Raw genomic sequence first — 72,089 nt, forward strand, 5'->3', positions numbered from 1 at the left:
ACAAGGTAGCATGGAGCGATCTGCGGCTGGCAGGTATTACCACTGATGTGGAGAGAAGAATTGTCCAGGTGCAGATACAATACAAGGTAGCATGGAGCGATCTGCGGCTGGCAGGTATTACCACTGATGTGGAGAGAAGAATTGTCCAGGTGCAGATACAATACAAGGTAGCATGGAGCGGTCTGCGGTTGGCAGGTATTACCACTGATGTGGAGAGAAGACTTGTCCAGGAACAGGTAAGATAAAATGTAGCATGGAGCGGTCTGCGGCTGGCAGGTATTACCACTGATGTGGAGAGAAGACTTGTCCAGGCGCAGGTAAGATACGAGGTAGCATGGAGCGGTCTGCGGCTGACAGGTATTACCACTGATGTGGAGAGAAGACTTGTCCAGGTGCAGGTAAGATATAAGGTAGCATGGAGCGATCTGCGGCTGGCAGGTATTACCACTGATGTGGAGAGAAGACTTGTCCAGGAACAGGTAAGATACAATGTAGCATGGAGCGGTCTGCGGCTGGCAGGTATTACCACTGATGTGGAGAGAAGAATTGTCCAGGTGCAGATACAATACAAGGTAGCATGGAGCGATCTGCGGCTGGCAGGTATTACCACTGATGTGGAGAGAAGAATTGTCCAGGTGCAGATACAATACAAGGTAGCATGGAGCGGTCTGCGGTTGGCAGGTATTACCACTGATGTGGAGAGAAGACTTGTCCAGGTGCAGGTACGATACAATGTAGCATGGAGCGGTCTGTGGCTGGCAGGTATTACCACTGATGTGGAGAGAAGACTTGTCCAGGTGCAGGTACGATACAATGTAGCATGGAGCGGTCTGCGGCTGGCAGGTATTACCACTGATGTAGAGAGAAGACTTGTCCAGGTGCAGGTACGATACAATGTAGCATGGAGCGGTCTGCGGCTGGCAGGTATTACCACTGATGTGGAGAGAAGACTTGTCCAGGTGCAGGTAAGATACAATGTAGCCTGGAGCGATCTGCGGCTGGCAGGTATTACCACTGATGTGGAGAGAAGACCTGTCCAGGTGCAGGTAAGATACAATGTAGCCTGGAGCGATCTGCGGCTGGCAGGTATTACCACTGATGTGGAGAGAAGACCTGTCCAGGTGCAGGTACGATACAATGTAGCATGGAGCGGTCTGCGGCTGGCAGGTATTACCACTGATGTGGAGAGAAGACTTGTCCAGGTGCAGGTACGATACAATGTAGCATGGAGCGGTGTGCGGCTGGCAGATATTACCACTGATGTGGAGAGAAGACTTGTCCAGGTGCAGGTAAGATACAATGTAGCATGGAGCGATCTGCGGCTGGCAGGTATTACCACTGACTTGGAGTGAAGACTTGTCCAGGTGCAGGTAAGATACAATGTAGCATGGAGCGGTCTACGGCTGGCAGGTATTACCACTGATGTGGAGAGAAGACTTGTCCAGGTGCAGGTAAGATACAATGTAGCATGGAGCGATCTGCGGCTGGCAGGTATTACCACTGATGTGGAGAGAAGACTTGTCCAGGCGCAGGTAAGATACGAGGTAGCATGGAGCGGTCTGCGGCTGGCAGGTATTACCACTGATGTGGAGAGAAGACTTGTCCAGGAACAGGTAAGATACAATGTAGCATGGAGCGGTCTGCGGCTGGCAGGTATTACCACTGATGTGGAGAGAAGACTTGTCCAGGTGCAGGTAAGATACAATGTAGCCTGGAGCGATCTGCGGCTGGCAGGTATTACCACTGATGTGGAGAGAAGACCTGTCCAGGTGCAGGTACGATACAATGTAGCATGGAGCGGTCTGCGGCTGGCAGGTATTACCACTGATGTGGAGAGAAGACTTGTCCAGGTGCAGGTAAGATACAATGTAGCATGGAGCCGTCTGCGGCTGGCAGGTATTACCACTGATGTGGAGAGAAGACTTGTCCAGGTGCAGGTACGATACAATGTAGCATGGAGCGGTCTGCGGCTGGCAGGTATTACCACTGATGTGGAGAGAAGACTTGTCCAGGTGCAGGTACGATACAATGTAGCATGGAGCGGTCTGCGGCTGGCAGGTATTACCACTGATGTGGAGAGAAGACTTGTCCAGGTGCAGGTACGATACAATGTAGCATGGAGCGGTCTGTGGCTGGCAGGAATTACCACTGATGTGGAGAGAAGACTTGTCCAGGTGCAGGTAAGATACAATGTAGCATGGAGCGGTCTGCGGCTGGCAGGTATTACCAATGATGTGGAGAGAAGACTTGTCCAGATGCAGGTAAGATACAATGTAGCATGGAGCGATCTGCGGCTGGCAGGTATTACCACTGATGTGGAGAGAAGACTTGTCCAGGTGCAGGTACGATACAATGTAGCATGGAGCGGTCTGCGGCTGGCAGGTATTACCACTGATGTGGAGAGAAGACTTGTCCAGGTGCAGGTACGATACAATGTAGCATGGAGCGGTCTGCGGCTGGCAGGTATTACCACTGATGTGGAGAGAAGACTTGTCCAGGTGCAGGTACGATACAATGTAGCATGGAGCGGTCTGCGGCTGGCAGGTATTACCACTGATGTAGAGAGAAGACTTGTCCAGGTGCAGGTACGATACAATGTAGCATGGAGCGGTCTGCGGCTGGCAGGTATTACCACTGATGTGGAGAGAAGACTTGTCCAGGTGCAGGTAAGATACAATGTAGCATGGAGCGGTCTGCGGCTGGCAGGTATTACCACTGATGTGGAGAGAAGACTTGTCCAGGTGCAGGTACGATACAATGTAGCATGGATCGGTCTGCGGCTGGCAGGTATTACCACTGATGTAGAGAGAAGACTTGTCCAGGTGCAGGTACGATACAATGTAGCATGGAGCGGTCTGCGGCTGGCAGGTATTACCACTGATGTGGAGAGAAGACTTGTCCAGGTGCAGGTACGATACAATGTAGCATGGAGCGGTCTGCGGCTGGCAGGTATTACCACTGATGTGGAGAGAAGACTTGTCCAGGTGCAGATACAATACAAGGTAGCATGGAGCGATCTGCGGCTGGCAGGTATTACCACTGATGTGGAGAGAAGACTTGTCCAGGTGCAGGTAAGATACAATGTAGCATGGAGCGGTCTGCGGTTGGCAGGTATTACCACTGATGTGGAGAGAAGACTTGTCCAGGTGCAGGTAAGATACAAGGTAGCATGGAGCGATCTGCGGCTGGCAGGTATTACCACTGATGTGGAGAGAAGAATTGTCCAGGTGCAGATACAATACAAGGTAGCATGGAGCGATCTGCGGCTGGCAGGTATTACCACTGATGTGGAGAGAAGAATTGTCCAGGTGCAGATACAATACAAGGTAGCATGGAGCGGTCTGCGGTTGGCAGGTATTACCACTGATGTGGAGAGAAGACTTGTCCAGGAACAGGTAAGATAAAATGTAGCATGGAGCGGTCTGCGGCTGGCAGGTATTACCACTGATGTGGAGAGAAGACTTGTCCAGGCGCAGGTAAGATACGAGGTAGCATGGAGCGGTCTGCGGCTGACAGGTATTACCACTGATGTGGAGAGAAGACTTGTCCAGGTGCAGGTAAGATATAAGGTAGCATGGAGCGATCTGCGGCTGGCAGGTATTACCACTGATGTGGAGAGAAGACTTGTCCAGGAACAGGTAAGATACAATGTAGCATGGAGCGGTCTGCGGCTGGCAGGTATTACCACTGATGTGGAGAGAAGAATTGTCCAGGTGCAGATACAATACAAGGTAGCATGGAGCGATCTGCGGCTGGCAGGTATTACCACTGATGTGGAGAGAAGAATTGTCCAGGTGCAGATACAATACAAGGTAGCATGGAGCGGTCTGCGGTTGGCAGGTATTACCACTGATGTGGAGAGAAGACTTGTCCAGGAACAGGTAAGATAAAATGTAGCATGGAGCGGTCTGCGGCTGGCAGGTATTACCACTGATGTGGAGAGAAGACTTGTCCAGGCGCAGGTAAGATACGAGGTAGCATGGAGCGGTCTGCGGCTGACAGGTATTACCACTGATGTGGAGAGAAGACTTGTCCAGGTGCAGGTAAGATATAAGGTAGCATGGAGCGATCTGCGGCTGGCAGGTATTACCACTGATGTGGAGAGAAGACTTGTCCAGGTGCAGGTAAGATACAATGTAGCCTGGAGCGATCTGCGGCTGGCAGGTATTACCACTGATGTGGAGAGAAGACTTGTCCAGGTGCAGGTAAGATACAATGTAGCATGGAGCCGTCTGCGGCTGGCAGGTATTACCACTGATGTGGAGAGAAGACTTGTCCAGGTGCAGGTACGATACAATGTAGCATGGAGCGGTCTGCGGCTGGCAGGTATTACCACTGATGTGGAGAGAAGACTTGTCCAGGTGCAGGTACGATACAATGTAGCATGGAGCGGTCTGCGGCTGGCAGGTATTACCACTGATGTGGAGAGAAGACTTGTCCAGGTGCAGGTAAGATACAATGTAGCATGGAGCGGTCTGTGGCTGGCAGGAATTACCACTGATGTGGAGAGAAGACTTGTCCAGGTGCAGGTAAGATACAATGTAGCATGGAGCGGTCTGCGGCTGGCAGGTATTACCAATGATGTGGAGAGAAGACTTGTCCAGATGCAGGTAAGATACAATGTAGCATGGAGCGATCTGCGGCTGGCAGGTATTACCACTGATGTGGAGAGAAGACTTGTCCAGGTGCAGGTACGATACAATGTAGCATGGAGCGGTCTGCGGCTGGCAGGTATTACCACTGATGTGGAGAGAAGACTTGTCCAGGTGCAGGTACGATACAATGTAGCATGGAGCGGTCTGCGGCTGGCAGGTATTACCACTGATGTGGAGAGAAGACTTGTCCAGGTGCAGGTACGATACAATGTAGCATGGAGCGGTCTGCGGCTGGCAGGTATTACCACTGATGTAGAGAGAAGACTTGTCCAGGTGCAGGTACGATACAATGTAGCATGGAGCGGTCTGCGGCTGGCAGGTATTACCACTGATGTGGAGAGAAGACTTGTCCAGGTGCAGGTAAGATACAATGTAGCATGGAGCGGTCTGCGGCTGGCAGGTATTACCACTGATGTGGAGAGAAGACTTGTCCAGGTGCAGGTACGATACAATGTAGCATGAAGCGGTCTGCGGCTGGCAGGTATTACCACTGATGTGGAGAGAAGACTTGTCCAGGTGCAGGTACGATACAATGTAGCATGGAGCGGTCTGCGGCTGGCAGGTATTACCACTGATGTGGAGAGAAGACTTGTCCAGGTGCAGGTACGATACAATGTAGCATGGAGCGGTCTGCGGCTGGCAGGTATGACCACTGATGTGGAGAGAAGACTTGTCCAGGTGCAGATACAATACAAGGTAGCATGGAGCGATCTGCGGCTGGCAGGTATTACCACTGATGTGGAGAGAAGACTTGTCCAGGTGCAGGTAAGATACAATGTAGCATGGAGCGGTCTGCGGTTGGCAGGTATTACCACTGATGTGGAGAGAAGACTTGTCCAGGTGCAGGTAAGATACAAGGTAGCATGGAGCGATCTGCGGCTGGCAGGTATTACCACTGATGTGGAGAGAAGACTTGTCCAGGTGCAGGTAAGATACAATGTAGCATGGAGCGGTCTGCGGCTGGTAGGTATTACCACTGATGTGGAGAGAAGACTTGTCCAGGTGCAGGTAAGATACAATGTAGCATGGAGCGGTCTGCGGTTGGCAGGTATTACCACTGATGTGGAGAGAAGACTTGTCCAGGTGCAGGTAAGATACAATGTAGCATGGAGCGGTCTGCGGTTGGCAGGTATTACCACTGATGTGGAGAGAAGACTTGTCCAGGTGCAGGTAAGATACAAGGTAGCATGGAGCGATCTGCTGCTGGCAGGTATTACCACTGATGTGGAGAGAAGAATTGTCCAGGTGCAGATACAATACAAGGTAGCATGGAGCGATCTGCGGCTGGCAGGTATTACCACTGATGTGGAGAGAAGAATTGTCCAGGTGCAGATACAATACAAGGTAGCATGGAGCGGTCTGCGGTTGGCAGGTATTACCACTGATGTGGAGAGAAGACTTGTCCAGGAACAGGTAAGATAAAATGTAGCATGGAGCGGTCTGCGGCTGGCAGGTATTACCACTGATGTGGAGAGAAGACTTGTCCAGGCGCAGGTAAGATACGAGGTAGCATGGAGCGGTCTGCGGCTGACAGGTATTACCACTGATGTGGAGAGAAGACTTGTCCAGGTGCAGGTAAGATATAAGGTAGCATGGAGCGATCTGCGGCTGGCAGGTATTACCACTGATGTGGAGAGAAGACTTGTCCAGGAACAGGTAAGATACAATGTAGCATGGAGCGGTCTGCGGCTGGCAGGTATTACCACTGATGTGGAGAGAAGAATTGTCCAGGTGCAGATACAATACAAGGTAGCATGGAGCGATCTGCGGCTGGCAGGTATTACCACTGATGTGGAGAGAAGAATTGTCCAGGTGCAGATACAATACAAGGTAGCATGGAGCGGTCTGCGGTTGGCAGGTATTACCACTGATGTGGAGAGAAGACTTGTCCAGGAACAGGTAAGATAAAATGTAGCATGGAGCGGTCTGCGGCTGGCAGGTATTACCACTGATGTGGAGAGAAGACTTGTCCAGGCGCAGGTAAGATACGAGGTAGCATGGAGCGGTCTGCGGCTGACAGGTATTACCACTGATGTGGAGAGAAGACTTGTCCAGGTGCAGGTAAGATATAAGGTAGCATGGAGCGATCTGCGGCTGGCAGGTATTACCACTGATGTGGAGAGAAGACTTGTCCAGGTGCAGGTAAGATACAATGTAGCCTGGAGCGATCTGCGGCTGGCAGGTATTACCACTGATGTGGAGAGAAGACTTGTCCAGGTGCAGGTAAGATACAATGTAGCATGGAGCCGTCTGCGGCTGGCAGGTATTACCACTGATGTGGAGAGAAGACTTGTCCAGGTGCAGGTACGATACAATGTAGCATGGAGCGGTCTGCGGCTGGCAGGTATTACCACTGATGTGGAGAGAAGACTTGTCCAGGTGCAGGTACGATACAATGTAGCATGGAGCGGTCTGCGGCTGGCAGGTATTACCACTGATGTGGAGAGAAGACTTGTCCAGGTGCAGGTAAGATACAATGTAGCATGGAGCGGTCTGTGGCTGGCAGGAATTACCACTGATGTGGAGAGAAGACTTGTCCAGGTGCAGGTAAGATACAATGTAGCATGGAGCGGTCTGCGGCTGGCAGGTATTACCAATGATGTGGAGAGAAGACTTGTCCAGATGCAGGTAAGATACAATGTAGCATGGAGCGATCTGCGGCTGGCAGGTATTACCACTGATGTGGAGAGAAGACTTGTCCAGGTGCAGGTACGATACAATGTAGCATGGAGCGGTCTGCGGCTGGCAGGTATTACCACTGATGTGGAGAGAAGACTTGTCCAGGTGCAGGTACGATACAATGTAGCATGGAGCGGTCTGCGGCTGGCAGGTATTACCACTGATGTGGAGAGAAGACTTGTCCAGGTGCAGGTACGATACAATGTAGCATGGAGCGGTCTGCGGCTGGCAGGTATTACCACTGATGTAGAGAGAAGACTTGTCCAGGTGCAGGTACGATACAATGTAGCATGGAGCGGTCTGCGGCTGGCAGGTATTACCACTGATGTGGAGAGAAGACTTGTCCAGGTGCAGGTAAGATACAATGTAGCATGGAGCGGTCTGCGGCTGGCAGGTATTACCACTGATGTGGAGAGAAGACTTGTCCAGGTGCAGGTACGATACAATGTAGCATGAAGCGGTCTGCGGCTGGCAGGTATTACCACTGATGTGGAGAGAAGACTTGTCCAGGTGCAGGTACGATACAATGTAGCATGGAGCGGTCTGCGGCTGGCAGGTATTACCACTGATGTGGAGAGAAGACTTGTCCAGGTGCAGGTACGATACAATGTAGCATGGAGCGGTCTGCGGCTGGCAGGTATTACCACTGATGTGGAGAGAAGACTTGTCCAGGTGCAGATACAATACAAGGTAGCATGGAGCGATCTGCGGCTGGCAGGTATTACCACTGATGTGGAGAGAAGACTTGTCCAGGTGCAGGTAAGATACAATGTAGCATGGAGCGGTCTGCGGTTGGCAGGTATTACCACTGATGTGGAGAGAAGACTTGTCCAGGTGCAGGTAAGATACAAGGTAGCATGGAGCGATCTGCGGCTGGCAGGTATTACCACTGATGTGGAGAGAAGACTTGTCCAGGTGCAGGTAAGATACAATGTAGCATGGAGCGGTCTGCGGCTGGTAGGTATTACCACTGATGTGGAGAGAAGACTTGTCCAGGTGCAGGTAAGATACAATATAGCATGGAGCGGTCTGCGGTTGGCAGGTATTACCACTGATGTGGAGAGAAGACTTGTCCAGGTGCAGGTAAGATACAAGGTAGCATGGAGCGATCTGCGGCTGGCAGGTATTACCACTGATGTGGAGAGAAGAATAGTCCAGGTGCAGATACAATACAAGGTAGCATGGAGCGATCTGCGGCTGGCAGGTATTACCACTGATGTGGAGAGAAGAATTGTCCAGGTGCAGATACAATACAAGGTAGCATGGAGCGGTCTGCGGCTGGCAGGTATTACCACTGATGTGGAGAGAAGACTTGTCCAGGTGCAGATACGATACAATGTAGCATGGAGCGGTCTGCGGTTGGCAGGTATTACCACTGATGTGGAGAGAAGACTTGTCCAGGAACAGGTAAGATAAAATGTAGCATGGAGCGGTCTGCGGCTGGCAGGTATTACCACTGCTGTGGATAGAAGAACTTGTCCAGGTGCAGGTAGCGTCCACAGCAAACAGATAGCACGAGCAGGAACAGGAAACTCCTCGGTGTCTCATTGGAATGAGGACCAAGAACAGGCAAATGTAATAGGGCAACAGGTGTCTTAAGTAGTGAGAGGTCATTAATTATCCAATGAGACTAGGAACAAGGTTGTAACAGTCCATGGGTTTTGCACATGCGCAATCCTTTGGTCAAGATGGTGGACGGCCGCGGCGCAAGACAGGTGCCGGCAAGAGAGAGAGAGAGACCCATGTCTAAAACTAGAGGCACTAACAGTCCGGTGAGTGACAAGTAGGTTAAAGCCACAGCGCAGGGTTGCTCTGCCATAGTGACAACCAGTTCTCTGACGATCGGGATGCGGATAAATTACACAGGGGGTGTAGTTACGACCCAGCATACCTCAATCCATGGCACAGAATGCTTTGAAATGTTGTGATGATTAGTGGTAGCAATTAGTGATGAGTAAATATGTGGTGAAGTATCATACAAATCAGTGTCATGGTGGAACAGGCAGAAGTGTAAACTTCTTGTGGTACAATCATCAAGGTCCTCTTTTGGTTTGTCCTCCCATGGACAGCCATTCCACACTGTACGTCACCATCAGGTTACTAGCTGGTATTAGCGCAGCTGAGTAAGAGGGCGCGGAGTCTAACGCACCCCCGGTATTCATCAGGGACCCCCGCAAGGAAAGTTTGGGCTTTGCTGCAAGAGGGTGCGCAGGATGCGGTGCTCCAAGCCACAAGCGCAACAACAGAGTAAATAATGCGTAGTCAATTAATCTGGGTCAGAACCGACGGGCAGCGAGGTACAAAGGGAAATCCAAAGAATAGTCAGAGGCAGGCCAGGAATCAGGAAATCTGAGCTAGCAGCACGGTACAAGGCGAAATCCATTTGAAAGGTCAGAGGGAAGCCGGGTCACAAACAGAATCAGGAGTTAAATGCAGACAGGGTGCTAGAGCAGGGTGAAACCAATACTCGGGCATCCTAGTGGTGCAGCCGCCATCTATAAATACCCCTGGTAAGGGCCTGATAGGAGAAGGGGTGTCGGCGGTCAGAGACGCTGACTGCCGACTAGAAGCCTTCTGGCGTCTCTGCTGCCCGGAAGCTAGGAAGGCCTCCTGCTTCTAGGCAACGGGACGCCGATATCGGAAGTTACAGGCGGCCACCTCTCGCACCTGAAACTGTATTTGTAAACTCCACGCGTTTTTAAAATATTGCTTACAAACAGGCTGAGGGGGTTCCCAGTGTATCACTAATGAGACGGTGCTGTCTCTTTAAGGATCAATGTCATATATCAGTGCAGACACTGTTACCAGGCAATTCTGCATGTAGACACTTTACAGTAATGAGATGTTATTTTCTTCAAAGGTTTTATTGATAAAGCATCGTTCAGACGCATTCGGGAGTTCTTGGAAGTAAATTTCCACCATTAAATTAAAATTGCTTAAATCCACATACTGTTCCCATAAAGGGGTAATCATCTCCTCAGTCTTGGTTTATAACTTAGAACATTTGATGTTATTTTGTCCTCATGTTTTTGTTCTCTACAAGAGCTTCTGTTTGGTTTAAAGAGCTTTTAAAAAAAAAAGTATATTTCATATTTCATCAAACTAAAATAAGGTTGAGAGCGGCCTCAGAACCCCTCCATCGCCAGACAGCTTATAAAACCAAAACAGCTCTACGACTTGACGCTCATTTGCATTTGCATCAGACACTTGGCGAATAGCGACAGAACAAGCTGCAATCTCGCTACTATCACGGAAAACATCTGTGCTCTGGCACAAAAGATAGGCAATATGTTTACTGATCCTATTACTATGCCGTTCCAGCAACGATTGTTTAACGCTTTACTCTGTATTCACACACTGGTCATGAATGTCGCTGGCTGCATTAAAATACATCCAACACCAAAATGTATAAATTGCCTTTATTTTCCATTTAACGTGGAACTAAATTAGCAGAGTGTAAACGTACTATTTTATATTTTCTTAAATGTCAAAACTGAAAAATCTGTCAATAGTTGCCCACTGCTTGATGCCATATTTCTGTAACAGTCTATATTAGAAATTTTTTTACGTTTGAAGGCGTCAATAGCGGCCGTTGTGTTGAGTCTTAACATTTTTAAAAGTCTTGTCATCTCTTAATCCTCAATAAACCATAAAGGGCTTGTTCACAATTTTGCTAATGGTGCATTTAGCTGACTACTAGGGCATAGCTGGCCCTAGGTGCAATTTATTGCAATTTAAGAGAACATTTGTCAAATCCAATACAATAAAAACAAATATCAATGTTATATTAGGCAGAAACTTTTATTTTTCCATTTACTGTACATGGTGCGGGAGTATCAGTGGTAGATAATCTGGGTGGAATAATTGCAGATTTAATTGTTTAAAGATCCATCAGGCAGGATGCTGATTTGGGATTTTTTTCCCCCCTCTCTCTTTTATCTTCACACCAATGTCCTGCGGCTCGTTGGTGGAATTAATAACATAATCAGCAGGATATAGAGCACCATGGAGAGAGGTCTGTCTAAATAATTATTAAACTGTGCTCTATAAATTACTGTCTGACCCAAGAATTCAGCCGGCTCCTTCTGTGACTCATGTACTTCATTGTACTCACCCCCCTGCTGTCAGATGCTTGATTATATAGATATATATATATATATATATATAGATAGATAGATAGATAGATAGATATATAGAAGCTCTGTAAAGGTCACACGCAGAAGTTTCTAAATTTAATGGATCTTAAAAAAAGAAAGTTTAAGTTGTGTAAACTTTTGTCCAGGGGTAATTTGTTTACCGTGAACTTACATAAACTCTTTGCAGAACGGTTCATCATCATCACCATTTATTTATATAGCGCCACTGATTCCGCATCACTGAATCAGTGGCGCAGATTCAATTCACTCACATCAGTCCCTGTCCCATTGGAACTTACAGTCTATATTCCCTAACATACACATACACAGACTAGGGTCAATTTTGTTAGCAGCCAAGTAACCACCCAGTATGTTTTTGGAGTTTGGGAGGAAACCAGAGCACCCGGAGGAAACCCACGCAAACACGGGGAGAACATACTAACTCCACACAGATAAGGCCATGGGCGGGAATCAAACTCATGTGCTGTAAGGCAGAAGTGCTAACCACTGAGCCAACGTGCTGCCCATTATGCTTAGGGGCCCTGGGCAGGGTTAATATTTTGGACTCTTAAATTATACTTTCCCCATTCACTGTTAATCTTATGTAGATTTGATTGTGTGCATAGAAGAGGTAAATCAACAAAATAGTTACAGATGTAAGAAGCGCTAACACGACACTCGGCCCGTTATATTGTGGTATTCCAGAGATACAGTTGTGCATTGTGATACTACAACGCAGACTTGTCTTCTCTCCTGGGTAATGAACGAAGATGGGGCTTAATGAGGCATTTTGCGCCATTAACTCCTGTGTGATCGTGTCACCATGCCCCCTCTCACACTGCTCATCTGATCTGAAAAAAAAGTAGGCAAGTATGCAATATCATAACTGTAGAAATCAGCATTACTGTAGTACATGTAGTACCTGTAGTGGCCACTAGGAGGACTCTTGCCATATTGCAAAACTCATTTTTATTCATAAAATAGTAGAGAAGCTCAGGCTCGGTTCCCCAAGAACCGAACATACCCGAACTTAGCAGATCTGAGTACCAAGCCGGCACTTTCGTGATTTGAAAACGAGGCAAAAAGTCAGCTTTACGTCGTCGGATCTCGGATTTTTGGGTTCCTTTTTAAGATCCAACATAACGGTGGGTGGGAGGGCGGTCCCAAGGACAATATCATCTTGCACCATTTTTCTTTTCTGCCACTGCTGTGTGCCAATGTGTCCTAGATGTGGTAGGAACTGCCGTGTGTTTGTGTCATTGCTCTGTCGCTTACCATCCAGCCAGGTCGCTGCAGTATTTGTTTTAAAGTGTATGAAAATAATATTGTGACCTGTGAGGTGGTCAAAGTTGACTGCAAATGACTTGAAATTAGTGTTATTGAGGTTAATAATGATGTAGGAACAAATAAAGAGCAAAATTATGTGATTTTAGCATATTTTAGGAATTTTTCTAAAAAATCCAAAACCAAAATACACGAGGGCGGTTTTGCCAAAACCAAAACACGAAGCTAATCCAGATTCAAAACCAAAGATTGGATTTTGGAATCTCAGGACTATCACTCTCTAGGACAGAGAGCTTAACTCTTAAGAACCCTCAACCAGCTTAACTTTTATAAAAGTTTAAAACAATTTACTTGACCCTAGCACCAACATCCTTTCCCTTCCTCAACCAATAAGCACCTGCTAAAAGTCCAAGGGGTAAATGTATCAAGCTGAGAGCTTTCCGGTGGGTTTGAAAAACCAATCAGATTCTATCTATCATTTATTTAGTACTTTCTACAAAATGACAGCTAGAATCTGATTGGTTGCTATAGGCAACATCTTCACTTTTCAAACTTGCCGGAAAACTCTCAGCTTGATACATTTCCCCCCAAATCTCTGTTTTTATAGAGCGCTGGAGATGTCATGGGCTGATACTTAACCCTGCGTGCACTGAAACACAGATTCAAGCAAGAAACTTGTGTTGTACAAGCGCCGCACCTGACATAGGTGGCCTGCATGCAATTTAAGCATGGCCGGATTAAGGAGGGGGCAAAGGGGCACGTGCCCCCCTCTTTCTGAGGGCCCCTTGCCACCTGCATGACCCCCACTGCTGACAGCAGCCGCTGTGCTACTGACAAAGAGTGGTCGCATGTGTCAGTGGAGACCCCGCCGCCCGCCGCATCTGACAGCTGTCAGAGGCGGCGGCCGGCGGGGTCTCCACTGACACATGCGACCACTCTTTGTCAGCAGCACAGCGGCTGCTGTACAATCCAAAATGGCCGAAATGGAGTGTGTGTGTGTGTGTGTGTGTATATATATATATATATATATATATATATATATATATATATATATATATATATGCACACAAGTTAACCCGTGCATGATACTCATGCATTCTAGTCAAATCAAGCTATTTAAGGTGTTAAAAAGGTTCTTGTCATGCATTTGGGCCTAGCCCAGGGCTCCTCAGGGGAAGAGCGTTACTTCCCGACGCAAGCGCCCTTTTTTAACGTGGTTTGGCCACATGTCGCCGGCAGGTGGCGCTGCAGCTTGTTTTTTTTTTTTTTTTCACACACGCCACTAGGCGTTTATATAGTAGATTCTAAAACAAATCCAGGTGGTCCTTCACAAGGTGTAAACACATTGCACTGCAGGGAGCGAGGGGGCAAATTTGATATATGCCAACAGATTTGGAGTTGAGAGATGAGCTAGTACACGCCACCTCACAATTGCAGCAGAGAATTAAAGCTGTCCAGTAATTGTGCGCCAACTGCAAATGCAGCCACATTTTCCACGCATGAATTAATAAATTGCAACATTGTTTGTCCAAAAACAAATTTTCTACCATTTTCTGCTTTGCTTTTACCTCTGAATGAGGCGCTATATAAATGACATCATGGCGGGGAGGGGACCATGCATTGTGTATCAGACGTCACAGGATAACCGTGCTTTATATAATTCGTATGAGGAGCAATTTTCCCATTTATTTTTCCAAATGTGACGAATCCTGTCCACTAGCTGCGATCCATTCTCTCTCAAAGAAACGACACACTTTACACAGCTCCAAATGTACCCCCTGATGTCAATGCTCCCACATTAATCTGTGCAGTGAGAAGGGGGCTGCCCATCCTTAAACCCTGCAGCTGTTTAATTGGTTATTGGAAAGAGCAATGCACATTTCTAAGATGGAACTACAGCGCCCCCTGCTGCCCCCACAAGGAACGGTCCAACCTTTCTGCTACAGCGAAGTCTTTAGTTTAAACAAACTAGGGTCGGTCAAATAAGCTTGTTGGTTACCTTAGAAAATTGTTAGAATTTAATCTACACGGTTACCTTTGAGTTGCACCTAACAAGTCAAAGTGACATTTCTGGCTCGACTGAAAGGGAAAATTAGAGTAAAATGGGTTTTGTAAGACAAAGTCATTCTTTGAAATGTCAAACTGAGCAAAATGGGGCGACTTATTTTTATAGAACGTTACAAAATTACGCTCCTGTTCTGTACCGATTATGGGTAAACTGGATAGAAAGTCAGGTTCGTTATTAATAATATTACCTTTAAATACCATTACATTTTTAAAAATTAAAATCTAGAGCTTATGTAAACTGAAATACATTAGCAACGGGTAAGACAGGTTTATGATAAATAAAATTAAATGCAACAGATTAGTAAACTACATAGGGATTAAAAATAAATACTATGAGCAAACCAGGAGACAGAGTTTAATTACAGATGAGTATTACATAAAGAACATGTGCCTCATGGGGGGATCCCATGGACGCGGGGGCTGGATAAGGTCCTATATAAAAGTAGTGGTTCCGTTGTCTACACCCAGTGGAGGCAGCCATTTTGTGTGCTGAACCAATAATTGTGAGACCGTAGCCTATCAAATCACCAAGAACCAGGGCCTCGTGAGTATTGGTTCTGAAGAGACATCCACAGTTCTCAGCGAGTGGATAGTCTACAATCTCTTGCATGTTAGAATTAGTGTCGACATCTCGAACGCCGCTGAATTCACTGGCAGAGTTCCAAAGGTGTTCTAACATTTTCATACAAATGTATGTTTTGATTGTGTATAACCAAGTAGCTTTCAAATTAACCTTCCCAGTTTGACACTTGACTGAATGGCTCCGTTACAGAACATAGAGAAGTTCCATCAAGTGCTGGTCAAACTGGCTGTTATGGAACCTAGCGTTTATCAACCCAAACAACAGAGACATGAACCATAATCCAGGGTAATTGGGCAGTTCTTATTCCAGTCCCCTCCTACATGAAAAATGCTAATTTTTAGGTGGAAAAACCCTTAAAGGATAAGAAAATAATTTACACACAGTTGTAAGGATTCCTGGGTGACGCAAGTGTGCAGGGTTTGGTGTAGCAGGAGTTTGGGTTCCCCGTCAGAACGAGCGATGGAGCAGAGAGTCTGCTCCAAGGAGCATAACAAGCAAGACGTGTTCTAAGCGTGTATTGTGCTTCAGCTCCCAGGAAGAGAGAAAGATCAGAACAAGTTTGACGCCAGAGCAGGTGCAGACACAAACTAACCTGGGTGTCGGGTGCCAACGGCATGGTGCACGCCGAGGGGTGAAGCAGAGACGGAGGCTGTGTACGAGTGTAGTCAGAACCTGAGGTCATGTGAGCACTTGGACAACATTATAGGTCTGATTCATTAAGGAACGTAAATGCAGATAAGTGCTGTATTTTGCATACAATCGCTCTGCCCAGGCCCAGAAATGGACCATACGACAGCCTATGACCTCAGGGGCGGAACGGGGCGGGGACTGGGCGTATGCACGTAGTCAATGTACAGTAAGGACGAGCCAAGCTCAGCACACGCAGCAGCGTCAGATTAAAGCTTTGGGCATCTCTCAGGTAAGTGGTTTTCTGTCATATCACTGGCACCAGCTACAGGTCGGGTGTAAGTGCCGAGTGATAGTGATGTGTATACAGCTAGAACATGTGTTTGCAATCAGGAGGAACTGTAAATGCATTTTATGTACAGTAGACATTAATAACATCATGGTAAATGTGTTTTATGGGGGGGAGGGGGGAAATAAAAATGCATTAATGTTTTGTCATTAATAACTATATTAACAGGTGACATGTGATTTTTTTTTTCTGTGTGTTCATTTGGCACTTTATAATCCCCATATGTATTGGATGTATCATGCAGTGTCTTGTCTGTCAGAGGGGAGCGCACCTAGACCTGTATTCAACAAGAGACTTTTGCTCAGATCTTCTCCTTGTTAAAATACGGATGTACATATGCTCGATTTATGTGCATTAAAAAAAAAAAAAAAAAAAACACGCAGTTTATGTTTATTATCTGTCAGTAAGTAAATCCAAGGTGTAAGCAGGATCAACCAGGTGTATCCTGCAAGCGGTGTTAGGGGAAGCAAAGGTCAGTTACTCTAAAGCTAGAGCAAAAGAGGAGGCAGTGACATCCACGCCGTGAGCGAGTGCTCACTCTTGAGCCAAGTGCGTATATTAATCAGCAGTCGACAAGCACGGACATCTGGGCAGCACGGTGGCTCAGTGGTTAGCACTTCTGCCTTACAGCACTGGGGTCATGAGTTCAATTCCCGACCATGGCCTTATCTGTGTGGAGTTTGTATGTTCTCCCTGTGTTTGCGTGGGTTTCCTCCGGGTGCTTCGGTTTCCCCCCACATTCCAAAAACATACTGGTAGGTTAATTGGCTGCTATCAAATTGACCCTAGTGTGTGTGTGTGTGTGTGTGTGTGTGTGCGTTAAGGAATTTAGACTGTAAGCTCCATTGGAACAGGGACTGATGTAAATGAGTTCTCTGTACAGCACTGCGGAATTAGTGGCGCTATATAAAGAATTGATGATGATGATGATCTGTTTGACTCACAGGATCATGAAGTGGGAAAACCAGCATTACAGCCGGGTGGTTTACCCAAGGTTAATAGATGAACGTTATGCAGAACACACTACCATATACCAGTTCACTAACAGGACACTACATGAAAGAAAACATTTCACCTCAGCACATTCAAAGTCAGAGTTTTATTGCTGTGTAAGGACTTCTCAGTACCAGACAAGCTTTTAAAACCTGATAAATGTGAAATTATGTCACCAAAACATTACATTGATTACAAAGAGAAGGATCCAGTCCCCTTGACAGATTAGAAAATTCTACATTAGACATATGCCAGCACAGTATCTGCCTCCCATCAGGGAAAAGTTACCAAAACGTGGGCAAATGGAAGTAGGAAACCATCTATATCCCTGTGTATCAGGTACTAGGGAGACTAAGGGTTATATTTACTAAACTGCGGGTTTGAAAAAGTGGAGATGTTGCCTATAGCAACCAATCAGATTCTAGCTGTCATTTTGGAGAATGTACAAAATAAATGACAGCTAGAATCTGATTGGTTGCTATAGGCAACATCTCCACTTTTCCAAACCCGCTGTTTAGTAAATATACCCCCAAGACTGGATATACAGACCTATAATCACAGTCAGTGGGCAGCAGTATAGTCACCAACAGTCCCTGAATTTCAGGGACAATCCTATTTTGCATCATGACCTTTAAATCCTAATACATTCCCAATCCTTCAGGACTGACCAACTGCATAGTACAACTACTCTGATTAAAGTACTTTGTTTACTAAGTTCAATCAATTATTTTTGTTCTATATACGCTCACGTTTATGGAAGCATCTTTAACAGGTATGTATGTATGTATGTATGTATGTATGTATGTATGTATGTAGTGTACAGCACGTGACATCTATAGGTCTACAGATATACATGCCCAGCTATAAAATTACAAGATGCAGGAGCATATGATCTGAAAGCTATAATGTATGCATTGCATTAACAACCCAAACCCAGTCCTCAGGGCTCCCTAACAGTGCAGGTTTTCCGGATCACATGTGACATAATTAGGACCACCTGTGGATCTGTTACAGAGTGTCAGTCAGTAATGAATACACCTGTGCTCCAGCAAGGAGATATGGAAAACATGCGCTGTTGGGGAGCCCTGAGGACTGGGTTTGGGAAACCCTGCATTAAGAGGTACATAAATACTGCTTACAGCGTAGACAGGGAGAGATGCAGGACAAAATTGCATAGTAATAGGGCATAATTATTTTTTAAAAAAATAAGCTAAATTATCATGCATTTGTATCTCCGTCCATGTTGCTACTAAATTTATCTGTAGACAAAGGAAACAGCCTGCTTTAGTGTTGGCCAGACATGGAATGTACTGAAGATTGAAGGAAAAGTGCCAGATTCTCTACAAAAATAAAGTAAAATACCCCATATACTGCATACCATGCGTCTCGCAGGTATATTTTCAAGTTTGTTAAACGGTTTCACCAGTGAGGTCATGCTATTTACACGCGTGTCCAGAAATATGGCTCAGCAAATTTACATGGAAAAGAATTCCTGCAACTTTAGACAGATCGGACTTTCCATTTCATATTGGCCGCTATAAAGGCAATAAAAAATAAAAAAAAGTTCCAATATTTAAGTCCTGAGAAAATACAGACAGGTCCCTTTATCAGATAAGCAACCAAAATCCATTTATTGCCCATCGATACTGAATTGCTTTCTGTATTCTTGTATCCATTTCTTCATGTAGGAGACCTCCAAGGCCCGAGCCTGGATCACAGACTTGGGGTCGTAGGCGTTATTGGAGCGCAGGTCCAGATGGTGAGCTCCATCGGATATAAGGATGGCGACTAGCGATTCGCTGAGGCTCTCCTTCACGCCACCGGCTGACCATGGATCCAGATCACCGTTACTGCAAGAGAGAGACATCGACTAACTGACAGATTGATGCACTTTTTGCTTCTACATCATAAATCAACGTATATGGAGCTTAGATTAAAGAAAAACTCTTCAATGCCATTTACATAGCAGCCTTTAGGGCCAATGCTTCTCCCACTGGGTTTTAAAAGCATGACAATGGGTTTAAGTTAGACGGGATCTCCAGCCTCACTAGGAAATTCTATCTCGGCCATGGATTCAATGTGGACTCAAAAGGACTGTCACTTATATGGGCAGCATGGTGGCTCAGTGGTTAGCACTTCTGCCTCACAGCACTGGGGTCATGAGTTCCATTCCCGACCATGGCCTTATCTGTGTAGAGTTTGTATGTTCTCCCTGTGTTTGCGTGGGTTTCCTCCGGGTGCTCCGGTTTCCTCCCACACGCCAAAAACATACTAGAAGGTTAACTGGCTGCTATTAAATTGCCCTTAGTCTCTCTCGGTCTATGTGTGTGTATGTTAGGGGATTTAGATTGTAAGCTCAAATGGGGTAGGGACTGATGTGAGCGAGTTCTCTGTACAGCGCTGCGGAATTAGTAGCGCTATATAAATAGATGATATATGGAATATCCCACAAATGTGCTCCTGAATGTATATTTAAAAAAAGGGACCACTAAAACTAGATTAGAGGCAACATTAACGTGGGGAGTATGTGCACACTAGATTTTCAATTTGCAACTATTCAGAAGGATATTACATGTGTGAACCTTCTAAGTTTATGCATAGCTTAAGTAACATGAGTCAGCAGTTTATTATGAAGCACCGTAGGAATTCTTATCTTTAATTATTTAATAACGGTAAGAGCAGCAGCTTGAACGGAGCTACACGACAATCAAACTGTATTCATTGTAAAGGTTACAGAATGACCTCACGCTGGACTCATTTGTTCCGGATATCAAATTATTGTGTCAACGTACACATGGTAAAAAGTAGAGAATTGTACTATACAAACATTTGTTTCATCTTTAAACAACTTATTGGCAAACTAGGACAAAATGCAAACCTTTTAGTCTAAACTCCTGCGTCTGGATTCAGAGAAGGGACAATTTGGGCAACATCTACAGATAAAATGCATGTGCTTTACTGGAAATAATAAAAAAAAGTTTGGAAAATGCAATTCCTGGCAAACAATGGGGGGTAATTAATCAGCTGTCAAAGAGCAAGGCTGCAAGCTAACCATTACTGCTCCCACCAGAATTACAGCTGAAGCAGAATAATGCTCAGTTGTCTGTAGAATATTTTTCTTCCTATAAATGTGGGAAATATGTATATATTTTTTTATCGCTGACATAAAAAGATTTGATCTGATTATTTAAATTCTTAGTCCTTTTAAACCAAATCAATCATTTTCAACATTGTACAATTTATCGCAAAGGCTGTCATTACAGAGAAAGGCCACAAGAGGGCACTAGTTGAAAACATTTCAGATCCAATTCCTGATCATTTAACATGCTGCTATATGTGACTTGCGAAAGGTAATAATATTATATTATTATTATTATTATTATCTATAGCAGCTTCTCAGCACTTATTAACTGTAATTGTAAAGAAAGCATGTCAAAATATTTAATTAAAATACTACACTATAAAATAGATTTTCTACACCTCAATCACATTGTCACAATAACTCTGGGTGATGGGACAATAAGGGGACACAGTAGATTTGAGGTGACATCATTGACAGCCATCTTACCTGAATATTATATTGCTTGCAGAACTGATGTTCTTCCCGCCATAGTTTGATGTAATCCAGGAAGGGCGCGGCCTGACCCCCCACTGCTTATAGCAAGCCTCAGAGTAAGCCTCGAAATTCCACGTCTGTGGTTCAAACATGTCAGTAACCCCATCCGAGCAGAAGGGCATCACCATTTCCGTGCACGCCTAACGAACACAACACCAAGAGTCATCATTCAGCGTCAGTATTCTACATACCAGTAACAGGATACCAACGTTTACAGAATACAATGGTTACAGACAACTATTAACCAACTTCATATGCTTTGTTCATCTTCTCTCCGCTGCTATGGACGTAGAAACTACCTTTTCTGCAGCTTCAGTGTATGCTACAACTTGCTTTGCATAAAGAGAATCAGTGAGCAGTCAGAAACACATACCCATTAACCTGCCATCAGTAAACAAACCTCAAATTGAACAGAGATCAATAATTTTCTTGTAATAAAAAGAAAATGTTGGTGATCATTTTTCACTTTTATCAATTAAGAATGTTAAGCCAGACATGTATCCGACCTCTATACATCTAAACGCTGTTCTTTATTTCCAAATCAGCGTGGATATCTCGTGCTCTGGAATTCAGACATGTCTAAGTATCTGAAAGACATGAGGGTTCCTGCAGCATTGTTTGATGTAGGTTCTATTATAAACGGAACACCCTGCTGAGTGCAGTGGGGGGGGGGGGTGGAGGAGTCGGGGGGGTACTTGAACGCTGTAGGAAATATGTCTACTTTGCAGCAAAGTCTTATTAAGAAAAGGACTTCTGAAGTTTCAGCTCAATACCAGTCAATGAATGAGAATTAGCCTAGAGAATGTATTAGGATACTAGGATAGATAAAGTTTTGTTGAAAATACTATTGCCCAAACTTAACGTTTTTAGAATTAATCTTGGTCTAGTCCAGGGGTAGGCAACCTGCGGCTCTCCAGGTGTTTGTGAAACTACAAATCCCAGCATGCCTTGCCACCTATCTGCTGGTTATCTACTGGCTATAGCAGTGTGCTGGGGGATCTCTGTGCGTTTGTTTCTTTCAGGATAACCCCTCCCTTTCAAGCACCTGCTATAGCCTATAAATTGATTGAGCAATGTCCACTTTATTTATCTACTGGCAAAGCATGCTGGGACTTGTAGTTTCACAACACCTGGAGAGCCGCAGGTTGCCTACCCCTGGTCTAGTCGAACCATTGACCTGTGTAGCAGTTTGCCTTTACTTTCCCTGGGCTATCTAAAGTGTAGACTTGGAGACCTTTTCTTGGCTGGGCTAGATCTCCGCTGTAAGAATGGCTATGCTATCAAGCATCTATCATTAGAGTTACAGCAAAACCAGTCTGGATCCTGAAAACCAACTTGTTCTCTGGAAGATTGGGCTTAGCCACCTTTATAATGGAAGCTAAAGCCTCTCAATTGGTCCAGCGTGGTACCACGGCCTCCACCATGCCCACACTGGGTTCAATTGGAAAGTTTAACGGTCAAATCATTCCCACTTTACAACTTAGGGCTTTCTGCAAATGCTGCACTGACTCATCTTTACTTTAGATCATAAGATCTTCTCTTATAATCCAGGATTTATGCAAGATAATGAGTGCACTGGCTTCATGGGGTAGATACACAGGTTCTATTGGGTTCTCCTTCATTCCCAGGTTTAAGGGAATTTAGTTGGTGGGTTACAGTGTCCCACTGGAGAGCGAGACCTGTCAAACCCATGACCCATAATGACCTCAGAGGAACCTATTCCATTCTAATAAGAATACCTTCGGTATAAGTCAAGTTAGATAACAAATGTAAAGGTTCAATTCACTGGCTCTATAGGCATATAGGAGATTGTTTGGGAGGTGGCCTTGAGGAATACTACCCACAAAAACATACTGTTCTATAGAAACTGACCAAGTTCTCGATTAACAAACAAACAGAAAAAAACAAATATGATAATTTTCTAGTGGTATAAAATTCCTAAGTTTCACCCAGTTTTCCTGTGTTTTGCAGTCTGGCCACACCACAAGCATGGAGTGGGTTTGACGGTCCTGATACTCAGTGAGACTTTCCAGTTGACATATAAACTTTAAAAGTTACCCTGAAGTCAGAATCAAGCCAAGTATTGCTATATAACTAGAGATACTCAGGCTCGGTTTCCCGAGAACCGAATACACCCGAACTTAGCAGATCCGAGTACAGAGGCGGCTCGGTACCGTCACACTTTTTCGGATTTGGAAACGAAGCAAAATGTCATCGTGACGTCGTCGGATCTCTGATCTCGCGATTTTTGGATTCCTTTATAAGCTCCAACATAGCGTGGTGTGGGAGGGAGGGCGGACCCACATTTATCTTTTCTGCCACTGCTGTGTGCCAATGTGTCCTAGATGTGCTAGGAACTGCCGTGTGTTTGTGTCATTGCTCTGTCGCTTACCATCCAGCCAGGTCGCTGCAGTATTTGTCCGAAAGTGTATGACAATAATATTGTGACCTGTGAGGTGGTCAAAATTGACCGCAAATGACTTGAAATTAGTGTTATTGCGGTTAATAATAATAATAATAATAATAATAATAATAATGTAAGAACAAAAAAAAGAGCAAAATTATGTTATTTTAGCATTTTTTCTAAAAAATCCAAAACACGAAGCTAATCCAGATCCAAAACCAAAACCAGTTCACGGAGGTCAGTGAGCATCTCTATATATAACCCATAAAACTACCAATTCAGTCACAACACACTCTTTGGGCATATGTAGGGAGGTGTTGGTGTTGTGTTGCATGCAGTTGGCTCAGTACTTATTAAATTTAACTGGGTAAAACTAAGTAACAGATGTAGAGATCGTTTTCTACCTTAAAAAATGGAGTAAAGTAGAAGCACATCTTGAGTTTAGGTTCCAGTGTATTTATGTTAACAGTTTGTTATACATCCATCTGAAAACCATTCAGATCACTAAGAATCTGTCTGATTTGACTTGTTTCACTGTTCTCTAAATTCCTGTTCTTACAATAGATTTATCAGTCTTGGCTCTATGAAGTGATACTATTTCTATCCCTTATGCTGGCCGAAATGTAAGGTGGGAGGAGCTTTATGCCAGAGTGAGCAGAGTGTGAATGACAGGCTTGCAGGCTTACCCTGCACAGAGGCATTGGGTGGATTAATTAACTGCAGCAAAGCCAATGATGTAACAGCAGCTTAACTGAAAGGTCTTTGGCTGTGCAGAACACTAAAGATGTGGGATATGCCATCTACAATGGAGTGTGGTGGTAATCCGGTACCATGTCATTTGAGATTTAGTGGTTCCTTATCCCAGTTCTTGTGTCTTTTCAAGTGCACAATGCACACACTGTACAGTCACCTAAAAACGCAAAAATTTGCATTTGTCCATTACCTGATAACTCCAGCCAAGGTCATCAAGGCTCCCGACGGCCGTCTGAGAGGTGTTTAGGCACGGCGTGTCCCCAGTGTAGTTATAATACACATTAATGGCCTGGAAGATGTTCTCCAACAGTTCCTTGTCCCCGAGTTTTGGATTCTTCAAGAATTTGCACACCTCCTACATGAGCAAGAAGTGAGATAAGTGTCTAGTAAGTTGGGAGATTCTTCCAGTAAAGTAGAGTTCAGGATCTCACTTTAGATGTACTCCTAAAGTCTTCTTGCAGTGCTCCCATTACCTTGATAGGCCAGGCAGGCAGAGGCTCCAGAAAGTTGGCAGGGTATGGATAGTCCACCATTGCCAGGTTCACCCAGGTCTCGCTCAGCCAGTTTTTAAATGCTACAACATCATCCTTGCATTTAAGTGGAGAGCACAAGTGAAATGCGTTGGACATCCATCGGATACCTTCATCTATCAGAGAGGGAAACAAAGCAATTCATCTTGTAAATGGTTAGTTAAAAACACAATAATACAAAAAAAAAAACAAGTTATAAAACCAGTCTGCACAAATTTTCAGGAGACATTTCACATGAGACAAATTTTCCTCAAATTCTGTAAACATAGAAGATATTGGGTACATTGTCAATCTGACAGTGTGTGACCACCGAAATGACCGATACGGAGCGTGTTAATCAACAGGATCATTAGATATGATGAAAAATGTAGTCTGAAGGGGATGACTGTTGGCCTGTGCTCACGTGTTTTATGATCAAACACTGCAGCAAAGCTGGAATGATTCAGCCACTTGCTCCGAGATGAAAGCAGCCAGACCATATCTGATCTGGTACCCCTGAATGGAACAATGACCCAATCAGTGGAGTCATACCTCAGGATAAGCTTGCGTGTGGCCCCTTTAACACCAGTGACCCACTAGACTTGGAAAGTCATAATTTTGTGTCCCATGAGCCTTGAACCAACATTAAAAAGGGAGTATTTTGTCTCAAAATATCTCCCAACTCGACACCTCCGTTCTGCACAAGATCTGTGTCTATCATCCACCCTCATTACATCCTCCCATTCCCGGTTCAAGGACTTTTTTTGGGCTGCACCCACTCTATGGAATTCACTCCCTCACACAATAAGACTCTCCTCTGGTCTACAAACTTTCAAGTGTTCTGAAAGCCCACCTCTTCAGACAAGCTTATAATATTCCTCAACCACCCTCTTAACCTCACTACATTACCCTATTACTACCCGTTACACAACTACCCCCAGACCAACATTGTTGTGTGTGACAGGATCATTTAGCTTAGGAGTCACTTTTACCTTTGCAGCCTGGCTGGGCCGAAATACAATCTATGGGACAATGGGAGTTTGATACATGAGGTTAAGTCTACATTTTATAAGCTTGCGAGCAGGGCCTTCTCACCTCTTTGTCTGTTTTACCCAGTTTGTTTATTAGTTTACTATGTTTGTCCCAAATTGTAAAGCGCTACGGAATATGTTGGCGCTATATAAATGATGATGAGGATAGGGCAGTTGGCAAATGATTGCACACATTAGTAGATTGTTGCCACCAGCAAAAGTAACATCTGAACAGGATCATTCAGAGATTGATCTAAAAGGACACTGTAAAGAATGGTAGGTGTTTTAGGCACAGCCATTGGGGACCAATAAAATAATAAGTTTGGTCATATTATATGCATATGGCTTCTCTGTACAGCTATAGACTTACCAGTTTCTCCCATACGGTTTATGGCTGACCAAGATTTGGAGACACTTTCATCGCATCCAGGTCCACTTTTTTTAAAGTCTTTTGTCACAATTTGATAATATAAATTACAGGGAACCAATTCCTCAAACTGCCAAATAGGAGCAGAAGCTGCGAGAGCCCTGAGAGAGGAAGGAAATAAATCATTGCTTGCAGTTTAATAGAAAAATAAAAATGAATCATTCCAAAACAAATTCATTAAATATCTCAGCATAGCTTCAGACCCTAGAATGCTCAGACAGTTTTGTATTTCTCTTAAACAATTGAGTCCTCCAAGCAAACATCTTCAAAAAGCCATACAAAAGTAGATTTGTTTTTAAACTAGAACACTGCCTTTAGAATAAGCACACTTAACCAATATATAGAACACAGATTGACATTGAGGTATTGCCCATAACAGCTACTTAACCCATTTGGTATTTTAACAGCCTGCACCTGTCGTAATTGCTTCCAGTATCTCAAAACTGGTTGACATTTTGACTAATGGAATAGCGCAGGTTTGTGGACTCAAGGCAATGCACCTATAGGCCCATTTTGTAAATAGCACCGCCCACCTAGCTAACAATGTTGCTTTGAGACAGGCTGTTGCAGCTAAATCAAAGTGCTCTTTCTGCTCAGTGAAAGAGATATGCTTACATGCCCGCCCCTTACCAATGTCTCATCAGCAGGTTTGAATTACAAAGTGAATAGCATTTCACACAATAACATTTACTTCAATGACACGGCAGTGGGGTGCACATTTGTACACTTTTCTTAACCCATGAAGAGTGGACACTCCATTTTTAACAACTTCGGACACTGTTGGAAACTTTGCTATAGTATCTAACCAAGGGTTAAGGCTAGGTGGAGCATTACATTTGCAAAACAGACCTTGCAGTGGTGAGTGGAGGATATATACATGTTTACAAATAATGCACCGTTGTTTGTTAAATGGTTTTATAGTTTACATTGTACATGCTCAGCTTTCTCGTTGCCAATTGCTGGCTCTTTAACTAGTCCCCAACTACAGCCAGAATCAGGACACCTTAGGTCAAGCACCCTAATGTCTCAGACCATGATCTGATCTGCCCAAGTGCATATCAGGGCTGAGACACAACAAAAATAAAAAAAAGAAGTCTTGCAGATATTGGATATCCTTTTTGGATGGCTCTAATCAGGTCATCTCAAAAAGCAGTCATCACTAAATTTATGTAGTAACGTCAGTACTTACCCCACTACAACGTGAGGGTACTTCATTCGCAGCCAAGCTGCCAACATTCCTCCGTAAGACCCCCCGATGGCGATCACAGGGCTATTTCTGGCATCGGCGGACTCCTTAAAGAACCGAATTAAAACAGCAAAGTCTGCAAGAGCCTGTTCAGAGGTTAAATAATTCAAGTGTTTGGGATCCTGGAAAAGAAAGTGGACAGTTTAGTTTTCCCAATTTGGGAAGATTGATTTATCAGAGCTTAGTCTGAGACCTTACCAGGGAAATACTTACACTGTATGATAGGTTACCGAAAGGCATAGATTGGCCATAATAGCGGTGCTCAGCAAACACCAACATAGCGCCAAGCTCCTCCGCTACATCCCACATAAACCCCTAGGAGAAAGAATATACATTTTATAATAGTCATTGATATGTAAGCTGAGATAAGTGAAACAAGTGTAGCTTAGAGTGAAGATTGGGACAGTAGCCAGGGCGCTCCAGTGGGCGGGTAGCTTAGACACTAGGGCGCTCCAGTGGGCGGGTAGCTTAGACACTAGGGCGCTCCAGTGGGCGGGTAGCTTAGACACTAGGGCGCTCCAGTGGGCGGGTAGCTTAGACACTAGGGCGCTCCAGTGGGCGGGTAGCTTAGACACTAGGGCGCTCCAGTGGGCGGGTAGCTTAGACACTAGGGCGCTCCAGTGGGCGGGTAGCTTAGACACTAGGGCGCTCCAGTGGGCGGGTAGCTTAGACACTAGGGCGCTCCAGTGGGCGGGTAGCTTAGACACTAGGGCGCTCCAGTGGGCGGGTAGCTTAGACACTAGGGCGCTCCAGTGGGCGGGTAGCTGCATAGACGTGATTTTAATTGTACTCTGAAGGGTATTTGCGGTTTGGTGGATGTGGAGAAACGAAAGGATGAAGAGTGTCCCCGCAGCACTTTGGACAGATTGAAGCAGTGGTTGTATATTGGGTATGAAAAGGAATATTCTATTAGTATTTTGAAGGTGAAGGAGACAGTACTGTGGGAGAGATTACATTTGAGAAATAAGGCTGAGGACAGAGCCAAGGGTATAACCAAGGCAGTAGGCTCGGGAGTCCATAGACATTGTGGTATGGACGGCTATTATGGAAATTTGAGAGGAGGTGGAGACTTTGGTACTGGGGAAGCTTGTGAGCTTTAGGTAGCATTGGGACATCCATATAAAGCTTGCAGACATACATCGGTCACATCATATAGTAGAAAGGATGAGTGTCAGCACAGGAGAGGTAGATAAGGGTGTCGTCAACATAGAGGAGTAACTGAAGGTTTAATGAGGAAACTAGTTGACCAGGAGGGTGTGGGACAGATAGGACAGAAGCTGGTTAGTGTGCCAGGGGTCCAGGATGAGGAATATAGCGAAGTGACACTTAGACATTGCTGTAAGTAGATCATTGAATACTTTGTGGTCAGACTCCATCGAATATTGGGTGCAGAAGACCAATTGCAGAGAGTTGAGACAGGAAGATGGGGGGGTTGTACACAAGATGTTCCAGTAGTTTGGAGGCAAAAGTAAGGAGGTGGTAACTGAAGGGTGAGGTTGGGTCGATAAACGGTTTCTTAAAATGAACACGCGTTTAAAGAATGATGGGAATGTGCCAATGGAGACAGGTTTAAGAGATTAACCAAGTGCCGTGAGGCAGAAGCAGTTGAGCGGGTACAGGGTTGAGGGGCAGGTTGTGGGGCAAGATAAAGTGCGGAGACAACTGCAATTTGTATATTGAGAAATGTCGGTCATCCTTCCTACAAACAAGTCATGTTTCAAAGTTAATTTTGCTATTGCCATCTCAAAGGCCACAGCTGAGGTGTAGTTTATAGAACTCTGGCTCATTAAAAGGGAATTTACCAAAGAAAATTTATGACAGTTTTGGGCACCGTGTAGAAACCCACAAGTTGTGTGTGCCGAGAATTGGCACAAGACAAGGACCAAATTCATAGTAAATGATAATTGGCTCTCGGTTAGCCGCTTGCTCTCTCTACACAATATTATATAATCCATTCTGGATAATAATTGGATGTATTTCCCATATAAAGCCTGGATATTTGTGTAAAACTCTCAGGTACACTTGTATCGTCACACACACTTACTGTGTTATCACTGAACAAGGTGATATCTCCTTCATTCCCAGTGTAGAACAGGATCGGGCCCCCAGGCTTCCTCCAGTGGGTATCAGACACTAGATAGCGCTGCTGATATGTGGCGTCCTCACAAAATCCAAAGTGGTCAATCTGAGGAGGAATATTAAGAACAATAAACTTACATGTACAATCCAATCACTTAGTGGAAGAGCCCAGAAATAGGTCCTGAAAGTCATCTTGCAAATGCGTCGGCAGTCAACAAGCATTGTTTAACCTGGGTTCTCCAACTTCTACTAAAAGAAATATACTCCTCGTCATTGGTCCTCTCGCTCAGACCCCCTCTCTGCAAACGCTTCATCTTGGTAAAACAAGACGGGACGCTGGAGTGGAATGGGGGTAACCTATTCTAAGTCATACACACATCGTCCAGTTGAAAAGATTTTGCAGATTATTTTAACTAGTGCCTTATGTTAGAAATACAACACATACTAAAGCGATCTGCAGACATGCACAAAGGTCAGTGTCCACGCGATATCACTGCATTAAAGAGCAAGTATAACCGGAATATACAAGAAATAACTGGAGTGTTTAGAATTAAATATGTCCATTATGCTGACGCCTCTGCAGCAGGTTGCTATGTAGGGTGGTCTCTAAGCAGGCAGAGTGTGAGTGACAGCATTGCAGACCTGCTGTGCAGAATGCATGGTGTGGATTGGTTGATGCATACACTGGGGCAGGGCCAGTGACACCACAGCATTTCAAATGCCTGCAGAATCTGATTTTTGACCTCTTTTAAATCCCCTCCACACTGTCCTAAAGAGGTGCTGGGGGGGAGGGGGGCTGCAGCCGACTGTAGTAGAGGCTTTACCTTGCATTACTTAGCAGTGCTGGGGTTTAGTGCACCATTCAGCTAGTCATACACGGGTTGATCCTGCCTCTCGGGAACAAGCACCAGCAGTCAGGATTGTAGTATAATTTGGTCACACACCTAGGTGTGCAGATTAACTTCATAGGTTCCCGTTAGTGTGGTCAAAAGGGGACTACCACATAGGGTGGTTAGATGCCACCTGCGGTTATCTTCTGCTCATATATAAACAAACGTGCCCAATAAATCTATCGCTTTTTATAGTATTAAGTTTCATGGTTGCTTTTAGACAATACACCCTACGATATGTGGCAGATTACCATTTACCGGAGTACTAAGACAACTTTGATCCTCTTACTCATTTTGGCACTTCAGTATTTAAAAAAAATATATATTGGCTGTCTTTATAGGATAAGTATTATTAAATGAAAGTCTTTGATCCTTAATTTAAAAAAAACCCATCCCCCTACCCAAAAACACCAAATGCATTTACAGAGAGTTCATTTTCATGACAGAAAGGCAGCCAGCGGCTCCGGAATCCCCAACGTTGGCTCCTGCTTGGCGCTCAGGACAGCTGAGAGCTTTGGTGCAGATCCAGACACTTCCCCATCATTAATGGAATAAACAGGACCTCTCTTTATAAGCTTTTCAGGGGAGGTCAATCAAATTTTGGGAGCAGGATTTATTTATACGATTTATCAGAGAAGGCTTCACTTATAATCCATACAATGCCAAGTTTGCGTATCCCAAATCAAAGATAAAAATCTGGTTGGTGGTGCAGGGTTATACAGCAAAGGTACCACTCACATTACAGGACTCACAGCTCATTCTGAGGTTAGGAACTATAGACCTGTAAATGTAACATGTAAGCAAAATAAGGATAACCTTTAAATATGCCTAAATTTGAAACAATGAACAAGAAGTTGCTGCTGCGATGTCCATCCTGTCTGATCAATTTCCTCCGCTGGAAAAGATAGGGTTAGTGAAGAGGATTTCCTCACCTCGCCCACATCGTGCCCACCCCATACCGGGCAGGAAGTGAGAATCTCCCTTTGTTGATTGAGACACTAGTCTTATAGGATATTAAAAGCAACAAAAAAAAAAGAACGGAGTAGTAGATTTCAGGTTTATGACCTGGGGAACGTCAACGTATGATAAAAACTAGAATAAATGGGACAATTAGAATATTAATAGTTTATCTCCATCCAAACTGTAAATTTTGCAAATTAACAGTCCGTGCTCCCATCTTCCTCAGCGAGTGTCAGTTGCCATGGCTACTGAGGAGTTGCTTCTGCATAGTAACCCAATGAAAAAGTAAGTCACCCGCAGTGTGGCTAGGCCAGGTGTTGTAACACTACATGCCCCAGCATGCTTTGCCAGTAGTTAGCCAGCCAACAGCTGGCAAGGCATGCTGGGACTTGTAGTTTCACTACACCTGGAGATCCACTAGTTGGCCGGGCCTGGTCTAGGCATTCTAGCTATGACAGCCATAGCAGTAAGGTGTATCTGAATTGTTACCACAACTGATGCGTAGTTATATCAGAGTTAGAGATGTTGAACGACCAGTGGCCCATGAGGGGGGGAAATAAATACATTAAATAAAATATATGATTACCCATAGATGTCAACATTGGCAGCTCGTGTCCCGGGAAGTCCGGGGATCGAAGAATTGCACCGTTAGCCCTGTCCCCAATGCTGTCACCATCCTTTTTGACCAATAAAACTAGGGGACGGGGCCACAAAGACGCATCCGTGGCGCCAATAAGCCCCGTCCCCTCCATTTACTTTTCCACAGCTGGTCGGGAATCGGGAGAATTGCCCTCTCTCCCGGGAGTCTGACCCAGATTTCGGTAGTCTCCCGGATATTTCGGGAGAGTTGGCAAGTGTGTGATTACCAGATACGAGCTAGTCAATTTTCCCCAAATAAAAGATATAAAAGTTCTGCCTTTTTATGAACACATTAAAAGAAGTGCTTGTAGAATTCAGAAATTTCTGAGTGAGTGATTAAAGGATAACTGTACTGTAAAAATGAAAATTCAGCTTTGACTGAAGTTCAATAAGTTTTACCATTATACCAAAAGGTACATTTTGCCAACTCAGCAGGTCCAATGATGCCTTTAACCGGCAAGTTACCCCCTTACTGTTCCTTTCACCATTTACTTGCTTTAAGCATAGTTGCCTACTCTCCCGGAATGTTCGGGAGACTCCCGAATTTTCTGTGTAAACTAAATGGAGGGGGCAGGGCTTAGTGGCGTCATTGTGGCCTCGCCCGTATTTATTGGTTCCGAGTAGTGATGTCCATTTGGCGGCGGGGCTAATGAGGCGATTCTTAGAGCCCCGCCCCCACACACCCACCTGCACCCCAGACCTCCCGGAAAACATCCCAGTTTTCTCCAAAAGAGTCTTATCCACACAAGAACTCCCAACTCACAATGCTCAGAATTTATAGAATTCAAACTCCCATTTCAAACAAGTTGACAGGACAAATGGGGATAGGGTCTTGTGACCAATATGTTTTGGAGGTCACAAAGGGTGGATATTATGGCCTGAGCAAACTTCAGTTCATAGACATCCTGGTTGTTAGTTTAAAAATTATGGTATTCTTATTTTGCCGGTGCCCTGTGCAGTTTGGGAAAAGCAGCTTTTACGTTAGCATGTCAACCGAACGATGGCAGGGTCAAAGTTAGAGGTGGTGGGGCTCAGGGGGGAAGAAAACCAGAGTCTTGATTATATAACAGAATATACTATGAAACCCAGCGTGGTCACCAGTAGATGTTACTTGGTAACTAAAAACATTTTCTCCAGAGTGACAAGAACACTCTTTTCCTAATCACCGCCTATTATTCAGAGTGTGAAATCTCACAGGAAACAAGACACTGCATCAGCCGCAGATGGAGAAATGATCAGCAGGACATACAGATGGGGACACTGCTGGCAAGTAATCAGCGGAGAGCTCTGCACAAACAAAGTCATCCTCTAAAGTTACCAAAACAAAACATGATAATCCCCCTGGGCCCAGTCTGACCTCCAAAACTAGAACATTATCAAACTCAGGTCACCTAGAGACATCTTTATCCCTGATGTGCTTCTGGTGGTCAGATACATTGGCCATTCCAATAAACACATCATAGGTCAGGAGATCCTGACCTACGGGTAAGGAGCCAAGCATGGACTACTACCCAAATCTGCTCTGAAGGACAACTCCCTCCCGGAAATGTCATTAACAATTAGCAGAAAGCAACCAGGGATCTGATTGCTAATAGCGTCAGTAAAGCGGATTGTATAACTGGCTGACAGCGTTCACTGTTATAGTAAAATAAAGTTCAAATGCAAATTAAATCTGAGCGTGACGAGAGTCACAGTCCACGGTAGGCCGTGAGCGGAGATATACTAATCATGCTTTAATGTTACTTCATACAAGTGCTCAAATTCCTACTTTTTATGAGATTACCCTTATTTTTCAGACAAAAGTAAAATAATTGAATAGAAGAATAATTAAGGGAAAACTACAATTGTACAAAAGCGGATTCAAAGACATTTTTGGGTGAATATTGGCAATTCCACAGCAGCAATTGCTCAGCAAATCTTTCTATTTTCTGAGCAACTGTACCCCCCACATGCAGGTCATTGCAAACCCAAACTCTTCTCTGTCTGACATCCCTCAACACAAAGCAGCTGTTCAAATGACCCCAATGTTTGGCAAGCGAGCGCAGGGAATATTTAGCTCCTAGTATACTGACCAGATAAAACAGGACATTGCTATTAAAAAGGCGTCATTGGGGTATATTTACTAAACAGCGGGTTTGAAAAAGTGGAGATGTTGCCTATAGCAACCAATCAGATTCTAGCTGTCATTTTGTAGAATGTACTAAATAAATGATAGCTAGAATCTGATTGGTTGCTATAGGCAACATCTCCACCTTTTCAAACCCGCACATTAGTAAATCTAGCCCTTTGTAAGTTGAAAACGCCTCAAAATTCACAATGCAAACAGTATAAATCACAAACGTCACATTAATACGCAGGTTGCACAGAAGCATACTGGATTTAGGGGACAATGGCAGTAAGTGTGTAGATATAAGTAGCTATAAGTAGACATATTACATTTATACATTACATGTACTTCTTAAATTTGAGAGTTGAAACTGATAAACAGACTATGGCTTCCAGTACACCACACAAACAATACCCAAAATCATCCTTAATCCCCTCCTTTTCCATCCCATATTGCCAAATTCTTACCAATTATTCCAGCATGGATTTACCATTATTATATTAATATAGAACTTTAATATCTAACTGGTTAAATTCCCACACTCCATGCTCCTCACATTCCAATATTCAGCCATAGCCAACATTCACCTCATCTAGTTCCCATGTTTAAATCCACGACTAACCCATCCTTCCAGCTATGAGCCAAATCCCACCACTCACAGTCTCCCTAATATACACCCCATACTAACTAACACACAATGCCACTAAAGTCTTGGTTAGTGCACTCATCCTGGCTTGGCGATTGTAACTTAGCAAGTCTTCCCCTCCACAAACTGTCCCCACTTCAGTGCTGTCTGCTATATTCCCCTCATCAATAGCATAACCTCAACTGTACGAGGTCCCCACGGTCAGTCCTTACACTGGCTCCCTTGAAGGCTAAATTTCAATTCTCATTAACATGTAGCGATCCATAAAGCTATGTACACACTGCAGAATTTTTCGACCGACCTGTTATCTCAAATTATTGTACCTACGACTGAAGGTCCGATCAGTCTGGCGATTCATCCATACACACTGACACGATTTACCTTCAGATATGTGCTCTTCATCTGGTCCTCTAGTCTTCAGAGAATGACAGCACAATATTCATTCATTCATTATTGTCACACTGATTAAACCACCTTGTTATACCTATCCACATGTCCTAACGAATTTCGTTAGCTCGTGTGACTCTGAAATGAAACATTCTGTCTCAGAACTAACAAATTAATTATTCCTTCTACAGCGCTCTCTACATTTATTCACCAGGACATTCATCGCTAGCATCAGCTGAAAAGAGCCCAACTCTGTAAACTCTATGGAGATCGTGAGCATGAGATACACACTACATGATCGGTCAGTGATTGGTCAGAAAATATTACATCATATGACCAACCAAATGAAATGATGATCGGCACTTTGGGGCGACTTTAGATCATTGTGTCACTATACACACTATATACACTCACACGACATGTGACTAAACGGTTGGATGATTGGAGGTTTTTCGCGCAATAATCGGGCCAGTGTGTACCTAGCCCAAGTCTCTCCCAACCTTCCACTATGCTTGTGCCAAAACCTCGTTACCACCACACACCCCTCCAGGACTTCCCTACAGCAGCTCCTCCATGGAACGTTTCCCCTGGCTATGTTACACTCTGAAAGAGGTCACTGAACCCGCACCTTCGCCGAGAAGCAAACCCCGACACTGCTTAGTCCATCCTGCTGGCCTCCACCTTGTCTCACATGTTACATTTCCTCCACCCAGTGACTGATTTAGGGTTCAGGCCATCCTAGGCTAAAACGCATGTAACGCCCCCATGCCTTCCACGCCAGGCTAATATACGGCAGGCAAAAACAAACTCATCATTAATTTAAAATCCGGCTTCCTGCACCCACCCCTCACCTCCAATGTTTATGTTCCATGTTTTTAAAACTCAGCTCCACTTGGTTTTAAATGGGTGCCGTCAATCTTTGTAACTAATTAAAACCAGAACGGTTTAGTAGACGGGAGGCATGACTGAGCGGAGGGTGAGGATGTGAAGGGAGAGGGGGATGTCACTTACGCCTGTCGCCATTCTTGTCTCTCCTACTCACTTATCCTCAAGCCCAAGTGTGACTCATTGTCTTCATCCATGGTGATACATTAAGACCTTACTACATTTGTCTTTCATTTTTGGTATTTTTCCTTTTCAGAAGTATATTGTAAAATTAATTTCACTTTCCAAAAATGTTGCCCCCCCCCCCCCCCCCCCAAAAAAAAAAAAAAAGGACAACGATAGGGCCCTGTCTCCAGCCCACTTTAGATTGTAAACTCTCACAAGTGTGACTACCTCAACCCTCTTCTATTGGTTTGATGTAGGATGCATGGCCCTTGTGGCTCTCAAAAATTGCACAGCACCAAGTAAAATCCTTACATTTTATAATTACTGGAACACAAAACAATCCACAAATCTGTTCTTTACCCAGAACAGCTCTCCCTAAACAGACGAGAGGAACTGAAAGCAGATGCCTGGTGATTCATGGCTGAGGGGTTATACGGGCTATCTTCAGTTCCTAATACTTTAGCAACCACAAATTCTGTTGAGTTGACTGTACAGCAGAAATCATGTGACTTCCTAACGTTCTCTATCACACACAGTGATACTAAGCACATCATAATATAAGGTGTGTAGGAAATCACATGACCTACCTAAAAATCATGTGACCTAGCTAAAATACCATCACAAGAGACAGACCTGGTACAAGACTGGGGCAAGGGGCAGCCATGGTCTGTGCTTCGTTTGGGTCACAGCTGGTACCAGTGTTAGACACATTCTTGTTCTCTGTCCAGATAGATACAGAAGTGCAGAAGATTTTTAGTAGCATTGATGTTCAGCAACAACTTAAGAAAAATAAATCCACATATACTATACTTGACAATCTTGTTAAAGTTCTTTCCGGGAGATCCCAGGCAGGGGGGCCTGATTGGAGGGCGGGAGGGGTGGGGCGTGGTGAATCGTGCCATATTTTGCCCCCCCCCCCCCCCCACGCGACAAAAATGTTGCGGGGGACGGTGCCAAAATGATGCGAGATACGTCATTTTGACAGCAAGATGCCGTTTGCTGGATATTTGCCTGCTCTCCCGGGAGTCCAGGAGATCTACCCGTATTTCAGGAGTCGCCCGGGCTGGCAAGTATGACATACACCATTTCTTTCTATTTGACAAGCCTTAAAAATGGTCCCCGTCCTGCTTTCAGGTCAGCTGGGCCCTCTGCTTGGCACACTGGCTGCATTACCCACAATTCCCGTGTTTTAGAAATGCAATTTAAAAACTTAATAAAAAAACAAAACAAAAACCAGATTCTCCCACTAACATACATAAGATAAATGTTATATCAGAGTGCAACTGTTGTGTCTGAAAGTGCAGTAGCGGAACACAGGTCACATGTCATAGTAAACATTCTGAATTAGCCGCTATTGACAATCTCAATTAATGTGGGATGACTGTTCTTTCCCGCTCAGTGGGTTTTATCTGCCTCATCATGCAGGAAGCTTCTCCTTTATGGATGACTGAGAATATTTACGCTGGAAGACAATCCTATAGACCAAATAGCGACTGTCAGATGCAAACTCAGTGCAGCCCTAGTATCGTAAGGACATTCTAATCTTTTTACCAGCAATTTAAAGTTGGACGCAAGCGTATTTGCGCATTGTAATTTTGAAAGTCATAATTTGCTGCAAGGCGCATACACACAACTTGCGCCAGTATTGTGAGCTGCGCGTATTTGAATACCATTAGCCCCGTAGTCTTTGAAGCGGATCAGAGCGATCATATGGAAGTGCAGTAAAGTAAGTACATGGAGGGTTAAAGTTACATCTGACTTGTGTGCTTTTGTAGACAGTTTATTTTGTGTCTACACAAAAGTAGACGCTACACTTGCTGTACAAGTACTAACTAAAGCCTATTTAGAAAAGCGCCTGAGCATTATGCAACTCTAAACGTGAGCGGATGTATTTAACTTCCAGGTAAATTTGCGTAAAAATTTGCAAAAACTCTAAACCTCACCCTTAATATTGGAGATTTAAAGCGCTGTTAAAATACAGTAGCCCGGAGTTTTTGAAGTGCTTTCTTCAAACAGCTTGGTAAAGACAAAACAAAATATCCTTCAATTTTCCACGATAACGCAGCCACTAGTCCATTGGATCTGTAGCTTTAATCCATTTAAAAATCTGAGATTTACCTAGACACGAAGGGCAGCCAATGACTGAGCTGAACCGATATTATAGAGAACGCAGTCACACTAGGAATCTAGAGGCTGTCCCTGATTGAGGTAACATTTGAGTGTTATGCTTACTGTATTTTTAATGTAAAATAGAAAATAAACACTGAATTTATATAGTGTTACTTAAAAATGCGACTTTTGAGCGCCAAGTGTACTACTCGTTTTATCAAGAGCTATTCTGAAGGTGTATTATCCAACACGTGGACTATCCCATTACACCACACTACAGCATTATAGGGACATCTGCTTTAATAGCGCAGGGCTTTATAATGCAATGTGAATGGCTATTGTGATTGTGTCGTTACGGGTAAATGAGCCGGCCTCAGGATGCCGGCTGTTAAGTAGGGAGGAAATGACGGACCCTTCCGGCCCGTGTTTGAAAGTTGTGTCTGCAGTGTGACCCTGTGATTAGGAGCGCATAAAAATATATCATTTCACTGGCAGCATATAACAAGTACTTCCTTATTGCCAAACAAGCTATTGTGTTTTTCGTACAGTCCTTTGTTTGTATTGCGCTATTAAAATAGTCATTCAAGGTTTGCCAAGTACATTAGCTGCACTGATTGGGAGAACAATAGTACAGCTATATCGCATAAAGAGATAGTATGACAGCACTTACTGGAGAGTTATTGTAGATTGAACTAGGGCTGATGAGGTTATGTGATAGCAGTGGGATCGGGAGATGGACACTACACCCTCATCCACGACATGTCCAATCTCATGGTATAACATAATCATCACCATTTATTTATATAGCGCTACTAATTCCGCAGCGCTGTACAGAGAACTCACTCACATCAGTCCCTGCCCCATTGGGGCTTACAGTCTAAATTCCCTAACACACACACACACACTGGGGTCAATTTTGATAGCAGCCAATCAATCCACTAATATGTTTTTTGGAATGTGGGAGGAAACCCACCCAAACACAGGGAGAACATACAAACTCCACACAGATAAGGCCATGGTCGGGAATTGAACTCACGATCCTAGTGTTGTGAGGCAGAAGTGCTAACCACTGAGCCACCTACTGAAATATAATATTTACCTTAAATAATTGCTAACTGCACAGTATATCACAGCACCGATATGGAAGCGACAGCCAGCACAACAGAATTCTTAATAGGCAATACAGTAGTAAACAGTACTATAGTGTTCTATCAACTATCAGCTCTGTCATCTATCAGCAACAGAACCCTGAGGATGTGCACGTCTAGATCCATCTAGCGGTTAAGCAGACGAGAACATGGCTCTCATACTCTTCATTGCTACGAGACGACCCAAACGGCACTGGATAGCAGTAATAGCAGCATATGGAGAGAACTTTCTTCATTGGTATTGGTTATCTAAAGGGAGAAGGGGAGTGTTAAATATGATTTTTTGTTAAGGCCTCATAAGCCCTTTGTTCAGCAATTTATTGTAACTTACATAGAAATATTATTTGCTAAAATAGATTATTCTTTTTTCTGCCGATTTGCAGTTTTACAAGATGTAAGCCCACGGCCTTGAGGTTAAACTGACATCGAGAACACCTGAAGAATGTATCATGATATGAGAATAAGTAGCTTCATGTTCAGCTCGTAGTGTGGGAGCTGTGCCGTTGTGGTATATATGAGATGAACCTCCAGCTCCCCTTGAGTTAAAAATAATAGGCTCATCTGTCCTTAGAAGGGGGAGAAAGTAAACACCTCAAGAATACGTGAGAAAGTTAATCAGTAGCGCTTCTCATAGATTAATGGTATAGACTATGCTCATGATGTAGGATTCATTTATTTAGTAGGCTATAAAAACTTGTATCTTTGTATCAATAAATCAAAGAATATTCCTTTTATACAGAACTTGGTCTGTGTCAATTCTCTCCAGCTGATTGAAGCACTTCCAGATATACTTGACACCGCAGGCAAACTTGGATCAGAATTTTAGATCTAACAGGAGAACAGGAGGGAGTAACTCAAACGGTTTTTAATTGTTAGTAACACTAACGAATCTAACCAGCTCTTGTTCGCAAGAGTGAGAAGTGACCGGCAATGAAGACAAGAGACAATAAGAAGCAGCTGTAGCACCAACAACAAGACAGTAAACACAAAAACAGACACTACAAAATATTATCTACACAAGATAAACTTGGTTTCTAAAAGTAAGGCGTACACAATACAGATGTAATCATAGCGTCCCTTTAAATACACCACAACCTGTCATTCCGCACTGTAAGTTAACACATGAACACAATAATTATAATCAGATGCAGAAAATGCCAGATCAATTAATACAATTAAGCATAATAAGACTGGACAACAAGTTGTACGAGGGTGACAGACATGAGACGTAGGGTGGAGAGGACCTGGCCATGACAGCTTATTTTCTACCATGGAGTAATGAGACGCAGTAGGTGCAAACAGGGCATCGAGGATATGATTATTGAAGGGTCACTGAAATTCCAACAAGGTTTTAGAAATTAGACATAAGATATCAGTGGGGATTTGCAATAGAATTCTGTAGATCTATTCGAGTTTTTAAACCAATGCAAGATGCTTTATAGTGCAAGATCACAGCTCAATAAAATCTGCTCCTGTAAGAAGGAAAATAAAGAAAATCTACTTATAACCCCCCTGGGGCCAACCTTTTAATAATCTGCCTGGGAGAACCGTGACCCCTATAACAGGTCAGAGACAATGTCACCTTTCTGGAACTAGAAGAGGGAATGAACAGATACAGTATTTATACAGAGTTACAGAGGATTCTAAACCTCTAGTCCGGGTTCTAATTGGGAATTGTGCTGCCACAAATGACATCAGTGGAATTGTTCTGTCTGGTTGGTTACAGATTTCCACCCAAGAAAGTCCCTTATAGACAAGAGCTATAACCACATTTCATGTTCCGCATTTTATGCATGTTCTCAGAATAAAAATCAGTTTGATACCACCCCCTCCCCACCCAAACTTTTATGGGTGCCATTACCTGTCAATTTAAAACACCCCACAAACACAGCCTGTACAAGTTAGTTTTTTACGTGACAAATCTATGGAACTGCTGTGTACGGCGCTGCGGAACTCTTGGGGCGCATAACAAATATAGGATAATAATAATAATAATAATAATAATAATAATAATAATAAAAAATACAATGTGTTCCAATTATTGGAACACTTTATAGAGCTCTGAGATTTTAGGTACTTTCAGGTCCAGGAGCAATATCATCTCACTTGTCTTTATTTATGCAAGTTCACAATATCACATGTCACGGTTATACTTGCAGTATTAGAAAGGAAGAGGTCTGATCCTCTTATGATCATTGCTTTCTATAATATTAGAGTTCTGTACTTATACAGGAAAAAAATAATCAAGGCCTCATTTTCACATGATATACAACTTGCAATCTAAACACCTTTTAAATGCATTTTCCATGTGTTATGTTTTTACCAATACAAACTATTGTACGGCTAGCACACATCAGTGCATGAACGCTGGGTTCTAACTTTGTAAACACTGTATTAAACCTTACAAGGCAACTGTGGAACAAGCCCATAAGAGGCTATTTAGAATATTTCTAATGCTATTACACTAACAGCAGCTAGGTGTGAACCAGCCTTTAGTAGCAAGTAAAAAAAATGTGTTGACTCTAGAAAGAAACACCCCACTGCTTTGTGAAAGTCAAACTTATTCAAAACACTTATAAATTCTTACCCCTATAACTTGTTAATCTAAATATGCTACAGGCTTCCAGTGATAAGAACAAAAGGATAAACATAAGTTGCTCACCGGACGCTACCATTTAACATTTTGTAAAAGCCCAAATTCTCATACAAAGACATTAACTTGGAATAAATGAACCCCTTACTCTCAGCATTTGTAACACAGGACCACCCAGTCTGACAATAACGCAGCCTAACACCTGAAACTACTGAGAAGGCAAAACTAGTGGGGGATAAATATTACCAATGTCTCACTTGCAAATGCTTAAAAGCTGCTTTACTATTTAGCTTCACTTTCAATGGAGATCAATCATCCAATCAGCATCCTAATACAGCTCCTGGTTACCCCAGGACACCTGAGGTGTGGTCACAGCACCCCAGGTCAGCTGATCACAGACATTGCTACAAAGTAACCTGAGCTGTCAGCAGACTGCACATAAAGAGACACATCTTGCGAAATACAGGAAGAGACAGACTCGTGATGGGATGAGAGGTCTCCTTAACCCCTAGAGAGCTGAAGTCAGTGGGGCTGCTCATCTCCCAGACCACCCTGCATGACCTGTGCAAGCCCTCTTACCTTCTGGTCAAAGTAGTAGGTCTCATATGGGGGGCCACAGTGAACAGAGATCCCCAGCCAGGTCCAGAGCAGAAAGAGACAGCCTGTCAGCCCTAGAGATGCCATATCTGTCTCTCTGTGAGAGATCAGGGGATTCCCTGTCTATATAGACTGTCACAGGGGGAGGAAGGGACAGCCCCCAGGAGGAGACTCAGCCCCCTCCCATTTAACCTACTCACTGATGTGCTGGGTAATGACAGAACTGAGCTACTCTGTGGCACAGTTACCCACTGCCTCTGCCACTCTTAGGTATATTTGCAGACTATCCCTAATCATGTGCAAGGGAGGGAGGGGGGGGGGGGGGGGGGTGGTATCTCATTAACCCTTCCAGTACTTATCCTAATAGGTAGAGTCATACATGGCTTGAACCTGATGTAGTCCAACACACTAGTAATAATTGTATGGTGTAGTGTCTGGCAGTGATTTCTAAACCATCTCCAATGAATAAATCATGACATATTAATTACAGGTCAGTGAGCATGGAGCTCTGAGAACGGCAATGGTGACAGGGGCTTTGTTATGATGAATGTCCAGTACAGAATCGTTTTAGAATGTTTCAATTTCTAGAATGAACAATAGCTAAAGTACAAATTAAATAATTAAGTGTTTTTCTTGTATAATGGTCAGAATATATAAATACACACACAGTGGGCGAAGTGGAGAATTAGAAGTGACAGTATGGGAGATTTAAGTGAATGGAGTATGATAGTGTTATAATGAAGGCAATACGACAGTGATGGACAACCTGTGGCTCGCCAGGTATTGTGAAACTACAAGCCCCAGCATGCTTTGCCAGCAGTTAGCCAGCTAATAGTTGGCAAAGTATGCTGGGACTTGTAGTTTCACAAGATCTGGAGAGCCACAGGTTGGCCAGATCTGCGGTTGGAGAATTGTGCGCAGGACCGTAACTAGGGCTGTGAGATAGGGGCGACCGCCTAGGGCGCAACGCTGAAGGGGACACAGTTTATGAATATTTTAGGTTCATTTGGCTAAAATTGAGGGCTAGGGGGCGGCATTGGCGCTAAAATTTTAAGTTATGGCTCTGAGTAGCAGTATGGCATACCACCATTGCAAACATAACCCCACCAGAACCTATAGCTGTTTGTTAGATACACTCTCTAGCATGGTGTTTCTAACACTCCTCCTTGAGGGTTCCAATCTCCAAGGGGGGCCTGGGCAGTCCTCTGCATACACCTAGTACCTGTCTTTGTATCACATATAATCATATATAGGATATCATATATAGGATAGAGTTTTTTGAGTAAAATAGACCTTTGGGTCTGTTGTGCAAAAGTAACTGAAAAATCAAAAATGACCACAAAGGTAAATCGCAGATTTTTGGCCAACTTACATGCACATTGGGTTTCTTTGTTACTTGAGTTTAATTTACATTTATCAAATGTAATATTCCCAATGATAAAAGCTTGAAAATGAGATTACAGGTATTGATAAGATATATTTTAATATATAAGTTCTGGGCACAAGAGAAATAACCATAAATGTGCAGTGGGTACATACCAACCCCAGTTTGGAAGTATAATGTTCTATTTTGCAAATAAGATTAAGATGATTGTCTTTGTCCATTTTATTACAAACATTGTACACTCAAAGATATTGGTGTGATACTTATAGCTGATATTTCCTAAAAGGAAAGCTATGGTTAGTTTTACAGTGGCTGGCATCCCTGCCTTACAGGGAATAATGGATTCACAACGTAACAGAGGGATAGGTTGGTGTGTTTTAACAAACAATGGAGAGAGAGAGATTACACTCCAAAGAGAGAGAGTACGGGGAGACAAAAGGAGCAAATGGGAACAGTAGGCAAAGTGGGGATCACTTGAGATTGGAGAGACTAAACTACTGTCACTGGGATCACTTGACTATATTATCCTTAACTCCTACAAGATATGCTATGATATGACTGATCTTCCTCTCTTTCTACTACACATTAGCTGCAACACTCTGGAAATCCTAATACTGGATCAAATTTCTCACCATCACCTACAACGCCAAACCTACTTCTCAAATCTCTACTTGACATGCTCTCCTTTAACACCCTCTCAGGTTTATTTCTAATCTGCGCCTCGCCTTCTCTATGATAATCACCTGTAACTCCAACCAACCTACAACACTTCTCCTGTGCTGCTCCCCACTAATGGAATTCCCTACCACACCCAATCAGACTCTCCCACACTCTCTTTTTTAGAACTTGCCTTAGTCCAGGTGCTAGCTGGTAAGTTTTTGGCTCAGCAGTCTATTAGGACCATTTTAAAGGAAAGAATGCAGGTAGCCCAGTGATTGAGCCCAAGGTAGCCCACTATGGGACCAGTCCGAGGGGGAAGACTCTCATCCGCCCTCCAATCCAGTCAGCCCCTGTTCTCCTCCCATCTATACTACACACACTACTACATCTTCACAACTGTCCCAGTCTCCACTCTGAGTCACACTCGCTTCTCTACTTTCAGCTGTGCCCTCTTACACTCAGAGTGTAAGCTCTCTCTCATGGGCATGGTCCGTCCTACCCTTAGTTTTCACATCTGCCTTTAACTTGTCTATCATCTATGTCCCTGTTTTACGTGTGCCGTGTTCCTCGCTGTCCTGCGCTGCGGTGCACTGTGGCACCTTGCAAATCGATGACAATACTAAAAATGAATGAATGACGATGAATGAAGATCTATTATATTATACAATTTTTCTGGTCAGATCATCATGGGAGGGGATTTTAATATTAATTCAGATGTTGTTTTAGATAGGCAGCTAGAAAACATCCAGTAAAGATTCCCGCATAAAGTTGGATGCAGGTCCAAAACGGAAGCGCAAAATGCGCTGTTCCATACTGCGCATGGACAGTAAAAAGGAGTCCACATACAGACTGAGACGTATCGTCCCGCTGTGCCTCTCTACACATAGAGAGGCAGATGGGGAGGGCAGGGGTGGCTGGCTTACCCCGGGTACAGTAAGGGCATGTTGTTGCTCCTTGTGTACTATGTAGAGCCCCAGATATGCCTCTTAGCGGGGCAAACACAGGATTTGTAGAGGGGGGTTTCCACACCACGCCACCAGTGGGCGTGGCCAGCATGCATGGGGGCGTGGCTATAATTTTAGACAGTGCTTGGCTGCTCTCCAACTCTTCCTATCCCCATAATATACATGGGCAATGCTGCATGCACTACTGTTAGGTGCACGCAGCTCTCCCTTTTCAAGCAAAGCCATGTGAAGCAGGAGCAGGGTCCAGCCATCTCAATTATACAGTGCCCCAGGCATGGAGGGGGGTTTCCAGGCACTAGGAACCCCCCTCGGTTTGCCTATGCTTAGGTATCTGTTGTGGCTACATCACCCCTAGTGCACGATCCATGCTGATGATGATGATGATATCTTGCAATTGCTGTTACAAAATCAGCTATGTGGCCTAGGCTGGCACTACCAAACTCAGGGTGTGAAAAACATGGGGTCCGTCAGAAATTGCCAATATCAGCACTAAGTTTGTCTTACGGGGAATACATTTTTTATTGCGTGCCCGGTACACCTAGGGTATTCAGTCCAATGCTGACTGGCCTAGTGCTGGTTGGTATTATGGCAGTTAGACCCCATGCTGCGGGTTACCCTGCTATAGTGCCACCAGCTCTGGCTGGCATAGCCTTGTGCTGGGTTTGGAGATTTTGGGCAACCCCCACGCTTTATATTTTCCTGACTTTGCCAATACCAATCTAGACTGGCAGCACTAGACATAAATACTTGATAGCTTATTTGTACACTGAAATGTAAAGTTGATCTAGGACATGATTATAAATCCGTCCCCACATTTTAAATTTACCTCCCCCTCCAATGCAACATGGTTTTGCCAAGGTGCAAAGTTACTCATTTTTTTTTGCTTTACTTTCCTTAATGAATCAGGCCCAGAGAGTACACATTCCTTTATAACTCTACTATGTCATTATCTCGGTTGGATTATCTTGTGGTAGAATCACTTATGGTTAGTTATGAAGTACAGGCTAAGATTGAGCTCACTTAGACTTTACACTTTGTTAATTATTTAGATTCCCAGTTCTTGGAAGGGATTTTTGAACTGCCGATGGATACCATTCCCAAGTGATATACTGAAGACCCTATTTTATTTTGTAAAACTTCTAAGGCACTTCTAAGTGGTAATATTATTTCTTTTACTAATAGGCAAAATAAAAAATGTTAAAGATTAAAAAAGGAGCGGACAATAGCCTATAGTACTTTGCAAACACGGAATATGCTACAAACTAAAGAAATATACATTAGGGAAACAAAATGTATTAAATCGTTTAATGCACAAAGTAGAAAAAGGAATAATGGAATTCCAAAGATTTACATTCTTTCCATATTTCTTTAACATTCTGAAAGACAAAATCACCCCTGACCTCAGCGACTTCTATATAATATTGGTGCAGAGGAGGATAGTGAGGAATTTTAATGCTATTTTTATTAAAGCTAACAAAGCAGGGTAAAGACCCCACAGATCCAGCATCATACAAACTTATACCGTTACTAAATGGAAAACATTTTGACAACAATTCTGTTCTAACGTTTACAAATGATTCTTCCACCTATTATTGATAAAACAGTTTTTATATCGAATCTCTGTAAAGTTTTATGTCCTTTTAATACCATAATGGAAAACAGGTTCAGGAACCTAATTGCATACTAAGCTTAGATCTGGGAAAGGCTTTGATCTGATCAGCTGGGAGCACTTAACATGTCTTTTTTTTGCTTCCTATAGTTACAAGACCCCCTAAAGTAATAACTAAAGTGGTACCATATCTGAACCTTTTTTTGGGGGGTACGAGATAGGGGTGTCCTGTTTCACCTCTAATATCTGCCAACGCCTTGGAGCCTTTGGTGGTTGCGTCAAAATCTTTCTGGGGGATAACAGTGTTTTTTTTTCATACAATAAAATTAGCTATGTATGCAGACAACATGTTACTTATTATCTTGCAAGCAGAGGAATCTATATCAGTTATTAAAAACATTATTGAAACATATGGTTCTTTTTTAGGTTACAAAATAAATTTTGATCAATCAGAAACATAGGCAAGCCGAGAGGGGGTTTCCTAGTGTCTGGAAAACCCCCTCCCAGCATGGGGCACTGTATAATTGAGGTGGCTTGTCCTGTGTATATTATTGGGATAGGAATTACCTGTGTATATGATGTGGATAGAAAGAGTTGGAGAGCAGCCAAACACTGTCTAAAATTATAGCCACGCCCCCATGCATGCTGGTCACGCCCACTGGCGGCATAGCGTGGAAACCCCTCTCTGCAAATCCTACGTTTGCCCTTGAGAAATGCTACCGGTTTCGGCTCCAGTAAACCTCCATATATCACGATCGGTATAACACATTTTCAGACTTGGGGATAGATACACAAACCACTCATTCCCAAGCTGTGTGCGCTGTGCTGTACCCCAGTAATAGACGCAATGCGAAAATCGCTGGATAGTTGGGTATTTTTCAAGCTGTCCTTTCTAGGTGGTTTGCAGTGATTAAAAGTATTATCCTATCCAGACTTAGATACAAACTTCAAATACTAGCGCTAGTACTGCTGGAAATTGACATTAAAGGACCCGTTCAGATTTAGTAGTAGATCCTGCTAGAAGGTGCAATCTTTTGGCAAACTATGTAGCGCTGTGGGTGTGGTTAAAAAAGGGTGGGACAGAATTAGAGTTGGGAGGGGTCATGTCCACACTGATCAGTATTTTTCCTACATGCAAAAATTAAATTGCATTTTGGTTTGTCCAGGTGCAAATCTGCGCCCTTTAGCTAGATTTGCTCTAGGGTGTACAATGGAGCCCAATTTGAGCTTCCAGCTCCATTATGAGGGTCAAACGGGCTTCAGGAGGGCAGAGTGGGGGCATCTGGAGCAGACGAACACACGTCGATGGGTCCCGCCCCTCACCGCTGGGTCTCATAGCAGCCACACGGGCCACCATGATGGCCCCTGTAGTGATGCATTTTGAAGTACCATATTTAATATTTGGTTACTGCGTACTATGTACAATGCAGCTCCTCCTAAAAAAAACAAACTGATGCACTCATTGCATTGACATAATTACCATACATGCACGTCCAGCTCTGCCCTGATCCCTCCTCCAGACACACCCCCAGCAGACAGCAACGCAATGCAATTGAAAGAGAAAAAATTTGGAGGAAAGGGGGGAAATGTGTTGCTCTTTCCAACCATATTTGTCTTCTTCACATAAATGTGTCCTCCCGTCTGACCAGGTATTTATGTGCATGCAAGCTGAACATTATGCTAAGCGTGTAGTTATCCCAGCATTCTAATGAGCGATTACCAAATCAGGGAAAGGTTGACGGAGTGATTTCTCTGGCCAGAGATGTTAGGTTTATAATTAGCATGATATACACTGGAGTAGTATGCGAGGGGTTGTCTTAGCCACTTAAATAATAATTGTGAAATAAAAAAAAAGAACTATACAGCACTGGATATACTGAATTCTACAACCAAGATATCAGGAGCCATATATTATGTCTTTAAGAAGAGCATATAGCTCTCCAGCACAAAGACAATAATTGAACAGGAAGAGAAGAGATGAGATGACTCAAATGTAAACAGCTACGTGCAAATCTATGAAGAGCTGCATTACCCACTAGGCAACCTAGGCCCCAATTAGAGCCTGCCGGCCACAGTATTGAAGGACTATTTTTTGAGGCACAGGGTGTCAGCAGCAGAGATGCCTGGTATACACTGGATGACGATACCAGGAATAGAGTCAGTTGCTGAAGACACTAGGAACACTCTGGAGCAGATGGAATAACCGAGAACACACTGGAGCAATTGGAATTACCGGCAACACACAGGAGCAATTGGAATTACCGGGAACACACTCTAGCAATTGGAATTACCGGCAACACACTGGAGCAATTGGAATTACCGGGAACACACTCTAGCAATTGGAATTACCGGCAACACACTGGAGCAATTGGAACTACCGGGAACACACTGGAGCAGATGGAATTACCAGGAACACACTGGAGCAGATGGAATTACCAGGAACACACTGGAGCAATTGGAATTACCGGGAACACACTCTAGCAATTGGAATTACAGGCAACACACTGGAGCAGATGGAATTACCGGGAACACACTGGATCAATTGGAATTACCGGGAACACACTGGATCAATTGGAATTACCGGGAACACACTGGAGCAGATGGAATTACCAGGAACACACTGGAGCAATTGGAATTATCGGGAACACACTGGAGCAGATGGAATTACCAGGAACACACTGGAGCAACTGGAATTACCGGCAACACACTGGAGCAATTGGAATTATCGGGAACACACTGGAGCAGATGGAATTACCAGGAAAACATTAAAACAGATGGAATTGCCGGGAACAGACTGGAGCAATTGGAATTACCGGCAACACACTGGAGCAATTGGAATTACCGGGAACACACTGGAGCAGATGGAATTACCGGGAACACACTGGAGCAATTGGAATTACCGGGAACACACTGGAGCAATTGGAATTACCGGCAACACACTGTAGCAATTGGAATTTCGGTAACACCCTGGATCAATTGGAACTACCGGGAACACACTGGAGCAGATGGAATTACCAGGAACACACTGGAGCAGATGGAATTACCGGGAACACACTGGAGCAATTGGAATTACCGGGAACACACTGGAGCAATTGGAATTACCGGGAACACACTGGATCAATTGGAATTACCGGGAACACACTGGAGCAGATGGAATTACCAGGAACACACTGGATCACTTGTAATTACCAGGAACACACTGGAGCAACTGGAATTACCGGCAACACACTGGAGCAGATGGAATTACCAGGAAAACATTAAAACAGATGGAATTGCCGGGAACACACTGGAGCAATTGGAATTACCGGCAACACACTGGAGCAATTGGAATTTCGGTAACACACTGGATCAATTGGAATTACCGGGAACACACTGGAGCAATTGCAATTACCAGGAACACACTGGAGAAGATGGAATTACCAGGAAAACACTGAAACAGATGGAATTGCCGGGAACACACTGGAGCAACTGGAATTACCGGGAACACACTGGAGCAATTGGAATTTCGGGAACATACTGAATCAATTGGAATTACCAGGAACAAACTAGAGCAATTGCAATTACCAGGAACACACTGGAGAAGATGGAATTACCGGGTGCACACTGAAGTAGATGGAATTACAGGGAACACACTGGAGCAGATGGAATTACCGGGAACACACTGAAGCTGATGGAATTACCGGGAACACACTGGAGCAGATGGAATTACCTGGAACACACTGGAGCAGATGGAATTACCGGGAACACACTGGAGCAGATGGAATTTCCTGGAACACACTGAAGCAGATGGAATTACCGGGAACACACTGGAGCAGATGGAATTACTGGGAACACACTGAAGCTGATGGAATTACCGGGAACACACTGAAGCAGATGGAATTACAGGGAACACACTGAAGCTGATGGAATTACCGGGAACACACTGGAGCAGATGGAATTACAGGGAACACACTGAAGGTGATGGAATTACCGGGAACACACTGGAGCAGATGGAATTTCTGGGAACACACTGGAGCAGATGGAATTACCGGTAACACACTGGAACAGATGGAATTTCCGGGAACACACTGAAGCAATTGGAATTACCGGCAACACACTGAAGCAATTGGAATTTCGATAACACACTGGATCAACTGGAATTACCGGGAACACAATGGAGCAATTGCAATTACCAGGAACACACTGGAGAAGATGGAATTACCAGGAAAACACTGAAACAGATGGAATTGCTGGGAACACACTGGAGCAACTGGAATTACCGGGAACACACTGGAGCAATTGGAATTTTGGGAACACACTGGATCAATTGGAATTACCAGGAACAAACTAGAGCAATTGCAATTACCAGGAACACACTGAAGGAGATGGAATTACAGGGAACACCCTGGAGCAGATGGAATTACCATGAACACACTGGAGCAGATGGAATTACCGGGAACACACTGGAGCAGATGGAATTACCGGGAACACACTGGAGCAGATGGAGTTACCTGGAACACACTGGAGCAGATGGAATTACCTGGAACACACTGGAGCAGATGGAATTACCGGGAACACACTGGAGCAGATGGAATTATACTGGGAACACACCGAAGCTGATGGAATTACCGGGAACACACTGAAGCAGATGGAATTACAGGGAACACAGTGAAGCTGATGGAATTACCGGGAACACACTGGAGCAGATGGAATTACAGGGAACACAGTGAAGCTGATGGAATTACCGGGAACACACTGGAGCAGATGGAATTACAGGGAACACACTGAAGGTGATGAAATTACCGGGAACACACTGGAGCAGATGGAATTACTGGGAACACACTGGAGCAGATTGGATTACCTGGAACACACTGAAGTAGATAGAATTACCGGGAACACACTGAAGCTGATGGAATTACTGGGAACACACTGAAGCAGATGGAATAAGTGGAATAGTCTCCCATCAGGAAAGAAAATGGGCAGACTAAATGGCCCAAGGAACCGTCAATTGCTATGAATTACCGGGAACACACTGAATCAGATGGAATTACTGGGAACACACTGGAACAGGAGCCGAGTCGGCTGGCAAGGCAAGAGACTTCATACACTGGCCCCATATTGCAGCCATAGCTACCAAAAATAGAGTGGAGGCAATTTGGGATGGGGATGGTGGAGCTAATAGGAGGGCAGGAAAAGGCATATAAGCACACATGCCTGAAGAAACAAGATGGCAGGCACCATCCACAGGCTGCAATGGCAGAACCAGGGAAGGAGCAAGCCTGCGGCGTGGTCTGGAGAGATAAGAGGAACGTGCTGGACCCCAGTAGGTGCATCAGAAAGGTTGGGTGTGTGACACAGAGGAAGCAGGACTATTGTAGTATTCCTGGCCCCCTTGATTCTATGTTGTTCTGGGTCTCAAAATAGCTGTGGAGATGGAGACTTTCTCAGGCCTTACCCAGGAGGCTGCAGTGAGACCTGACTTTACAGGGAGGGGAAAGAAATGTTTTGTCTTTATCTTCCCAAACAGAACTCTACTCCCACCACCCACCGTAGGTTCCGCCTGTTGTAGAACCACAAGCCCCAGCACGCCTGGTAAAGTATTTTATGGCACTGATTGGGTTCTTTCTAGATACCTTGATAGGTCTAGAGCAGGAAACAAACCATAGAGCAGCTCTTATATTGGCTCTACCTAATTAATAAACCACAACATGTTTCGCTGCACATTTTCACATGTCCATTTACTTTGAGAAACTGTTTTTATAGTTGCCATCAGCACACTGGTAGCCCTACAAGTGAGAAGGTTATCACCAAAAATGTTAAGCTAGGGTTTTGGGCACAAACAGTTTTAATTCCCCCCCCCCCAATATTTTAGATTTATCATGATGTCATCACTATCACTCACAGCAGAAAAACACGGACCTTTGAGATGCCCAAAGTGTGAATCGGACACTGCTGTGTGCGCTCGTCCTTGGCTCACCCTTACTGTACACTAACTACCTGCATACGCCCATTCCCCTCCCCATTCCACCCATAAAATCTTAGGCTGTAGAAAGGGTCATTAGCGCTCGAAGATGTATTGGATGTTCTTGAGTTCACTGGCATATAGTCCCGTTCTGGGCATACGCAGAACGATTTTATGCAAAATAGCCCACATATCAGCATTTACATTCCTTAATGATTCAGACCCTTAATGTGTGAATTACGCATATATTTCGTTTGTTCAATTACTCTAATATTCATGGATTAGCAAAAGCATTAGTGCATGCCCCTGTCTGCAGCCATCTCCTCCAGGGCTTGCTGTGATGCCACAGGAACACCGGGAATCAGATGTACATGTTCCTATCTGCACTGTCTGGAAAAGTGAAAACATCTTCACACAATACTGCCTACTGTAACATGTCGTCCGGGACTCGTCCCCCCCCCCCCCCCTCCCCCTCATTCACTTTTTACTTTTCTGATATTCTTCTCTATTTAATGAAAATAATAATAATAATCAATTTCATATGACAAATATATGTACTGCATGCATCTCACTTCATTGGTGTACTCCTCCTTCTTATAGCTCCTCAGTTGAGATGAGCAAAATATTTAAAACTGTTCTGTGACCTCATTCCACGCCGCACAATATTTACACCAGCGCAATTTCGTCCTCCAGTGTTCTCAGTTTTTACTCCAAGCGACACCACACAGCAGAAGGAACTGACCGTTATTCATAGACTATAAGTCCTACGAATTGACGTCCTGCAGTATGACAAAGTAAAAGGGGAAGATTGTATCACCGGAATCTCACAGCTCTGGGAAATAGAATGTTCTTGATTTGTACAAAGTCTTGCAGTGATTTTAGTCATCATCATCATCATCATCATTTATTTATATAGCGCCACTAATTCCGCAGCGCTGTACAGAGAACCCACTCCCATCAGTCCCTGCCCCACTGGAGCTTACAGTCTAAATTCCCTAATATAGACACACACTCACACACAGACAGACAGACAGACAGAGAGGGAGAGACTAGTGTCAACTTTGATAGCAGCCAATTAACCTACCAGGTTAACCTAGTCATATAGACTTCACAGTATAGCTGCCATCAACATTTCTATGCTGTCCCTTAGGGGTTGGCTCAATTCTTTTATCGGGGCTAATGTGCCCTCCACGCTCACTCCGGTTCTTTGTAGAGCCCCCGCAAAAACAAAGGGGAATGGCCGAACTTGTGATTGGTCCTCCAAATCAACGCCATCGTGGGCAGCACGTTGGCTCAGTGGTTAGCACTTCTGCCTTACAGCACTGGTCATGAGTTCGATTCCCGACCATGGCCTTATCTGTGTGGAGTTTGTATGTTCTCCCCGTGTTTGCATGGGTTTCCTCCAGGTGCTCTGGTTTCCTCCCACACTCCAAAAACATACTGGTAGGTTAATTGGCTGCTATCAAAATTGACCCTAGTGTGTGTGTGTGTGTGTGTGTGTGTGTTAGGGAATTTAGACTGTAAGCTCCAATGGCACAGGGACTGATGTGAATGAGTTCTCTGTACAGCTCTGCGGAATTTGTGGCGCTATATAAAGTAGCTAGCCAGGTATGCCCTCATGCACCCATATAGGTTATGCCACCCCTTAGTTCCAAGTACTTACCTCTGGTTCACTCTCACTTAATGACAACAGTTGACAGATCCGAGCATGAAGCAACAATGGGATGAAGTGTCTTGGTACCTTCTCTCTTCCACATAATTATGTACCTGGCTATCAGCACAAATGGGCATGGACAAGAGTATTTCAGAATAAATATTCTTAATATGCAAGGCTCGAGTTAAGCAAGATGATTCCACTAGAAGGGGCACAAAAACCTGGGCATTTAATAAATGTTTAGAACACTGTGTATTTTGATTCTATAAAAAGGCCTTCAAATGGCTTGAAATAAATACCAGATGACTGCTAGTGACAGGACTAAGCAGCTTGTCTTTATTCTAAATTTACACCCTATGGAGAAAATGGGGAGGGTACATTAAAATCTGTTTTCACAAATATCAGCCCAGTGATGGTCTGGGCCGTTAGAGGGTCCACGGTGCACGCTGAGGTCACCAGATGGAGGTCTGTGCATTTAGGGGTTTTGCAGTAAACTTTCTATAATTAGTTCCATGGTCATTTGTACGTCACGCCCTTTAGTTTTAAGCATGTGTAGTCCATATTTTATTACTGACATATCTATTCAAATTTGTTCTTGATTGTTCCATGGGTATCTTCTCTTCTTTATAATAATGAAAGGTCTATATTATGAAACATATAATACATGAATTATGTGAATCCCTGTATAAACAGCTGTGAAGGAAAGTATTATCTTTGTCACTCTCTGACAGTACCAGTGAAACAAAATAATATCTTTTACTATGGTGGCCAAGTTAGGACATTCCTTATCCATACCAGAGAGTGACAATAATAATTATATTTCACATTTATTTGTACACTATGTTTAAACAGTGACAGTGAAAAAGAGACAGACTCTCAGGATGTGATGACCTAGATTAACCAAGCAATGTTGAAATTTTTGAGTTTACATGTAATATGGGTGTCAGGCACCGTCCCTCCGCTCCTTCGGGACGGTTGTCTGTCATTTCCCCCAGATGCGGCAATACCGCCGACTCTGCTGCACATGCGCATTCCGTTGGCTAAGCTATCAGGATCTCCGGCGGCAGCCGGTGACGTCAAAAAGTCTATTGGTTGTTGGCGCTATTTAAAACTGACTCTGGCACCAGCATTGGGTCACCCTGCTCCAGCGTTCCTGTGCCTTATTCCTGTGTACCATTTGGCTGTTCCTGACTTCTCTCCTGCTCTCCAGTGTTTTCTTATTGACCCGGCCTGTCTGACCATTCTCTTGGATTCTCCCTGTGAACTGCAAACTCCTGGAAGTTACCACAACGGCTTGTCTGACCATACTATTGGATTCTTCCCTGTGTATCTCCGCTGCTTGCACGTTGGTGATTTGGCTAGCCTGACTACTCTCTCTCTCACGTACCTCACGGCTCAGTGGAAGGATCACAACCTACGCGTCTCCTGCTGCAAAACCCGTACCTCCTTACAGGGGTTCCTGGAGAAGACCGGGGGCACGTTAGACTCCACACCTTCTACTAGAGCTGCACCAACATTAGCAGGTATTCCAGTCATAAAGTTGTGACAATCGGTCCTTCTAGGAAAGTGTTTTAAAAAGGACGATACTCCAGAACCTTCAAGAGAACCTGATTCTTTGTTTTGAAGCTTTGCGGGCAGGACTGCCCTAAGGAAGGCAGTCGATTCCACATCTTCTGGACATGCCCTAAAATTTTGCCTCTGTGGAAAGATGTGTTCTTCATCTCCTCCTTGTCTTCAACCACTAGACCCAATCCTCAAACACTTATATATGTTTTAGAAGTTCCTCCCACATCCTCAAAGCTAATATGTATTTTGTAGGGCACCTACTGATTGCTGTGAGAACCTCCATAACTCAAACCTGGTGATCTCAGAATCAGAGCCAGTTAAATTTATCAAAACTACTAAATAACATTGGAAGGTAATCTCTTTGACCAAGCCTTAACCTCTCCCAACTAGATAAATGATGCTAATCTCCCACACAAATCTTCCAAAATTCCAGAATAACATCCCCTTCCACTATCCTGGTTACCACACTTCAACCCACTCATATGTGTCTTTTATATATTGCTTTGTAAACCGTAGCTGCAATCTGTGTAGAATTATGAATTAGAAAACCCTTCTGCTGTGTATTATTGTATTGCACATACCAGTGCGTTATATGATACATGGCCAAAACTATGTGGACGTCCCTTCTAATTAATGTTTGACCATTTCAGCCACACCAATTAGTAACAGGCGCATAAAATAAAGCATTCAGCCATGCATCCTCCATTGTCAATGAATGGTCATACAGAAGAGCTCAGTGACATTCAAAGTGGCGCAGTCACAGTATGCCACCTTTACAGCAAGTCATATTGTCAAAATTCTGCCCTGCTATATATGTCCTAGTGAAAGTAGGTGCTATTATTGTATCAATCGCTCAGCGGAATAGTGGAGGGCCACACAGGCTCACAGAACGGGATCGCTGAATCGCGTTGCCTGTAAAAATCGTCTATTCTCTGCAGCACTCGCTACCAAGTTCCTAATTGCTTCTGGAAGCAACATCAGCACCTGAACTGTTCATTGGGAGCTTAATTGATTTGGTTTCCATGGTTGAGCAACTGCACGCAAGTCTCAGATCACCATGCGCAATGCCAAATGTTAACTGATGTAGTGTTAAGCACACCGCCATTGGACTGGAGCAGTAGAAATGCGTTTTCTAGAGTGAAGAATCATTCTTGACAACCTGACAGCACGACAGAAGAATCTAAGTTTGGTGGATGCCAGGAGAACACTTCCTATCTGAATGCATACTGCCAACTGTATAGTCTGGTGGAGGAAGAATAATGGTCTGGGACTGTTTTTCATGGTTTGACTAGAGAAGGGAAATCTTAACACTACATCATATAAAGACATTCTAGAGAATTGTGTGCTTCCAACTTTGTGGCAATAATGCCCCAATGCACAAAGTGGGGTCCATCATAAAATGGGCTACTGATTTTCTTGTGGAAAAACCTGACTCACCCGGCACAGAGCCATGACCACATTGGACACCTTTGGGATGAATTGAAACACAGATTGCGAGGCAGGTCTGATGTCCAAACATCAGTGCCTGACTTTACTAATGCTCTTGAGGCTGAATGGATGCACAGTCAGCCGTGTTTCAAAATCTAGTGAAAGCCTTCCCTGATAAATGGAGGCTGGTACAGCAGCAAAGCAGGGACCAACTCCACATTAATGCCCATAGCTTTAGAATGAAATGTTCACCGAGAACATATGGATTTGATGTTCGGGTGTCCACATACTTTTGACCATAAAGTGTATGTTTCTCTAGAGTTGTTCATAAATAAAATTGTAACCTTATCTCTCCCCTCTTCTTCTCTCCTTTTCCTTAGTTTTGTACCCCTATTTTCGTAAAATCTCATAAGAAAAAAGGAATCACAGGCGCAGCAATAGCGCCAAAGAGGAATAAGGGAAGATGGTCGCAAGGCAGCCCAATGCAAGTGACATGAAGAAAGGGGGGTGCAGACAATGAAGTCCGTCCTATTTTGTTACACCTGAGCAGTGCAGGTAGCCACTCGGGGAAAGGAAGGGGCAGGGGGTGAGACAGGAGGCTGGACAAGGTGAGAGTAGTTAAAGGAGAGGGGAAGGAAGCTTATTATACATCGTTTTTCAGTCTTTCACCCACCCATCCCCTACAGTACATGCAGGTATTTCTTTAAAAATAAATAAAAACAAGATGTAAAATATAAAAATATATATTATATATCAAGCACTTTATATGTAATCTTGGTAAATGCTTGACAAGTAATGTTGTTGTCATTGTATGCTTTGTGAATATAATTTATTGCTCAAATTGCTTTGTCACAGTTGGAAGGGCGGGAAAGCGGCGAGCAAGGCATAGGAAGTGGGGAGTCAGCAGGGCCGGGCAGTATCACCCAGGGAAGACGGACGCACACCGGGTTCCAGCTTCAACGGTTGGGCCAATACTGGCGGCATGCCAGGTTTATTGGAGGGTGATTTATGCCAAGGGGCTGGTCTCAAGAGGACGTTGTTGCGGTGCCTACATGTTAGTAGGCAGAACACGCCCTATTTCTCCAGATGGAACTGGAAAAGGTGATAAATTTTATTAGCCTTGCACGCCGCTTGTCTGCCAAGTTTGGAAGTGTTTAATAAAGCTGTGACCAAAATAATTTTGCCAAATACTTGTCTCAGAGTCTTTCTTCATTAGCTCACTGCGTGGGACGCAGGTTAGTCGACCTATATCCCTTATGGAATAGGGGCATACACCAGTGCATGTTCCAGCCTAACAAATAGGCTCATTTGTTCATTAAAAATGTGCTCAGCCTCCTTCTTGTTCATAAATGAGCTTTGGATGTTTCTATAGGGAAATCGGATCTAAAATCCTACCTAAAATGTAAGTTTACTGAGTCCAGTACCGTCTACAGTTGGATCCCACCAGCAGTGTTTAATGGAGCCTTCCTCCAAACATCTCTGAAAACACAGTGAAATGTGCTGTATACTTTTGGACACCACTTCCTTACTAAACACCCCCAAGGAACATCCTCTTTTATCTGATCAGTGTGAACTACAAGCTGTCCAAAGCTCTTCTACAGAACTCTATTGAAGCGCTATAGGAGGACTTAGTCCTACAGCGGCGAGAGCCATGGTGAAAGTCGACTTTTGACTTCAGGCAACAGGCCGGTGCTCGTGGGTGCTATTTACTGTATGCGGATGACAGTTTTTATTGAGTAAATTTTATGTATTTAATGTTTTCAGATAAAAGTACCTAGTAAATTTCTCATGAAATTGCAGCGCAGCAATGGCAAAATTTAGCTGCCAATAGAGAGATATTTATAGCTGTTTTTACTTTTGTTTTTATTTGTAAATCACAAATTGAGCCACACCGCATGATGAGAATAACAGCTGAGCACATCACATTTAAACAAAACTCTGTTTCAACAACAGATTCATTCTCTGTATTCAAAAGAACGTATCTAAAGTCTTCAATACAAGAATCAATCTTGAGGCAAATAAAATGTATTTGAAATGTCGTATTGCAGTGCATTCCTTTCTGCACATGTGCATCTTGTTGACCTCCATGTGCATACATACTGAATTAATAGCGCTATTAATTAATAGCTGATGACGATAGGATACTGTAAGTGTGATATCTGTGCCAATGCTTTCAGCCGCTCTTTAGGATATTGCAGGCTGCGATAAGTCCCATCATATATGCCAAAGTAAAAAAAATAATCACCTCAAAGTCCAGTTTACACTCATGACAGTAAGGGGACATCTGGAATGTCATAATTACATTTATTTTCATACAGATAAAATTGCAAACTTTGAAGTTGGTGCAATATTTTTATTTTTGAACATTTTAATTTAATGTATGGTTACCAGATTTGTCCTTATCTCTCTGTCCCAAGAATATTATATTGATAGTGGCAGTCCTAAGGCTGCTCCCTAGTAAATGTAAGAAATCAGGACAAAATAAGCAAAGTTTATGGTCTGGTACAAGTGCCAGAAATTGCATAAATGCTACAAACCACAGAGTACCCAATTATGCTGTATATTCATTGTTTTACCATAAGCACTACATGTTAATCTCATGTATTACTCACTGATTACTTCAAAATATCTTTTTTTCATGCCTATAATTAATGTAAAGCGGCGGCCATTTTTTAGAAGCCCTAGCTGTAGGCTTCAACAACATGGACGAACCAATCATAAAAAAAAATACAACCGGTCTCTAGTTCACGCCTATGGATTGTAGGCTCGTCCAATGGCGGCTCAGATTACATTTGCTTCTCTAAGTCTTTGAAAGTAAGACGCGCTGCTATTGGTGATTCGACTTCGTTAGCTGAAACTAGAGCGGCAGCTCGGTGATAACGTCATCTTGGGCGCTCGATTTAAATCCTGGAGAGTACACAGTAGATACTTGTGTAAGGTGAGCGCTGTATATTATATTATGTATCCTGCGGTTGTTCTGTGGTTCCTCTTGTATAATTATCATACATACAGCAGGTAGCCTGTAGCTCCTTAGCTGTTGTGGGACTACATGTCTAAGCATGCCCTATATCTGGAAGGTGGCCCTGCTGGGATTTGTAGTTCCACATCAGCTGAAGACAGCACTGTCTTACCTCATTGGTCATTTAAGGGGACATTTATAAATATGGGGTCTACATATATTGTGTGACTAGTCTATTAAACCAATTGTGGCTTATTTCTGTCTCAGTTCCCCAGAATAAACTTACATTTTGTGTTTTTATTTTTTTTTAAAGTGGGCTCTGCCATGCATGAGGATATGTGTCATCTGCCGCTTTAACGAATACAAAATTTAGAAGCAGAATGCAAAAAAAAAGATGCATTACTGCTTTAGTGAGTGCAACAATTACATTGTCTTTTTTAATTTTATATGTAAATAAGGGGTGGCATTAACTTTTTGTTTATTTTACTGCTATAGAATGTTTATATTCATAAAATTGTTCACACCAGTTGTTGCTATGCCACCTTTTGATCCCATTATCCACACTTTTATTTTATTGTATTGTACTCAGTTGCTACGATGTTTACCATGTGGGATCTGTATCCTTTACCTTTCTATATCCTCCTCCCACTGTTGTCTGGTTTGTATTCTTTAATGGCCATGTAACATAAATAATTATAAAGCTGTATTACCAGTTGGGTAACAGATTTTTTACTAAGGGGCCCTTTCCCCGCAGCCGGTGCCCCATGGGCTATTAAATCAATTTAGCTAACCAACTTTAAATGGCAAATGAGGGAACGGGGAAATTGGGAAGAATGGCAGCTTGTCCTTGGGACTCCTGCCCATCACAGGATCTGTAAGCGTAATGGATGAGACTAGGGGGAAAAAGGCTGCATCGAGCAGAACCGTGGTTTGGTCAAATATTTTACTAGGTAGTAGTTAGTGCAGCTTTAAATAAATGTTTCCTTATGTGTACTTTACCTTTAAGAAATATTCTCACATAATTTACATGGGGCTTTTCCCAAACCAGGTAGTAGGCATGCTCCTGTCTATGTGGTAGGTAGACAGTTGTATTTGTACATAATTAATGTTGTGATGGGTTTTAATTGTTTTTCTGGAGTAAATTAAAGGAATCATGCTTTCCTTGAAAAGTTGTTCCTGGTTGGGTATGCGTTCTACTTTTATTCCTTCCCATTCAATCCCTTGCCCAAGTCTGTCGCTTCCAACAAAGTAACATTGCCCGCATCCGTCCCTTCCACTCTCAAGATGCCACCAAAACTATCATCCATGCTCTCATCATCTCCCGCCTCGACTACTGCAACCTCCTCCTTACTGGCCTCCCCTGCTCCCACCTCACCCCCTCCGCTCTATACTCAATGCGGCTGCGAGACTCATCTTCCTCTCACGCCGCTCCTCCTCCGCCTCCCCTCTCTGTCTCGCCTTACACTGGCTCCCCTTCCCCTACAGAATCCTTTTCAAACTCCTCACCACCACTTACAAGGCTCTCTCCAACTCTACTGCCCCTTATATCTCTAACCTCCTCTCCATTGACACTCCTGCCTGCTCCCTGCGCTCGGCCAATGACCGTCGCCTCTCCTCCACTCTGATCACCTCTTCCCACTCTAGAATCCAAGACTTCTCCCGCGCTGCCCCCCTTCACTGGAACGACCTCCCTCGCTCCATCCGTCTCTCACCCAATCTGTGCTCCTTCAAGCGGGCATTTAAAAGTTACCTGTTCCTTAAGGCCTACCAACCATCCACTTAACCTCTCACCTCTTCTGTTTCTCCCCTGGCCCCTTTTTCTCTCCCCTTTGCTTCACTGGCTCCCTTATGTACCTGATTCTGTTTACCCTCCCTTAGGATGTAAGCTCGAATGAGCAGGGCCCCTCTTCCCTCCATACCTGTTCTTCCGCTCCGTCTCTGCTGTATTTGCCTTCCTGGAGTTTCTGAAGTACTGGTACTTTGTGTTTATTGTTCTGTACTGTTTTACCCTGTATAGTCTACTGTTCATACGGTGTACGGCGCTGCGGAAACCTTGTGGCGCCTAACAAATAAACAATGATAATAATAATAATAATATTCATTATTGGTGTTTGTGATTTTATTTTACTACAACAGACAAAGCTTACACTGACATTACTCAATGAACATAGAGGAACCAACTTCTATTGGATTATTTTTTTCTTAGGCCATATATAACAGTGATTTCACACTCGCAGAATACAGACATTGTGACTTGAGACAGGCGCAAGTTGACAGACTGCTTCTAGCAATATATTTGACTAATAGATACCCTTTGAGGAAAGAGGCTGTTTACTAATTGTTGATTTACCTGTCTGATTATAAATACTGTGTTGGGTGACTAGGTGGATGATTCCTGCCCTTCTCTGGCTACACGTACATTTTGAGTTGTGACTGGTGCAAAGATTTTAGTCTTCCCTATGACGCCTGTTTTCACACCGTCCTTACCAGATTGCTGCAGTTGGGAATGATGTTGTGCAAATGTTTTCAATCTGGACATTTTGTGGTTCAATTTCTACCTATATTCAACAGAATACAAAGGTAAAATGTGTTTAGATTGATGATTGAACAATGTGTATTGTGCAGTCCCAACAAATGATTTATTATTTCAAATGATTTTGTATTTGTGCTCAAATTAAGGGTCTGGCTAACCACATATCTCCTGGGTATTGGTTAGATGGCCAGCATTGTATGCTATGAATGTTAGTAAGTGAAGGGTGGGTATAAATATTTATTTTGCAGTGGTGAAAGGGGCACTGCTTTTTTTTGTTGGTTTCTTAAAAAAAAAAAAGTGTAGAATCCTTCTCTCTTTCTCTCTCCCTGAACATGCAATCTCTAAATGCTGTGATCATCCTAGCCGGTGTGATGGAGGTAAGGAATGTAGTGTTAGTGGGATAAAGGTGGCTCTAAGGCTGGTTTACTAGTGTGCTTATAGGACACAGAATGTTATAATGTGTCCTGGATGAGTACAGGCAGGCATTAAAGTGTGTGCTGGAAGGTCACAGTGGTATAATAGTGTGCTGGAGGGCACAGCATGACATAAGTCTGGTGGAGAGCTCAGTGTGGTATAATAGTGTGCTGGAGGGCACAAAACGGATATATCATGCTGTTGGGCAGCACGGTGGCTCAGTGGTTAGCACTTCTGCCTAGCAACAGTGGTGTCATGAGTTCAATTCCCAACCATGGCCTTATCTGTGAGGAGTTTGTATGTTCTCCCCGTGTTTGCATGGGTTTCCTCCAGGTGCTCCGGTTTCCTCCCACACTCCAAAAACATACTGATAGGTTAATTGGCCGCTAACAAATTGACTCTAGTCTGTCTGTCTGTCTCTGTTCTGTGTGTGTGTGTTAGGGAATTTAGACTGTAAGCCCCAATGGGGCAGAGACTGATGTGAGTTCTCTGTACAGCGCTGCAGAATTAGTGGCGCTATATAAATAAATGGTAATAATAATATCATGTTTTATGGGGGCATAAGGCTGTTACATCGTGCTAGGCTGGTCAGCTGGACTTTATAGCTTATAATAGGCTGCTGTTCTTTTTAACCTTGATCTCCTATGCTGTGCAGTGGAAGTATCTTGTATATCCACACCTGCTAATCTACACAGCCCCACTCCCTAATTTCCCTAATTTTTTTTATATGTAACTCACACAAAATTATTTGCTTCTACATTTTGGAGAGATACTGCACATACAGGGTCTGGTTTACGTTCTCTCAGTGCCACCTAGTGGCCAATCAGTGTACTCTGCCTCTATTATACCCCTTTCACACCAAAATTCCGATACAGGATAATGAACACTGTAACAACCAGTATTGCAACTATTCACACTGCACTTTGATCCCGGGTCGCCACCTTTCACACTGGACCCGTGTGTGCCCCGCGTTTTCAAGTTCAGCCCCTCCAATCAGCTGCTTTTTACTGAAGCCGGGTTGATTAACCCAGGAACACCTTTCAGACAGCAGCGTTTTCAGCTCCAACAAGGGAATATTCCTGGTGGCCCCGTTCACACAGACCCACAACCAGGGTTATTCCTGGGCCCAATTCGAGCGAAAGGGGTATTACATTCACCAACACTGATACTTTTGATATGACCATCATCATTATAATTTTACTAATTAACCCGCCATATCTACAGTCATCAATAACCCCCTTGTCATAATTAAAGCACGGCCCAAGCAACTTCAGTCTAAATTACGGTGAACTTGCTGGACATGTCGGACTATTTTAGAGAGAGCCGGTACTGCTTTTTGTTATGCACCCTGAAGCCATCACTTATTTTAGAAGATGTTTGGACAGACAACACATCATCTTTTTACCTTCTGTGTTTAATACACCGCTGTCAGCAGGTCTAGATTTTTTGTGCGTAGAACCTGTCTCTGCGTCCCTTTGCTGGGTCCCACTACCCCGCAATGGCGCATCACCCCTGCCCATGCTGAACCACTCTCCTCTGAAGGGTCAGGGACATACTCGTCTCCAGGCTTCAGCCGGGGCCACCACTGGGCTGTGTCATGCTCAACTGTCCTCACTTTGCAGGAAAGTTGCAATATCTTTTAAAAAAAAAAAAATAGACTAAATTTTTTTTTTTATTAAATACTTTAAAAGTATTGATGATTGAAAATTCCTATACCTCAGGCTTTCCAATGCATTGTCTGGTGAGTCTTATTCCCAGTTACCCTTCGGCACATAGGGCAAATATCTATCGCCAGAGAAAGGGCATTTTGCCCTTCGATAAATAGACCCATAAGCCAGGTCTTTACAAACCTCAGGTGCAAGATCACCATGGTGGCCTCAGAGATCATTTTGTCTCTGACCCAAAAAAGATTCACTTGCACAGGATATCAGCTCTGTATATAAAAAACAATTAAGGACTATATATATATATATATATATATATATATATATATATATATATATGGCATAGGTACAACAGAATGAAGGCGCAATGGTGATGTTAACAGATATTACTGAACAAGGTGGGTAAATAATAAATAAGCATATGGATTCAGTACAAATCTCTGGGTTGGTATTCAACAAGATATACAATTCATCCAGTCTTAATCCAAATGTAAGACAGAGTAACCAGTCATATCAAAACATGAATGTGCAGGATTCCACTCTAAAAACAGGGTGGAATAGAAAAGTTCATGTGCAACTCGTACACACTTGCTAGGCTGCTGTATCACAGCTACAATTCATTGTCATCAGAGGACAGAAATGTGCAAAAGGTGTATAAAAATTCAGTTCATCAGATAATACAAATCAATAGATGAAGGCGTACCAGAGAGTAATATAAAACCAGCTTATCTGTATCGGGGTCTACAGGGGGGAATCCCAGCTCCGCCTAGTAGATCAGGAACGGACAAACAGGAACCACGAACGATATTTCTTAGATACGGCAGACGTTCCAAGTGTATACACTGCTCTCAGACTCCAATCAACCAGATAAATAGAGATAAAGGAGCTATATAGTGTAGTAATTTATGTATACCAGATAAATATAAAAAACCCAATAATTGGGAGCGTACCAGAAAATAGTGTAAAACTGGCTTATCTGTATCAGGGTCTCCAAGGGGGAATCTCAGCTCCGCCTAATAAGTCAGGAACGGACAATACGGCGACCGCAATAGACGATATTTCTTAACCACGGACCGACGTCTCAATGGAAGTACCGCTCTCAAACTCCATTCAGCCAGAATGTTAAAAATAAAGGAGCCATATAGTGTAGTAATTTATGTACAATGGATTTATTCAGCAAACATAAAAATGCAAACTCACATTCAGCAAGATAAATAAAAGCTTATCTGTACTCAGCAGTTAGTCAACTTTTACCAGTATGGATCCCTGGAAGGTTTCTGGTTATTACCGGCGATCTCCGCACAGAAGTATCAGGTATATAACATCAAAAATGGTCAGGGTGGAAGTATGACCTAACTAGCATATACAGAGATAGTAATGCCTCATCGCGTTTCGTCTGGGTAGACTTCATCAGGAGGAAAAGACATCTATTGCCTATGTTTAGGGCTTGTTTATATAGTTTAGGCGGTGGCCATTTTGCGCATGCGCAGTGCGCGACCTGTACCGCGCATGCGCAGTGCGCAGATGCTACTGCGCATGTGCAGAGCACTCGCGATCGCGCGAGTGCTAGGGGACTCATAGATAATTTTATGTTGTCAGAGAATGGGGGTCCCTGTCCCAGGACATTAGTAATTCTTGTCCTGGGCTGATTGTAGTGTAAAAGACAGGCTGGGGGAATCCGAGTGCGGCGGCCATCTTAGGTGAGGGCGCCTGTCATGGATTTGCCATGTATGAGGCCAATAGTGGCCATCTTAGATAAGGAATGCTACTGCGCATGTGCAGGGCACTCGCGATCACGCGAGTGTTGGGATACTCATGAATAATTTTTACGCTATCAAAGCATAGGGGTCATTGTCCCAGGACTTTAGTAATTCATGTCCTGGGCAGATTGTAGTGTATAAAGCAGGCTGGGGGAATCCGAGTGCGGCGGCCATCTTGGATGAGGGCACCTGACATGGATTTTCCATGTATGAGGCCAACAATGGCCATCTTAGACAAGGGAATGAGACATTATAATAATAGGCAATATGGGATATTGTGTGTTACATAGGGACATAAAAAAGAGATATAAAAGCCATATAAAACCGATGTGTTAGTCTAATAGTAAAATAACAGTAAATAAATACAATTTGCATAAGTTGTAAAATACAGTATGTAAAAACAGTAATATAAAATGGAATACGTATCATCATTAAGAGATACACTCTTAAAAGGCCTACGTAACAACACACTTACCAAAGATGAATATCAATACCTACTGGTCCAGAACCCTATTATACCGGTGTTCTATTTTTTACCAAAAATTCACAAAACATTGAATAAACCTCCCGGTAGACCCATAGTGGCTGGCATCGATTCCCTTACATCCCACATCTCCGAATATGTCAATATTTTTCTTAGCAAATACGTTACTAAGCTCGAATCTTACCTTAAGGACACAAGTAGTGTTCTAAATATCTTTGAGGATTTCTGCTGGAACCCTAAGTACGTCTGGCTCACCATTGATGTCCAATCACTATACACAGCTATTGAGCACGACAAGGGCATAAATGCCTGTAGAGAATTCCTAGATCCAGACCCAGATCTTTCTTTAGAACATAAAGATTTTTTGTGTGAATTAATGAGGTTCATCCTTACTCACAATTATTTCAAATTTCTAGAAACTTTCTACCTCCAGATATGCGGCACAGCTATGGGCACGATTTTTGCGCCAAGCTTCGCCAATCTACTTATGGGGAGCTGGGAACATGAATACATTTATAAGCCCAATCCCTTCTCCCACTGTATCAAAATTTACAAGAGATATATAGACGATATCCTCATGGTCTGGGAGGGCGACGATGAATCCATTAACTCATTCCTTGCCTACATTAGCAATAATAACTATAATCTTAAATTCACAGCTAATCGGAACACCACCAGCATTGAATACCTAGATTTAGTTCTCACAGGAATTAGCAATAGGGTTGAAATGAAGAATTTTGTTAAAACAGTGGATACCAATAGTTATCTCCACTACAAAAGCGGTCATGTAAAGAGATGGAAATCTAATATCCCATACTCTCAATTTTACAGGATAAAAAGAAACTGCAGCAATGAAGCTCAATGTAGGGAACAATTACATATGTATGCACAACGCTTCCAGGAAAGGGGCTACCCAGACAAACTCATCTCAGAAGCTTTAACAAAAATTGAAGGGGTTAAAAGAACTGACCTATTACAATATAAAACTAGGGACGATCAAAAGGAACGTATCCCCTTCATCACTAATTACAATTCCTGCGAGTACAGAATAAGGTCCACTATCTCCAAACATTGGGAGATCTTACGTATGGACCCAATTCTAGCCACTATCCTTCCAGCAAAACCTGACATTATCTACCGTAAGAATAGAAATTTGAAAGATGCTCTTGCCCCAAGTATGATACCAGACATTCATACCACCACCTCCAATACATTCCTAGCGGTTAAGGGTTTCAATAAGTGCAGTCACTGCAACATTTGCAAATTTGCAAGTCCAGATAAGAAAGTATTCTATAATTATGACAATAGCCAGAAGTTCAATATAAAAGAATTTATGAACTGCCAAACACCGTCAGTCATATATTTATTAGAATGCTCATGTGGTCTTAAATATGTAGGCAAAACGAAAAGATCACTGAAACTAAGAATTCAAGAACACGTTCGCAATATTAAAAATAAGGTTGAGTCACATTCCGTTTCCAGACATTTCAATAAGAGACACGGTTCTGATCCCAGTCATCTTACTTTTAAAGGGATAGAAAATGTCTGCTTAGGACGTAGAGGCGGAGATCTTCAGTCCAAACTATCGAAACGAGAAATGTTCTGGATCTTTCAACTGAATACCCTCACCCCCTCCGGCCTCAACGAGGGTTATGAAATTGCACCCTTTTTATAGCTATAATTCTACATCTTTAACACTTGTTTAAACTGTGGGCCGTTTATTGTTGATGGCCATTACTAAGGTTGTTCAGTATGGCCATAGACTTAGAGGTCTATTGGATGTACAAGACGCCCCCTAAAATTGTGTTTGTAGTGTGTTTGTTAACATTTTATATTACTGTTTTTACATACTGTATTTTACAACTTATGCAAATTGTATTTATTTACTGTTATTTTACTATTAGACTAACACATCGGTTTTATATGGCTTTTATATCTCTTTTTTTATGTCCCTATGTAACACACAATATCCCATATTGCCTATTATTATAATGTCTCATTCCCTTGTCTAAGATGGCCATTGTTGGCCTCATACATGGAAAATCCATGTCAGGTGCCCTCATCCAAGATGGCCGCCGCACTCGGATTCCCCCAGCCTGCTTTATACACTACAATCTGCCCAGGACATGAATTACTAAAGTCCTGGGACAATGACCCCTATGCTTTGATAGCGTAAAAATTATTCATGAGTATCCCAACACTCGCGTGATCGCGAGTGCCCTGCACATGCGCAGTAGCATTCCTTATCTAAGATGGCCACTATTGGCCTCATACATGGCAAATCCATGACAGGCGCCCTCACCTAAGATGGCCGCCGCACTCGGATTCCCCCAGCCTGTCTTTTACACTACAATCAGCCCAGGACAAGAATTACTAATGTCCTGGGACAGGGACCCCCATTCTCTGACAACATAAAATTATCTATGAGTCCCCTAGCACTCACGCGATCGCTAGTGCTCTGCACATGCGCAGTAGCATCTGCGCACTGCGCATGCGCGGTACAGGTCGCGCACTGCGCATGCGCAAAATGGCCACCGCCTAAACTATATAAACAAGCCCTAAACATAGGCAATAGATGTCTTTTCCTCCTGATGAAGTCTACCCAGACGAAACGCGTTGAGGCATTACTATCTCTGTATATGCTAGTTAGGTCATACTTCCACCCTGACCATTTTTGATGTTATATACCTGATACTTCTGTGCGGAGATCGCCGGTAATAACCAGATACCTTCCAGGGATCCATACTGGTAAAAGTTGACTAACTGCTGAGTACAGATAAGCTTTTATTTATCTTGCTGAATGTGAGTTTGCATTTTTATGTTTGCTGAATAAATCCATTGTACATAAATTACTACACTATATGGCTCCTTTATTTTTAACATTCTGGCTGAATGGAGTTTGAGAGCGGTACTTCCATTGAGACGTCGGTCCGTGGTTAAGAAATATCGTCTATTGCGGTCGCCGTATTGTCCGTTCCTGACTTATTAGGCGGAGCTGAGATTCCCCCTTGGAGACCCTGATACAGATAAGCCAGTTTTACACTATTTTCTGGTACGCTCCCAATTATTGGGTTTTTTATATTTATCTGGTATACATAAATTACTACACTATATAGCTCCTTTATCTCTATTTATCTGGTTGATTGGAGTCTGAGAGCAGTGTATACACTTGGAACGTCTGCCGTATCTAAGAAATATCGTTCGTGGTTCCTGTTTGTCCGTTCCTGATCTACTAGGCGGAGCTGGGATTCCCCCCTGTAGACCCCGATACAGATAAGCTGGTTTTATATTACTCTCTGGTACGCCTTCATCTATTGATTTGTATTATCTGATGAACTGAATTTTTATACACCTTTTGCACATTTCTGTCCTCTGATGACAATGAATTGTAGCTGTGATACAGCAGCCTAGCAAGTGTGTACGAGTTGCACATGAACTTTTCTATTCCACCCTGTTTTTAGAGTGGAATCCTGCACATTCATGTTTTGATATGACTGGTTACTCTGTCTTACATTTGGATTAAGACTGGATGAATTGTATATCTTGTTGAATACCAACCCAGAGATTTGTACTGAATCCATATGCTTATTTATTATTTACCCACCTTGTTCAGTAATATCTGTTAACATCACCATTGCGCCTTCATTCTGTTGTACCTATGCCATTCTATTTCGGCCTTACCAGCCAGTGTTTTGAAGGAAGGCTGCCTCCTTACATGGAAGAGGTGTATATGTGGGATTGAATTGATTTAGTTATTTATACAATACTGTGTTGAGCGCCAGTGTTTACATCTTGTCTGCTACATATATATATATATATATATATATATATATATATATATATATATATATATATATAATATATATATATATAAAATGTGTGGAATTTACTGACACATGTTATTGGCTACATACTACTAAGTCTATTAGAAAACACATCCATGTGCAGTTTAAAACCATTAGAAGCAAATATAACAATAAGACATCGATTTGTTAATTTGTAAGTTTGATAGTATTTAGCGCAGCGTTGAGTAAGGGGGAGGAGTCTGATGGAGGCGGTAATAGGAAAGGAAGGAGTTAGTGACTTAGAGAGATGGTGATAGGACAGGTGGTTAATGACGATGTCCAATGAAGGGTTTTATGATGGAGGATGGTTGGCGATGATGCAGAGAGGAGGGGTTAATGATGGCTGAGGGTGAAGGCTTTAATTATGACAATGGGGTTATTGATGACTGTGAATGGGAAGGGTTAGTTAATATGATTACAATGATGAAGGGGAGATGTTTTGGGTGGGCTGATGATGATGAGGGGACAGTATGGCAATAGGGGTATGTTGGCAGGGAGATTATGAGTAAAGGGGGCTGATGATGCTGCTGAAGAAGGGGTGTATGGCTTTTAGGAGTGGGGGGAGGGGGTAGAGGTTTGGATAGAAGGGTTAGAGAGGGGTTAGAATGTGGGTTGAAAGGGGGTGTAATGTTTGTAAATGGGGTGAGCTGTGTATAAAG

General features: G+C 43.5%; 2 protein-coding genes across 2 annotated transcripts in view; one reads left to right on the forward strand and one right to left on the reverse strand.

Annotated features, from left to right (window-relative positions):
* Positions 1 to 17,460: 17,460 nt before the first annotated feature.
* Positions 17,461 to 42,702, reverse strand: PRCP (prolylcarboxypeptidase). The gene is made up of 9 exons (XM_075198631.1): positions 42,547 to 42,702; positions 29,404 to 29,544; positions 27,573 to 27,674; positions 27,303 to 27,481; positions 26,057 to 26,214; positions 24,620 to 24,792; positions 24,337 to 24,501; positions 20,942 to 21,129; positions 17,461 to 19,223 (listed from the first exon to the last, which is right to left on the reverse strand). Exons 1-9 carry the CDS (start codon positions 42,649 to 42,651, stop codon positions 19,004 to 19,006), a joined length of 1,431 nt encoding a protein of 476 aa, XP_075054732.1. The 5' UTR covers positions 42,652 to 42,702; the 3' UTR covers positions 17,461 to 19,003.
* Positions 42,703 to 60,640: 17,938 nt separating this feature from the next.
* DDIAS (DNA damage induced apoptosis suppressor) overlaps positions 60,641 to 72,089 on the forward strand; it is a 23,670-nt gene continuing 12,221 nt past the window's right edge. The window contains exon 1 of the mRNA XM_075198632.1: positions 60,641 to 60,709. The gene's annotated coding sequence lies outside the window, so the exon portion shown is untranslated. The remainder of the gene's footprint in view (positions 60,710 to 72,089) is intronic.

Source organism: Mixophyes fleayi, chromosome 2 (assembly GCF_038048845.1).
Source record: "Mixophyes fleayi isolate aMixFle1 chromosome 2, aMixFle1.hap1, whole genome shotgun sequence".
Taxonomy (NCBI): domain Eukaryota; kingdom Metazoa; phylum Chordata; class Amphibia; order Anura; family Limnodynastidae; genus Mixophyes; species Mixophyes fleayi.

Excerpts from the sequence above, each read along its gene's own strand:
- PRCP (XM_075198631.1), bottom strand. The coding sequence starts at position 42,651 with ATGGCATCTCTAGGGCTGACAGGCTGTCTCTTTCTGCTCTGGACCTGG. Across the intron at positions 26,215-27,302 it reads TACCCTCACGTTGTAGTGGG|GGCTCTCGCAGCTTCTGCTC; the intron begins GTAAGTACTGAC and ends TTCCTCTCTCAG. Across the intron at positions 24,502-24,619 it reads TGCCTGCCTGGCCTATCAAG|GAGGTGTGCAAATTCTTGAA; the intron begins GTAATGGGAGCA and ends TTGCTCATGTAG.